Here is a 72089-nt window from a genome sequence, read left to right on the forward strand (position 1 = left end):
GTTGCCATGAGAAAAGGGCAACCAGTAGAGCACAACCAGCATTGTAAATACAACCTATATTTATCTGTTTATTTATTTTCCCTTTCATACTTCAGCTGCTTGCACATTGTTACAACACTGGACACAGCCAATAATATAACATTTGAAAAGTCTATATGCTTTTAAAACGTTTGTGAGTGTTGACTAATGTTTCCCTTGTTTATTTCCCTTTTGTTTATTGTCTATTCCATTTGCTTTGGCAATGTAAACATATGTTTCCCATGCTAATAAAGCCCTTTGAATTTAAATTGGAGAGAGAGGGGGGAGAGAGGTGGGGGAGTGAGAGAGAGAGAGAGAGAGAGAGAGAGAGGGGGTGGGGAGAGAGAGAGAGAGAGAGAGAGAGAGAGAGAGGGGTGGGGGAGCGAGAGAGAGAGGGAGAGAGAGAGAGGTGGGGGAGCGAGAGAGAGAGAGAGAGGTGGGGGAGCGAGAGAGAGAGAGGGGAGGAGAGAGAGAGGGGAGGAGAGAGAGAGAGAGGTGGGGGAGCGAGAGAGAGAGAGAGAGGTGGGGGAGCGAGAGAGAGAGAGAGGTGGGGGAGCGAGAGAGAGAGAGGGGAGGAGAGAGAGAGAGAGAGAGAGAGGTGGGGGGGAGAGAGAGAGAGAGGGGAGGAGAGAGAGAGCGAGAGGTGGGGAATAGAGAAAGAGAGAGAGAGAGAGAGAGAGAGGGAGGGAGAGAGAGAGAGAGACAGACAGACAGAGAACAGACAGACAGGCAGGCAGGCAGGCAGGAAGGCAGAAGTTGATGGTCAAACATATTTGTATGACAGACCATTCTCCGTGGATATCAAACAAACAGAGAGGAGTTTGTTGTAGGGTGTTTATTTGATCCTGTAATCTGGCTGGAGGCTGATGTCTTGGGGCCCAGCAGTCTGGCTTCCCCTGGCCTCAATATTGACCCAGCTGTGTCTGGTCTGGACCAGGCTGCAACATCAATACAGGTTCAGAGATACAGACACCTCCCCATCACTCCGTCCCATCGCCGGTCAGAGCAACACTCAAACACTCACACACACACACACCCCGCTGGGTTACAACACAGAGAACCCCCCCCCCCACCCCCCGCTGGGTTACAACACAGAGAACCCCCCCCACCCCCCGCTGGGTTACAACACACACCCCCCCCGCTGGGTTACAACACACACCCCCCCCGCTGGGTTACAACACACACACCCCCCGCTGGGTTACAACACACACACCCCCCGCTGGGTTACAACACACACCCCCGCTGGGTTACAACACACACCCCCGCTGGGTTACAACACACACACCCCCCGCTGGGTTACAACACACACACCCCCCGCTGGGTTACAACACACACACCCCCGCTGGGTTACAACACACACCCCCGCTGGGTTACAACACACACACCCCCGCTGGGTTACAACACACACACCCCGCTAGGTTACAACACACACACCCCCGCTGGGTTACAACACACCCCCCGCTGGGTTACAACACAGAGAACCCCCCACCCCCGCTGGGTTACAACACAGAGAACCACCCCCGAACCCACACAGTACGCAACAACAATCAGGGGCGGACCCTGTGTGTGTGTGTGTGTGTGTGTGTGTGTACTCTGTCTTCCCACCTGGAGAATGACTCCTATGAAAGGGGTCAAGGGTCAGATAGAAGAGAGCAGCTTCCTGTTGACTGACCATGATGCCTCTGAGTCCTCTCCATCCTTGGCTTCGTGCGCCGAACGATACACCCTATGATGACTTACCGATCACACTATATGCTTGATTGAACCATTGGACGTCTTTCAGAGATGTTCCTATCGGTGGATTCATTCCTAAAAATACAAGGTGAAACATTTTTTCCAGTCTCTGAAAAGACTACAACCTGTGTGGGGAGGTGCTTCCTGATCTGGCCCCGTTCCTCCCACAAGACAGGCAGGGAGGTGGATACAACACAAAATCCTCTTGGCAAAACTGAAATAACTGACCAGATTGCAATGGCTTCAAGTCATTCCTCTCATCAATACACATTAGACGATGAAGCACGTTTTTATGTCCATCTATTACCTACATGGTGACATTCTACCATACATGTTTCAACCGGAATATAGCGATGAGGATTTGAAACAAATCGTTGAATTTAGCTAGAAGCTCAGCTACAGCAGATCCATAGGCAAGAATGACAAATACGGTGGCGAGTTGGATTTAGTTAGAAGCTCAGATGCAGCCGATGCCAGCAGATGACAAATATGGTGCCTAGCTAAGTAAGTTATTTTTCATGCTAGCCATCTAGCTAGCTAGCTAACTTTAGTTTACCTACAGAAACCCATATTGAGTATTGCTGGCTAACATGCTACTGTGTTACAGAGGGGGGAAATCAAAAAAATGGTTCTGTTTGCTAACTTAGGTAGCTAGCAAGGGAGCTAGTGTTAGCTAAACAGCTATCTATTGTATCTCGATTGTAAAACCTCTTCCCTTTTTAGTTGTAGATATGGCTACTAAACAGCAAGCTACTAACATTATAACCAGCCACCTAAAGCTAAGGTTTACCAGCAAACATTAGCACATGACTGGATTTGGCTAGCTCGTGTCTGCTAACTTGCTATGCACCAAGACTCGCGTTTGTAACTTTTTAGCAAACATGAGTAACATAAGCAACTATATATAATTTTACTAGCTACAGTGCCTTGCAAAAGCATTCATCCCCCTTGGCATTTTTCCTATTTTGTTGCATTACAACCTGTAATTTAAATTAATTTTTAGTCCAAATAGTCCAAATTGGTGAAGTGAAATTAAAAAAATAACTAGTTAAAAATAATTCTAAAAAATAAATAACGGAAAAGTGGTGCATGCATACAGTGGGGAAAAAAGTATTTAGTCAGCCACCAAAAAGTTTTAGTCAGTATTTAGTCAGGCTCCTCTGTCCTCCACTCATTACCTGTATTAATGGCACCTGTTTGAACTTGTTATCAGTATAAAAGACACCTGTCCACAACCTCAAACAGTCACACTCCAAACTCCACTATGGCCAAGGCAATTATTAGGAAATGGAAGACATACAAGACCATTGATAATCTCCCTCGATCTGGGGCTCCACGCAAGATCTCACCCCGTGGGGTCAAAATGATCACAAGAACGGTGAGCAAAAATCCCAGAACCACACGGGGGGACCTAGTGAATGACCTGCAGAGAGCTGGGACCAAAGTAACAAAGCCTACCATCAGTAACACACTACGCCGCCAGGGACTCAAATCCTGCAGTGCCAGATGTGTCCCCCTGCTTAAGCCAGTACATGTCCAGGCCCGTCTGAAGTTTGCTAGAGTGCATTTGGATGATCCAGAAGAGGATTGGGAGAATGTCATATGTTCAGATGAAACCAAAATAGAACTTTTTGGTAAAAACTCAACTCGTGTTTGGAGGACAAAGAATGCTGAGTTGCATCCAAAGAACACCATACCTACTGTGAAGCATGGGGGTGGAAACATCATGCTTTGGGGCTATTTTTCTGCAAAGGGACCAGGACGACTGATCCGTGTAAAGGAAATAATGAATGGGGCCATGTATCGTGAGATTTTGAGTGAAAACCTCCTTCCATCAGCAAGGGCATTGAAGATGAAACGTGGCTGGGTCTTTCAGCATGACGATGATCCCAAAGACACCGCCTGGGCAACAAAGGAGTGGCTTCGTAAGAAGCATTTCAAGGTCCTGGAGTGTCCTAGCCAGTCTCCAGATCTCAACCCCATAGAAAATCTTTGAAGGGAGTTGAAAGTCCGTGTTGCCCAGCGACAGCCCCAAAACATCACTGCTCTAGAGGAGATCTGCATGGAGGAATGGGCCAAAATACCAGCAACAGTGTGTGAAAACCTTGTGAAGACTTACAGAAAACGTTTGACCTGTGTCATTGCCAACAAAGGGTATATAACAAAGTATTGAGAAACTTTTGTTATTGACCAAATACTTATTTTCCACCATAATTTGCAAATAAATTCATTAAAAATCCTACAATGTGATTTTCTGGATCTTTTTTTCTCATTTTGTCTGTCATAGTTGACGTGTACCTATGATGAAAATTACCGGCCTCTCTCATCTTTTTAAGTGGGAGAACTTGCAAAATTGGTGGCTGACTAAATACTTTCCCCCCCCATATATATAATGAAATCAGTCGGTTGAACAACTGAAATTATTTTAATTTCAGCCCTCGTCTTTGAAGGTCCCATAACACATTACTAATTGATAGCTTAGGAGCAAAGCAGCTCTGCTCTCAAACACTCTATTTCCTTAACACAGAGAGAGAGAGAGAGAGAGAGAGAGAGAGAGAGAGAGAGAGAGAGAGAGAGAGAGAGAGAGAATTAATATTTAAACAGTAATTTTATCATTCCTTGATTGACCCAGGGTTCTGTGGGAGTACACACAGTCAGAGTGTAAAGGAATGAGCCATTCACACCAACACACACACACACACACACACACACACACACACTATCCAGAATGACTTCTAACACACATTCCCTCTGTTCCCTCTGGTAGAGCCTCTAAACTACACACAATGTGGGGCTGTTCCCCAAGGAACTTATGGGTTAAAATCCCCCCAGAATGGCCCCTTAACAGGGACTGGAAGCTTCAGGCATGGAACGCATGTTGGGCCGATCAGTGTCACTATTTAACTGGTCAATCAGTGTCACGATTTACCTGGCCAATCAGTGTCACGATTTACCTGGCCAATCAGTGTCACTATTTACCTGGCCAATCAGTGTCAGTATTTACCTGTCCAATCAGTGTCACTATTTACCTGGCCAGTCAGTGTCACTATTTATCCATATGACACTTAGCGCCTCATCAGAAGCCATACAATTCTCACTCCACGGCCCATAGGTTAATGTCCAAGGCCCCTGTGGTTGAAATTCACATGGGACACTCAAAGTCAATCTTAAATGAAACATGGTTTATTAACAGTTAACTGGAGAGGTTCCAACAAACTCAATGCACCAGGTACACATGTCGATTAGGAGCTCTGCCCAGGGCAGTCCCGTTAGTTCCCTTATATACTGACAAGTTATATTTGCATGATTTAGCTTATTCATCATTCATAATTAATGTTTGCTTCATTCATGTGACGACCAGTACTGGGTCATGCATGTGACAGACCTCACAAGGCTTCTTCTCTCTAAGCTGACACCTTGAAACTGAGATATCCCTTTCTCTAAACAAGGTTCTGGGCGTACTGCCAAATTGTAGATACTGATAGTGAGGATTCGTTCAATCAGTCACAGAAATTGGTTATTAGAAAAGCACAAACATAAACATTTCCATCACATCCCAGTCAGCCTCAGGTCATCCTCCTGCACATGTCCACATTGACTGCTGCTGTTTAGAAACACAATTTCATCTGATGGGATGGATGGTATTCAGCTTGAAGTTATTTCCCTGTTATGTCCACTGTTGATGTAACACTTGGTGATTAGAAATACATTTTAATCTGTGATATAAGAGTGGGATGATGCTGCTTGTCTTGTCTGAGATGGATGGCATGTTAGTGACAGTGTTAGTGAAAGCAAAAACGGGAAAAAACAAAAACCACAACAATATCAACAACATCATGATCACATCCATTAAATTCATTGACTTCACTGCAATCATATGGACAAGACCATCATGAACAAGGTGTTAAAAATAACTAAACAATAACCGCAAATCCAGAGATTATAAAAACAACCTAGCTACTCATTGAGAGTGAGAGAGAGTGAGAGTGAGAGTGAGAGTGAGAGAGAGAGAGAGAGAGAGAGAGAGCGAGAGAGAGAGCGAGAGAGAGAGACATATAAGAGTGTGAAATAGAGGGTACAGAATGTTGCAAACCATTGGCTAATGCCCCACAGGTACAGTACAGTACAGAGATAACCAAGAGGAGCAGTACTATGTGGCTCAGACTTGGACAGATCACTATAGGACACCGTCAGATCACTGTCTAAGAGTTTATAAATGAAGAATAGGAGTAAGATGATCAGGAAGAGGAGGGATAGAGGAATACTTTGTGTGTCAAACAGTATTTAGATGAAGAGGAGGAGGTGGAGGATCAGACAGTATATAGATGAAGAGGAGGAGGTGGAGGATCAGACAGTATATAGATGAAGAGGAGGAGGTAGAGGATCAGACAGTATATAGATGAAGAGGAGGAGGTGGAGGATCAGACAGTATATAGATGAAGAGGAGGAGGTAGAGGATCAGACAGTATATAGATGAAGAGGAGGAGGTAGAGGATCAGACAGTATATAGATGAAGAGGAGGAGGTAGAGGATCAGACAGTATATAGATGAAGAGGAGGAGGTAGAGGATCAGACAGTATATAGATGAAGAGGAGGAGGTAGAGGATCAGACAGTCTACAGATGAGGAATAAAAGGAGGAGGTCTAGACAGTATAGAGGAGGAGCAGTAGAGTACTGATAGTCTAGACAGTATAGTATATACTATCTCTATATATAATCCCATAACAGGCTACCTCTAGCCACCTGTGATCCCATAACAGGCTACCTCTAACCATGTAAAAATGTTTTTACATTTTAGTCATTTAGCAGACGCTCTTATCCAGAGCGATTTACAGGAGCAATTAGGGTTAAGTGCCTTGCTCAAGGGCACATCGACCGATTTTTCACCTAGTCGGCTCGGGGATTAGAACCAGCGACCTTTCGGTTACTGGCACTACGCTCTTAACCACTAAGCTACCTGCCGCCCTGCCGCCCTAACCACCTGTAATCCCATAACAGGCTACCTCTAGCCACCTGTAATCCCATAACAGGCTACCTCTAGCCACCTGTAATCCCATAACAGGCTACCTCTAGCCACCTGTAATCCCATAACAGGCTACCTCTAGCCACCTGTAATCCCATAACAGGCTACCTCTAGCCACCTGTAATCCCATAACAGGCTACCTCTAGCCACCTGTAATCCCATAACAGGCTACCTCTAGCCACTTGTAATCCCATAACACAAACCATACAAACACTACCCAATTAATTGTTTATACCATGCTAACTCTTAGCCGTCAACTTTTAAATATGTTTGCCAATTTACCTTCACCTTGTGCAGAGCTAGGTGTTGGAAGCGCATGTTGGTGGAATCAGATTCTGTACCACCTACAACACAATACACAACAATACACAATTTAACCACCCCACTGATTGTATTGATCTCTATTAGACTGGCTAGCTAAGCACACCTAACATGGACATTTCAATATTGTCACCTTGCTGTTTGCTAACTAGCGTCACTAAATTGGCAGCAAGATTGCTATCCAGCTGAGACTGGCTGAGAACCAACTAACCAACCATAGACAATTTATACACATTCCTCATTGCTACCGACACACAAACAGAGAGTTGATTTAGCTATATCGACAATTCTATTTTTAGTAACTGAGTGTTTTCCGGACAAGGGTGGAATAGAATAGATGGCTACCAGATTGAGATACTCTTTATTTGGTAACATTAGTTAGCTTAGGTTAACTAACGTCAAATCAAATCAAATGTATTGGTCACATACACATGGTTAGCAGATGTTATTGTGAGTGTAGCGAAATGCTTGTGCTTCTAGTTCCGACAGTGCAGCAACATCTAGCAAGTAATATCTAACAGTGTCACGAGTTGCTAAGCCAGAACCCAGAAGCAGACCAGGACAAGGTAAGTTGAAACGAAGGTGAGTGTTTATTACAAATTCAAGAGTGATGCTGAATAATCCAGGGAACAGAGCGGGCGGCGTTGATTAGTTGTTGGGGGTGCAGTGGTTGATCCCATCCTGGGTCGGCAGCCGCCGACCACCAGGCAGAGGTTGGATGAAGGTTCCGGACGGGTGACTGCAGATGGAACAAAACGGAGGTAAGTAAGCAACAAACCAACAAGGTGCAAAAACAACAAAACTAACGCTAGGCTCTAAGACTGATACTCTGGTAAACCTACTGTTCATGGCTAACGATCCGGCAGGGAATGGATGTTAGGCCAGAGCCTAAGAAGGGTGATGATCAGGACCAGGTGTGCAGATTGCTGATGGGATGCAGGTGCGGAAATCAAGAGAGCTCCCCGGAGCGTTCCCGAACCCTCGGGAAACTGGAGATCACGAACAGAAAAACTAGTCACCAGACAGGACCCGACTCAGACTGCCGGGATCGTTACAGTACCCCCCCTCCGGCCAGACGCCACCGGGCGGACTCCCGGAGCGCCAGGATGGGGCGGTAGAAGTCACTGATGAGGTCAGCATCTAGGACCTGTCGCCGCGGAATCCAACTCCTCTCTTCAGGACCATACCCCTCCCAGTCCACGAGATACTGGAAACCCCGGCCCCGCCGTCTGGAATCCATGATGCGGCGCACCGTGTGGCGGACCACCTCCGATCATCCGAGGAGGAGGAGGAGGAGGTGGAGGGAGGCAACAGAGGACTGAGGAAAACAGGCTTGAGGCAGGAGACATGAAAGGTGGGATGGACTCTGAGCGTCCTCGGGAGTTTGAGTCGAACTGCCACCGGATTGATCACCTTCTCCACCACAAACGGACCAATGAACTTCGGTAACAACTTCCTAGACTCAGTCCGTAACGGAAGATCCCGTGTAGCCAACCAGACCCTATCTCCGATGGAATAGGTGGGAGCGGGGATCCGGCGACGATTCGCCTGGAGCTGATACCGGTCCGAAACTCTAAGGAGTGCCTTTCTGGCCCGATGCCAGGTCCGGTGGCAACGACGAATATGGGCCTGAACAGAAGGCACTGAGAGCTCCTTCTCCTGAGAAGGGAACAGGGGAGGTTGGTAGCCATACAGGCACTGGAAGGAGACATCCCAGTGGCAGATGTAGGGGAGAGTATTGTGGGCATACTCAACCCAAGGCAACTGAGAGACCCAGGAGGTGGGGTTGGAAGAGACCAGGCAGCGTAGCGTGGATTCCATCTTCTGGTTGGCTCTCTCCGCCTGACCATTGGATTGGGGGTGAAAACCAGATGTGAGACTGACTGTAGCTCAATGGCCAAACAGAAGGACTTCCAGACAGCAGAGGTAAACTGAGGGCCACGGTCGGAAAGCTGATATCACTGGGCAAACCGTGGACCCTGAAAACCTCCCTAACCAGGATCTCGGACGTCTCCGAGGCAGAGGGAAGCTTGGCAATTGGCACAAAGTGGGCGAACTTGCTGAATCTGTCCACGATAGTCAGAACGACCGTGTTCCCCTCAGAAGCGGGCAACCCAGTGACGAAGTCCAGGGCCAGATGCGACCATGGTCGCGGGGAATAGGAAGGGGGTGAAGTAGTCCAGAGCTGGGCGATTGGTACTCTTATTCTGCGCACACACTGGACAGGCAGCAACAAAACCCCGAGTATCCTCGGCCTGGCGGGCCACCAAAAACGTCTGCGAAGAAACGCCATTGTCGAGCCACGCCAGGGTGACAAGCCATCTTGCTGGCGTGGGACCATTTGAGGACAGCAGGACGAACCGACTCAGGCACAAACAACCCGACCGGATGGCCCGTTACCGGGACCGGGCTGAGTCGAAGGGCCGCCAGCACCTCCTCCTCAATCTTCCACATAACTGCTCCCCACGACGCAGTTCCGGGGAGAATTGTCTCGGTCTTGGACCCACTCTCCTCCGTCTTGGAGAACATCCGGGACAAGGCGTCTGCCTTGCCGTTCTTAGATCCAGGTCGGAGCGTCAGGGAAAACTTGAATCGTCCGAAAAACAACGCCCACCTGGCCTGACGGGAGTTGAGACGTTTAGCCGATTGCGTAAGCAAGATTCTTGTGGTCAGTCCAGACAATAACGGTTTGCTCCGCCCCCCTCCAACCAGTGGCGCCACTCCTCCAAGGCAAGTTTCACCGCGAGAAGCTCCCGGTTACCCACATCGTAATTCCTCTCCGCAGGCGAAAGGCGACGAGTAGTAGGCGCAGGGATGGAGTTTACTGTCCGTGGAGCATCGCTGCGACAGGATGGCGCTAACTCCCACATCAGACGCGTCCACTTCAACGACGAACTGACGGGGCGTGTCTGGTTGAGAGAGAATCGGTGCGTTGGTGAATCGCCTCTTCAAATCCAGAAACGCTCGATCCGCCTCCGGATTCCACTTGAAGGTCCTGATACTGGAAGTCAAGGCAGTTAACGGAGGCGGCCACACGGCTGTAATCCCGGATGAATCTGCGGTAGAAATTCGCAAACCCCAAAAATCTCTGGAGCTGCAATCTCGTACCGGGCTGGACCCATTCCAGAACCGCTCTAACCTTCTCCTGGTCCATCCTAATCTCTCCCCTGGAGATGATGTACCCGAGAAAGGATGTCGTGTGGGCGTGAAACTTCGCACTTCTCGGCCTTCACGAACAGGCGATTCTCCAACAATCGCTGCAGAACCTGCCGGACATGCTGGACGTGGTCGGAAGGTTCCTTCGAGAAGATCAGAATGTCATCCAGGTAAACAAACACAAAGAGACCCGATCATATCTCTCAGGGCGTCGTTCACCATACTCTGGAATACCGCTGGAGCATTGGTCAGTCCAAACGGCATCACCTGATACTCGAGTGACCCATCGGTGTATTGAAACCCGTCAACCACTCGTCCCCCTCTCTGATCCGGACCATGTGATACGCATTGCGTAGGTCTAGCTTGGTGAACACCGTAGCACCCTGTAAGGAGTCGAAGGCAGAACTCATCAAGGGCAGGGGATACTTGTTCTTGACCGTGATGTCATTCAACCCCCGATAATCAATACACGGTCGGGAGAGAGCCATCCTTCTTACCCACAAAGAAGAATCCTGCCCCCAGGGGTGATGACGAGGGACGAACGAGACCAGCAGCTAGGGACTCCTTGATGTAGGTCTCCAAAGCCTCACGTTCAGGTCGGGAGATACTGTATAACCTTCCCTTGGGGTAGACAGCTCCAGGGAACAGGTTGATGGCACAATCATATGGTCGGTGGGGAGGGAGTGACAGAGCCTTCTGCTTACTGAACACTTCCCCCAAATCGTGATATGTCTCGGGGAACCAGGGACAAATCTGGGGGTTTAGCCTCAATCACCTGACTGGGAACCGAATGGGGCAGGCAGTCTTGAGACAGTTAGCATGACAATCAAGGCTCCAACTCGTTACCTTGCCCGTCACCCAATCGAACGTGGGATTGTGTTCCTTCAGCCAGGGGTATCCAAGGACCAGAGGAACATGGGAAGACGGCAGAATGAAGAATGAAATCATCTCAGAATGATTCCCGACAACCGCATCTTAACCGGTTCAGTCCTCATCGTGATACGTGCCAGACTACTGCCGTTCAGAGTGGTAGCTTCAATGGCTTCCGGCAATTGCTCCTTGGAAAGCCCCAGCTGTTCCACCAACTCGGCATCTAGAAAGCTTCCATCGGCACCTGAATCGATAAAAGCGTTAATCGCTAAGCTCTGATTCCTGTTCATAAGGGTAGCCGGGAAACGGGGGTCTGACAGAGGTATTGAGAGGTCGAAACTGGCTCGCTAAAAGTCCTCCCAACTTTAGCGAGCCGCGCAGTTTGGCGACCCGACTGGAACCTGAGAAGCTGATCGGTTGGACGGAACCCATTGCTTCTCCCTCCTTCGCTCTCGGACTCGATTATCCACCCGAATAGACAAGGCTACCAAGCTGTCCAGGTCACTAGGCTCCGGATAGGAGATCAACTCATCCTTGAGCTGCTCCGACAGACCCTGGTAAAGGCCGCTTGCAGAGCCTCCTCATTCCACCCACTCTCCACAGCCAACGTCTTGAACTCGATCTTGAAGTCGGCCACGCTGCGAGTTCCTTGGCGAAGCGAAACAGGCGCCTAGCTGCGTCCCTCCCTCGGACGGAATGGTCGAAGAGCTTCCTCATCTCGGCCGTGAACCCCTGGTATGAAGCCATGCAGGGATCCTGTCGTTCCCAAACGGCTGAAGCCCACTCCAGCGCTCGACCACGCAGCAACTCAATCACAAAGGCTATCCTAGCCTTGTCTGTGGCATAAGAGTAGGGCTGTAGATCGAACACTAATCCACACTGCATAAGGAAGGAACGGCATCTTCCCAGCTCCCCCCTCATATTTATCCGGCGTCGGAACCTTGGGCTCACGGAAGGACACAGCTTCAGAAGCGGCAGGCGAGATGGGTGAAACCGGTAGTGGATCCTCCACCGGACACTTGCGTTGGTTCTGGACCTCCGTCAGACCCGGTAGAAAGGTTCGAACTGACAACGCGATCTCCTGTAGTACCGTGCTATGATGGCCCAACATCTTCTCCTGCTGGGTAATGGCATGGCGAACAGAGTCCAGGTCCGCTGGGTTCATTACTGGCCGGATCGTTCTGTCACGAGTTGCTAAGCCAGAACCCAGAAGCAGACCAGGACAAGGTAAGTTGAAAGCGAAGGTGAGTGTTTATTACAAATTCAAGAGTGATGCTGAATAATCCAGGGAACAGAGCGGGCGGCGTTGATTAGTTGTTGGGGGTGCAGTGGTTGATCCCATCCTGGGTCGGCAGCCGCCGACCACCAGGCAGAGGTTGGATGAAGGTTCCGGACGGGTGACTGCAGATGGAACAAAACGGAGGTAAGTAAGCAACAAACCAACAAGGTGCAAAAACAACAAAACTAACGCTAGGCTCTAAGACTGATACTCTGGTAAACCTACTGTTCATGGCTAACGATCCGGCAGGGAATGGATGTTAGGCCAGAGCCTAAGAAGGGTGATGATCAGGACCAGGTGTGCAGATTGCTGATGGGATGCAGGTGCGGAAATCAAGAGAGCTCCCCGGAGCGTTCCCGAACCCTCGGGAAACTGGAGATCACGAACAGAAAAACTAGTCACCAGACAGGACCCGACTCAGACTGCCGGGATCGTTACAAACAGTTCCACAACAAAAACCCAATACACACAAATCTAAGTAAGTCAAAGATAGAACGAACAAACAAACGTGTTTACCTGCTAAAGGTAGCTACCAGTCTATCAGTGACAACCAGTACCATGGCATAAGTGAAATTGATTGACAGTGTGTATACCAAAAGATAGCTAAATGTAATTTAGCTGACGGCTTTCAGAGTTCAATACAGGACTGTTACGTTAGCTAGCTAGCTAACTCACCCAGCTACGATAGCAAGCTAGCTAACGTTAGGTTACCTCTAATAAAAAAAATGAAAAAATATGGGGTTGCATCACTTGAAAAGCTTCCTGGTATTTGTAGTTGAATCTGTGCTTGACTGTGGGACCTTACATATGTTGTATGTATGGGGGCAGAGGAAAAGATCGTCATGTCAACCCCTATTCATGTCAAAAATCATGTCAACCCCTAATATTTCACACAGTGAATTCATGTAACTTATTATGTGACTTGTTAAAGCCAAATCTTACCCCTGAACTAATTTAGGCTTGCCATAACAAAGGGGCTGAATACTTTTGCAAGGCACTGTCGATAACATCCTATTGTCATTCCCAGTCCAATGCTCATTACTGTAACAGAAAACAAACTAAAACCCTCGTCTGAGAATTATCCCATTTGCAGCCTTTATTCTTCTCAGATTCCAGAACAGGAATGTTTCATTAGTTCACAGACTACATTCCAGAGCATAAACATTAAGTGCCGCATCAAATGGCACTCGCATTTAAATGGCTTGGATTGCTATTTCAAATGCTATTTTCCATAAATACCAGGTCTCTCTCTCTCCCAAATGGCACCCCTATGTCCCATATACTGTAGTTCACTACTTTTTAACAGAGTCTTATGAGCCCTATAGTGCACTATATAGGGAATAGGGTGCAATTTGGGATGCAGACAGTGTGTTTTTGAGAGGTCTCTGGAGTTCACTGTGTGGAAATTGCCTGTGTTTTGTTGGGGTCACGGCTGTGTGTATCAAGTCATTATAAAGCGGCTGTATCCTCCACGTGCACAGCTGCAACACAGCTAGGCTACGCAGCCGGACAGGATCAGGTCACAGTGTTGGTTTCGGGGATTTTTCCTTCCCCTCTTCTCTCCTCTCCTCACTCAGTCTGTCGGGGGACAGAAAACATCTGTAGCCCAAAAGCTCTCGGGGGAAGGCTAGCTAGTTAGCGGTGCGCGCTAGTAGCGTTTCAATCACTGACGTCACTCGACTCTGAGATCTTGAAGTAGTTGTTTCCCCTTTTGCTCCGCAAGGACCGTGGCTTTTGTGGAGCGACGGGTAACGGGTGCTTCGAGGGTCCCTGGTTCAAGCCCAGGTAGGGGCGAGGAGAGGGAACGGAAGCAACACTGTTAGACATCTTTAATTGGTAGTGCTAGTGTAACAGCACAGTGCAGTACCTCTTCCTTGCTCACAAGCCTTACCAGTTCTTGATCTTACGAACTCTGTCTCTCGCGAACACACTTGAACGCTCGATTGACAACGTCTTAGCCAGCTGCCCCATGTAATCGGCCAATCAATGTGCTTGAATAGAACACCTGACTGATGGACAATGACTGTCAGGTGCCATTTCCTTCTGGGTTTTGTGGCAAATGAAGTCCTTCTGTTTTCAACACTCCTCTTGAAATACCAACAATATCCATCTATAACACCTCTAGAGTAAAATACCTCGCTACCCATCTCCGAAGTCAATACCTGGCCACTACATTGAGGAAAAATCAATGTGAGAGGGTAGAAACTGCTTAGACATGATGGGATTGCTCATTCAAAGCACACAGGGCGAGAGACTGGGAGAGAGAGAAATAGAGAGAGGGGATAGACGGAGAGGGGAGAGAGAGAGAGGGGTGAGAGAGAGAGAGAGAGAGAGAGAGAGAGAGAGAGAGAATAGAGAGAGAGAAAGAGAGAGAGAGAGAGAGAGAGAGAGAGACAGAGAGAGAGACACAGAGACAGAAAAAAGAGAGAGGAGAGAGAGAGAGAGAGAGAGAGAGAGAGAGAGTACCGTAGGAACCTCACATCACCTGATGAGTCAGTTGGGAGGCTCTTCTCTCACGTCACAGCCCAGAAAAAGGAGAGAAGGGTTGGAGAGGCGAGGGAAATGGTGTAGATGAAATGAAGCTCTACAAACGCAAGACAAGTTGAGAGAGCGAGAGAAAGAGAAAGAGAGAGAAAGAAGGAGAGATTGCTGTCAGTTTGTTATTGTACTGTATAGTATAACTACCTGGGGATATTGAGAAGCTGTGTGCTTGTTCAGTGAGATGGAATAAAACAACCACATATAAAGTATTCAGCCACTGTCTGTGCTGCTGTTCTACCATGTCAACATGAGGTGCCTGCTCTATATTCTACGCCAACCTCCAAATGCTCAGAAGGGCTGATGTAAGAATTACAACTGCTGCAGTGTATTAGAGAGAGCTGGTGCAGAAGGAGAGAGAGAGAGATGGAGAGAGGGATGAGAGATATGGAGGGATAGAGAGAAAGGGATTGAGTGATAGATATGAGAGGAGAGAGGAGAGAGGGGTGGGGGAGGGATGGAGAGAGAGAGGGAGGGATGAAGAAAGGGAAGGAGAGGGTGAGAGAGACCTGGTGAGAGAGGGACCTGGTGAGAGAGGGAGACTTGGTGAGAGAGAGACCTGGTGAGAGAGAGAGAGACCTGGTGAGAGAGAGACCGGGTGAGTGAGAGAGACTTGGTGAGAGAGACTTGGTGAGAGAGAGACTTGGTGAGAGAGAGATACTTGGTGAGAGAGAGACTTGGTGAGAGAGAGACCTGGTGAGAGAGAGACCTGGTGAGAGAGGGACCTGGTGAGAGAGAGACCTGGTGAGAGAGAGAGACCTGGTGAGAGAGAGAGAGATATCTGGTGAAAGAGAGACCTGGTGAGAGAGGGAGACTTGGTGAGAGAGGGAGACTTGGTGAGAGAGAGACCTGGTGAGAGAGAGAGAGACCTGGTGAGAGAGAGACCGGGTGAGAGAGAGAGACTTGGTGAGATAGAGACTTGGTGAGAGAGAGATACTTGGTGAGAGAGAGACTTGGTGAGAGAGAGACCTGGTGAGAGAGGGAGACTTGGTGAGATAGAGACCTGGTGAGAGAGGGAGACTTGGTGAGATAGAGACCTGGTGAGAGAGAGAAACATGGTGAGAGAGAGACCTTGTGAGCGAAAGACCTGTTGAGAGATTGGGACCTGGTGAGAGACAGAGAGACCTGGTGAGAGAGGGAGAGAGAGAGACCTGGTGAGAGAGAGAGAGACCTGGTGAGAGAGACCTAGTGAGAGAGAGACCTGGTGAGAGAGAGAGACCTGGTGAGAGAGAGACCTGGTGAGAGAGAGACCTGGTGAGAGAGAGAAACCTAGTTAGAGAGAGACCTGGTGAGAGAGAGACCTGGTGAGAGAGAGACCTGGTGAGAGAGAGACCTGGTGAGATAGGGGGACCTGGTGAGAGAGAGACCTGGTGAGAGAGAGACTTGGTGAGAGAGACCTAGTGAGAGAGAGACCTGGTGAGAGAGATGGATAATAAAGGTACTCTTGGGGTTGTAGGGGGTTTAGGGTTGAAGGGGGTTTAGGGGGTTGAAGGGGATTTGGGGTTGAAGGGGATTGTAAGGGGTTGTAGGGGGTTTAGGGTTGATGGGGGTTTAGGGCGTTGAAGGGGATGTAGGGGGTTGTAGGGGGGTTAGGGGGTTTAGGGTTGAAGGGGGTTTAGGGGGTTTAGGGTTTAGGGGGTTTAGGGGGTTTAGGGTTGTAGAGGTTGTCGTTTTTTTAAATCAAGCTATGACTGTAAAGTGAATATTTACAAATGTACTGTTTTACTTTAATTCTGTTTAATGTAGACACCATCAAATATTTAGTCATTGATTTGTTTTTTTGGATCTGCCCCCTCCATTAAACTAAAGAGCAGGATGAAGAAGAATGCCAAATATTAATGTCCTGTAGTTTATTTCAGGGCTGTGGAGCAGCTAAATGATGCATTCAGTCTAATTAACCGTGTCTGCTTCCCAAATTACACCCTAGTACTTATATAGTGCACTACCTATGACGATACAGTCCATGTTCTCAGCCCCTGACTGCCTGTTACAGTAGGCTAGCGTACTGCTGCTAACCTACTGCTGCTAACCTACTGCTGCTACCTACTGCTAACTACTGCTGCTATCTACTACTGCTACCTACTGCTGCTGCTATCTACTGCTGCTATCTACTGCTAACTACTGCTGCTATCTACTACTGCTACCTACTGCTGCTATCTACTGCTGCTACCTACTGCAAACCTACTGCTGCTATCTACTGCTGCTAACTACTGCTATCTACTGCTGCTATCTACTGCTGCTACCTACTACTAACCTACTGCTGCTATCTACTGCTGCTATCTACTGCTGCTGCTATCTACTGCTGCTACCTACTGCTGCTACCTACTACTAACCTACTGCCGCTACCTACTGCTGCTATCTACTGCTGCTATCTACTGCTGCTATCTACTGCTAACTACTGCTGCTATCTACTGCTGCTATCTAATGCTGCTATCTACTGCTGCTACCTACTGCTGCTACCTACTGCTGCTATCTAATGCTGCTATCTACTGCTGCTACCTACTGCTAACCTACTGCTGCTATCTACTGCTAACCTACTGCTAACCTACTGCTAACCTACTGCTGCTATCTACTGCTGCTATCTACTGCTGCTATCTACTGCTGCTATCTACTGCTGCTAACCTACTGCTAACCTACTGCTGCTATCTACTGCTGCTATCTACTGCTGCTATCTACTGCCGCTACCTACTGCTGCTATCTACTGCTGCTACCTACTGCTAACCTACTGCTGCTATCTACTGTTGCTATCTACTGCTGCTATCTACTGCTGTTATCTAATGCTGCCATCTACTGCTGCTACCTACTGCTGCTATCTACTGCTGCTACCTACTGCTAACCTACTGCTGCTATCTACTGCTGCTATCTACTGCCGCTATCTACTGCTGCTAACTACTGCTGCTACCTACTACTGCTGCTATCTACTGCTGCTAACCTACTGCTAACCTACTGCTGCTATCTACTGCTGCTATCTACTGCTGCTACCTACTGCTATCTACTGCTGCTATCTACTGCTGCTACCTACTGCTATCTACTGCTGCTATCTACTGCTGCTATCTACTGCTGCTACCTACTGCTGCTATCTACTGCTGCTATCTACTGCTGCTACCTACTGCTGCTACCTACTGCTGCTACCTACTGCTGCTACCTACTGCTAACCTACTGCTGCTATCTACTGCTGCTATCTACTGCTGCTACCTACTGCTGCTACCTACTGCTAACCTACTGCTGCTATCTACTGCTGCTATCTACTGCTGCTATCTACTGCTGCTACCTACTGCTAATCTACTGCTGCTATCTACTGCTGCTATCTACTGCTGCTATCTACTGCTGCTATCTACTGCTGCTACCTACTGCTAATCTACTGCTGCTATCTACTGCTGCTATCTACTGCTGCTATCTACTGCCGCTACCTACTGCTGCTATCTACTGCTGCTATCTACTGCCGCTACCTACTGCTGCTAACCTACTGCTGCTATCTACTGTTGCTATCTACTGCTGCTATCTACTGCTGCTATCTAATGCTGCTATCTACTGCTGCTACCTACTGCTGCTATCTACTGCTGCTACCTACTGCTAACCTACTGCTGCTATCTACTGCTGCTACCTACTGCTGCTACCTACTGCTGCTACCTACTGCTGCTACCTACTGCTGCTATCTACTGCTGCTATCTACTGCTGCTATCTACTGCTGCTACCTACTGCTAATCTACTGCTGCTATCTACTGCTGCTATCTACTGCTGCTATCTACTGCTGCTACCTACTGCTGCTACCTACTGCTGCTACCTACTGCTAACCTACTGCTGCTATCTACTGCTGCTATCTACTGCTGCTATCTACTGCTGCTATCTACTGCTGCTACCTACTGCTAATCTACTGCTGCTATCTACTGCTGCTATCTACTGCTGCTATCTACTGCTGCTACCTACTGCTGCTACCTACTGCTGCTACCTACTGCTGCTATCTACTGCTGCTATCTACTGCTGCTATCTACTGCTGCTACCTACTGCTGCTATCTACTGCTGCTACCTACTGCTGCTACCTACTGCTGCTACCTACTGCTGCTATCTACTGCTGCTACCTACTGCTGCTATCTACTGCTGCTACCTACTGCTGCTATCTACTGCTGCTAACTACTGCTATTTTATTTGTATTTAACCCTTCATTTTCCAGGTCAGTTGACTGAGAACACATTATCCTTTACAACAACAACCACGGGAATAGTTTATCTCCATCTCTTCATTCAAAGACTCAATCATGGACACTCTTCCTGCCAGTTGTGGCTGCTTCGCGTGTTGTATTGTTGTCTCTACCTTTTGTGCTGTTGTCTGTGCCCAATAATGTTTGTACCATGTTTTGTGCTGCTACCATGTTGTGCTGCTGCCATGTTGTGTTGCTACCATCTTGTTGTCATGTTGTGTTGCTACCATGCTGTGTTGTCATGTTGTGTTGCTACCATGCTGTGTTGTCATGTTGTGCTGCTACCATGCTGTGTTGTCATGTTGTGTTGCTACCATGCTGTGTTGTCATGTTGTGCTGCTACCATGCTGTGTTGTCATGTTGTGTTGCTACCATGCTGTGTTGTCATGTTGTGCTGCTACCATGCTGTGTTGTCATGTTGTGTTGCTACCATGCTGTGTTGTCATGTGTTGCTGCCATGCTGTGTTGTTGTCTTAGCTCTCTCTTTATGTAGTGTTGTGGTGTCTCTCTTGTCGTGATGTGTGTTTTGTCCTGTATTTGTATTTATAATCCCAGCCCCCGTCCCCGCAGGAGGCCTTTTTTGCCTTTTGGTAGGCCGTCATTGTAAATAAGAATTTGTTTTTAACTGACTTGGTTAAATAAAAAATATATACAATTAAAGTAGCTACAGGGGAGAGCGTGGGGGGCGAATCCAAGAAGTTTGATTCAGAGCATGGAACTCAGTGGGTACTTTCTCTGCAATAAGATGGTGGACATGAATGACCATCATATTGCTGTGTAGAGACTGGAGACGCATGAGCACATTAAATAGTCTGGAAGATATGTACTCCTGAGTGGCGCGGTGGTCTAAGGCACTGCATCGCAGTGCTAACTGTGCCACTAGAGATCCTGGTTCGAATCCAGGCTCTGTCGCAGCCGGCTGCGACCGGGAGACTCATGGGGCGGCGCACAATTGGCCCAGCGTCGTCCAGGGTAGGGGAGGGAATGGCCGGCAGGGATGCAGCTCGGTTGATAGAGCATGGCGTTTGCAACGCCAGGGTTGTGGGTTTGATTCCCACGGGGGGCCAGTATAAAAAAATAAATATGTATTCACTAACTGTAAGTCGCTCTGGATAAGAGCGTCTGCTAAATGATATTCGGAGAGTACCGCGGTTCTTTCTTTCTCCCAGATTCTCTCACTGTAGTCTATCGAGGGGACAATCCAAACTACCTCTCCGTGCCAGAACATTATGCTAAATGTTGTCTCCATGCCGAGAGTGTGCGTCCCAAATCGCATTCAAATCCCCTATGGGCCCTGGTCTAAAGTAGTGCACTACACAGGGAATAGGATGTAATTTGAGCCACAGCCAGAGCAGTGTAGCGTAGCAGCCACTGCAGGAGCTCCAAGGAGCCTTAAAGGGATCTGTCAAGTCCTTCAGTCTCTGTGTGTAAAGTACTGTGTGTGTGTGTGTTTAGTGTTGTGTGTGTGAGTGTGTGTGTGTGGTTCGTGTTGTGTGTGTGTGTGTGGTTAGTGTGTGTGTGTGTGTGGTTTGTGTTGTGTGTGTGTGTGTGTGTGTGTGTGTGTGTGGTTAGTGTGTGTTTGTGTGTGTGTGTGTGGTTAGTGAGTGTGTGTGTGTGTGGTTAGTGAGTGTGTGTGTGTGTGTGTGTGTGCAGTCTTAGCTAATTCCACTCGTCACTCAGAACAAGATGGTGGCCAATTCCAATCTGCTGACCTCTACATCTCAGCAGCCCTGGTCTTAGTACAGCAACGACACACCCACACCAGTCTAACCACGTGTGGCGTTAGGTGGAGCCAGTCATAGGGCTATTGGCGGTCACCATCACTGTCACATGGGGTCTGCGTTTGGCGTTAGGTGAAGCTAGTCATAGGGCTATTGGCGGTCACCATCCCTGTCACATGGTGTCTGCGTTTGGCGTTAGGTGGAGCTAGTCATAGGGCTATTGGCGGTCACCATCACTGTCACATGGGGTCTGCGTTTGGCGTTAGGTGAAGCTAGTCATAGGGCTATTGGCGGTCACCATCACTGTCACATGGTGTCTGCGTTTGGCGTTAGGTGAAGCTAGTCATAGGGCTATTGGCGGTCACCATCACTGTCACATGGTGTCTGCGTTTGGCGTTAGGTGAAGCTAGTCATGGGCTATTGGCGGTCACCATCACTGTCACATGGGGTCTGCGTTTGGCGTTAGGTGGAGCTAGTCATAGGGCTATTGGCGGTCACCATCACTGTCACATGGGGTCTGCGTTTGGCGTTAGGTGGAGCTAGTCATAGGGCTATTGGCGGTCACCATCCCTGTCACATGGTGTCTGCGTTTGGCGTTAGGTGGAGCCAGTCATAGGGCTATTGGCGGTCACCATCCCTGTTACATGGGGTCTGCGTTTGGCGTTAGGTGGAGCCAGTCATAGGGCTATTGGCGGTCACCATCCCTGTCACATGGTGTCTGCGTTTGGCGTTAGGTGGAGCTAGTCATAGGGCTATTGGCGGTCACCATCCCTGTCACATGGTGTCTGCGTTTGGCGTTAGGTGGAGCTAGTCATAGGGCTATTGGCGGTCACCATCACTGTCACATGGTGTCTGCGTTTGGCGTTAGGTGGAGCTAGTCATAGGGCTATTGGCGGTCACCATCACTGTCACATGGTGTCTGCGTTTGGCGTTAGGTGAAGCTAGTCATAGGGCTATTGGCGGTCACCATCACTGTCACATGGGGTCTGCGTTTGGCGTTAGGTGGAGCTAGTCATAGGGCTATTGGCGGTCACCATCACTGTCACATGGGGTCTGCGTTTGGCGTTAGGTGGAGCTAGTCATAGGGCTATTGGCGGTCACCATCACTGTCACATGGTGTCTGCGTTTGGCGTTAGGTGGAGCTAGTCATAGGGCTATTGGCGGTCACCATCACTGTCACATGGTGTCTGCGTGTGGCGTTAGGTGTAGCTAGTCATAGGGCTATTGGCGGTCACCATCACTGTTACATGGGGTCTGCGTTTGGCGTTAGGTGGAGCTAGTCATAGGGCTATTGGCGGTCACCATCACTGTCACATGGTGTCTGCGTTTGGCGTTAGGTGGAGCTAGTCATAGGGCTATTGGCGGTCACCATCCCTGTCACATGGTGTCTGCGTTTGGCGTTAGGTGAAGCTAGTCATAGGGCTATTGGCGGTCACCATCACTGTCACATGGGGTCTGCGTTTGGCGTTAGGTGAAGCTAGTCATAGGGCTATTGGCGGTCACCATCACTGTTACATGGTGTCTGCGTTTGGCGTTAGGTGGAGCTAGTCATAGGGCTATTGGCGGTCACCATCACTGTCACATGGGGTCTGCGTTTGGCGTTAGGTGAAGCTAGTCATAGGGCTATTGGCGGTCACCATCACTGTCACATGGGGTCTGCGTTTGGCGTTAGGTGAAGCTAGTCATAGGGCTATTGGCGGTCACCATCACTGTTACATGGTGTCTGCGTTTGGCGTTAGGTGGAGCTAGTCATAGGGCTATTGGCGGTCACCATCACTGTTACATGGTGTCTGCGTTTGGCGTTAGTTGGAGCTAGTCATAGGGCTATTGGCGGTCACCATCACTGTCACATGGGGTCTGCGTTTGGCGTTAGGGTGAAGCTAGTCATAGGGCTATTGGCGGTCACCATCACTGTCACATGGTGTCTGCGTTTGGCGTTAGGTGAAGCTAGTCATAGGGCTATTGGCGGTCACCATCACTGTTACATGGGGTCTGCGTTTGGCGTTAGGTGGAGCTAGTCATAGGGCTATTGGCGGTCACCATCCCTGTCACATGGTGTCTGCGTTTGGCGTTAGGTGAAGCTAGTCATAGGGCTATTGGCGGTCACCATCACTGTCACATGGTGTCTGCGTTTGGCGTTAGGTGAAGCTAGTCATAGGGCTATTGGCGGTCACCATCACTGTCACATGGGGTCTGCGTTTGGCATTAGGTGAAGCTAGTCATAGGGCTATTGGCGGTCACCATCACTGTTACATGGTGTCTGCGTTTGGCGTTAGGTGGAGCTAGTCATAGGGCTATTGGCGGTCACCATCACTGTCACATGGTGTCTGCGTTTGGCGTTAGGTGAAGCTAGTCATAGGGCTATTGGCGGTCACCATCACTGTCACATGGGGTCTGCGTTTGGCGTTAGGTGAAGCTAGTCATAGGGCTATTGGCGGTCACCATCACTGTTACATGGTGTCTGCGTTTGGCGTTAGGGTGGAGCTAGTCATAGGGCTATTGGCGGTCACCATCCCTGTCACATGGTGTCTGCGTTTGGCGTTAGGTGAAGCTAGTCATAGGGCTATTGGCGGTCACCATCACTGTCACATGGTGTCTGCGTTTGGCGTTAGGTGAAGCTAGTCATAGGGCTATTGGCGGTCACCATCACTGTCACATGGGGTCTGCGTTTGGCGTTAGGTGAAGCTAGTCATAGGGCTATTGGCGGTCACCATCACTGTCACATGGTGTCTGCGTTTGGCGTTAGGTGAAGCTAGTCATAGGGCTATTGGCGGTCACCATCCCTGTCACATGGTGTCTGCGTTTGGCGTTAGGTGAAGCTAGTCATAGGGCTATTGGCGGTCACCATCACTGTTACATGGGGTCTGCGTTTGGCGTTAGGTGAAGCTAGTCATAGGGCTATTGGCGGTCACCATCACTGTTACATGGGGTCTGCGTTTGGAACATCCTGTCATGGTCTATTCTGATGAAATTACATCTAAGTGGCTCCTTATATAGAATACCTTTTAAAACAGATTATAAACAGAAATAAACGTATCTTATTTTTTTGTTTTGGGGAAAGTGTAGGCAAGATCCATCCATCTCCAACCGCCAATCACCATGTTCCACCCGAAAGGACATTTACCTGAATGTGAAGACAGGAGATGTGGATGGTTAAATAAAATATGTTACAGTATGCTGCCATGAGACTGGTTTCCCCCCTCACTGTAATACTGATCGTATTGACACAAGAGACACACTTTAAAGAAGGACGTTTTTCCGGTGGCTATGGGTATCTGTCATCTATAGGAGGGTGAAGAGTGTAGTCTACTGTGGTATCTATAGGAGGGTATAGAGTGTAGTCTACTGTGGTATCTATAGGAGGGTATAGAGTGTAGTCTACTGTGGTATCTATAGGAGGGTATAGAGTGTAGTCTACTGTGGTATCTATAGGAGGGTGAAGAGTGTAGTCTACTGTGGTATCTATAGGAGGGTGAAGAGTGTAGTCTACTGTGGTATCTATAGGAGGGTAGAGAGTGTAGTCTACTGTGGTATCTATAGGAGGGTGAAGAGTGTAGTCTACTGTGGTATCTATAGGAGGGTAGAGAGTGTAGTCTACTGTGGTATCTATAGGAGGGTGAAGAGTGTAGTCTACTGTGGTATCTATAGGAGGGTGAAGAGTGTAGTCTACTGTGGTATCTATAGGAGGGTAGAGAGTGTAGTCTACTGTGGTATCTATAGGAGGGTGAAGAGTGTAGTCTACTGTGGTATCTATAGGAGGGTAGAGAGTGTAGTCTACTGTGGTATCTATAAGAGGGTGAAGAGTGTAGTCTACTGTGGTATCTATAGGAGGGTGAAGAGTGTAGTCTACTGTGGTATCTATAGGAGGGTATAGAGTGTAGTCTACTGTGGTATCTATAGGAGGGTGAAGAGTGTAGTCTACTGTGGTATCTATAGGAGGGTGAAGAGTGTAGTCTACTGTGGTATCTATAGGAGGGTAGAGAGTGTAGTCTACTGTGGTATCTATAGGAGGGTGAAGAGTGTAGTCTACTGTGGTATCTATAGGAGGGTGAAGAGTGTAGTCTACTGTGGTATCTATAGGAGGGTGAAGAGTGTAGTCTACTGTGGTATCTATAGGAGGGTGAAGAGTGTAGTCTACTGTGGTATCTATAGGAGGGTAGAGAGTGTAGTCTACTGTGGTATCTATAGGAGGGTGAAGAGTGTAGTCTACTGTGGTATCTATAGGAGGGTGAAGAGTGTAGTCTACTGTGGTATCTATAGGAGGGTGAAGAGTGTAGTCTACTGTGGTATCTATAGGAGGGTAGAGAGTGTAGTCTACTGTGGTATCTATAGGAGGGTAGAGAGTGTAGTCTACTGTGGTATCTATAAGAGGGTGAAGAGTGTAGTCTACTGTGGTATCTATAGGAGGGTGAAGAGTGTAGTCTACTGTGGTATCTATAGGAGGGTAGAGAGTGTAGTCTACTGTGGTATCTATAGGAGGGTGAAGAGTGTAGTCTACTGTGGTATCTATAGGAGGGTGAAGAGTGTAGTCTACTGTGGTATCTATAGGAGGGTGAAGAGTGTAGTCTATTGTGGTATCTATAGGAGGGTATAGAGTGTAGTCTACTGTGGTATCTATAGGAGGGTGAAGAGTGTAGTCTACTGTGGTATCTATAGGAGGGTGAAGAGTGTAGTCTACTGTGGTATCTATAGGAGGGTAGAGAGTGTAGTCTACTGTGGTATCTATAGGAGGGTGAAGAGTGTAGTCTACTGTGGTATCTATAGGAGGGTAAAGAGTGTAGTCTACTGTGGTATCTATAGGAGGGTGAAGAGTGTAGTCTACTGTGGTATCTATAGGAGGGTAGAGAGTGTAGTCTACTGTGGTATCTATAGGAGGGTAGAGAGTGTAGTCTACTGTGGTATCTATAAGAGGGTGAAGAGTGTAGTCTACTGTGGTATCTATAGGAGGGTGAAGAGTGTAGTCTACTGTGGTATCTATAGGAGGGTAGAGAGTGTAGTCTACTGTGGTATCTATAGGAGGGTGAAGAGTGTAGTCTACTGTGGTATCTATAGGAGGGTGAAGAGTGTAGTCTACTGTGGTATCTATAGGAGGGTGAAGAGTGTAGTCTACTGTGGTATCTATAGGAGGGTGAAGAGTGTAGTCTACTGTGGTATCTATAGGAGGGTATAGAGTGTAGTCTACTGTGGTATCTATAGGAGGGTGAAGAGTGTAGTCTACTGTGGTATCTATAGGAGGGTGAAGAGTGTAGTCTACTGTGGTATCTATAGGAGGGTGAAGAGTGTAGTCTACTGTGGTATCTATAGGAGGGTGAAGAGTGTAGTCTACTGTGGTATCTATAGGAGGGTAGAGAGTGTAGTCTACTGTGGTATCTATAGGAGGGTGAAGAGTGTAGTCTACTGTGGTATGTCTCCCGAGTGGCGCAGTGGTCTAAGGCACTGCATCGCAGTGCTAGCTGTGCCACTAGAGATCCTGGTTCGAATCCAGGCTCTGTCATAGTCGGCCGCGACCGGGAGACCCATGGGGCGGCGCACAATTGGCCCAGCGTCATCCAGGGTAGGGGAGGGAATGGCCGGCAGGGATGTAGCTCAGTTGGTAGAGCATGGCGTTTGCAACGCCAGGGTTGTGGGTTCGATTCCCACGGGGGGCCAGTATGAAAAAAAATAATAATAATGTATGCACTCACTAACTGTAAGTCGCTCTGGATAAGGGCGTCTGCTAAATGACTAAAATGTAAATGTAATATAAATGGTATCAATAGGAGGGTAGAGAGTGTAGTCTACTGTGGTATCTATAGGAGGGTAGAGAGTGTAGTCTACTGTGGTATCTATAGGAGGGTAGAGAGTGTAGTCTACTGTGGTATCTATAGGAGGGTAGAGAGTGTAGTCTACTGTGGTATCTATAGGAGGGTAGAGAGTGTAGTCTACTGTGGTATCTATAGGAGGGTAGAGAGTGTAGTCTACTGTGGTATCTATAGGAGGGTAGAGAGTGTAGTCTACTGTGGTATCTATAGGAGGGTAGAGAGTGTAGTCTACTGTGGTATCTATAGGAGGGTAGAGAGTGTAGTCTACTGTGGTATCTATAGGAGGGTGAAGAGTGTAGTCTACTGTGGTATCTATAGGAGGGTGAAGAGTGTAGTCTAATGTGGTATCTATAGGAGGGTAGAGAGTGTAGTCTACTGTGGTATCTATAGGAGGGTGAAGAGTGTAGTCTACTGTGGTATCTATAGGAGGGTAGAGAGTGTAGTCTACTGTGGTATCTATAGGAGGGTGAAGAGTGTAGTCTACTGTGGTATCTATAGGAGGGTGAAGAGTGTAGTCTACTGTGGTATCTATAGGAGGGTATAGAGTGTAGTCTACTGTGGTATCTATAGGAGGGTGAAGAGTGTAGTCTACTGTGGTATCTATAGGAGGGTATAGAGTGTAGTCTACTGTGGTATCTATAGGAGGGTAGAGAGTGTAGTCTACTGTGGTATCTATAGGAGGGTGAAGAGTGTAGGCTACTGTGGTATCTATAGGAGGGTGAAGAGTGTAGTCTACTGTGGTATCTATAGGAGGGTGAAGAGTGTAGTCTACTGTGGTATCTATAGGAGGGTAGAGAGTGTAGTCTACTGTGGTATCTATAGGAGGGTGAAGAGTGTAGTCTACTGTGGTATCTTAGGAGGGTAGAGAGTGTAGTCTACTGTGGTATCTATAGGAGGGGTGAAGAGTGTAGTCTACTGTGGTATCTATAGGAGGGTAGAGAGTGTAGTCTACTGTGGTATCTATAGGAGGGTGAAGAGTGTAGTCTACTGTGGTATCTATAGGAGGGTGAAGAGTGTAGTCTACTGTGGTATCTATAGGAGGGTAGAGAGTGTAGTCTACTGTGGTATCTATAGGAGGGTGAAGAGTGTAGTCTACTGTGGTATCTATAGGAGGGTAGAGAGTGTAGTCTACTGTGGTATCTATAGGAGGGTAGAGAGTGTAGTCTACTGTGGTATCTATAGGAGGGTGAAGAGTGTAGTCTACTGTGGTATCTATAGGAGGGTAGAGAGTGTAGTCTACTGTGGTATCTATAGGAGGGTGAAGAGTGTAGTCTACTGTGGTATCTATAGGAGGGTATAGAGTGTAGTCTACTGTGGTATCTATAGGAGGGTGAAGAGTGTAGTCTACTGTGGTATCTATAGGAGGGTAGAGAGTGTAGTCTACTGTGGTATCTATAGGAGGGTAGAGAGTGTAGTCTACTGTGGTATCTATAGGAGGGTATAGAGTGTAGTCTACTGTGGTATCTATAGGAGGGTGAAGAGTGTAGTCTACTGTGGTATCTATAGGAGGGTATAGAGTGTAGTCTACTGTGGTATCTATAGGAGGGTGAAGAGTGTAGTCTACTGTGGTATCTATAGGAGGGTATAGAGTGTAGTCTACTGTGGTATCTATAGGAGGGTGAAGAGTGTAGTCTACTGTGGTATCTATAGGAGGGGTAGAGAGTGTAGTCTACTGTGGTATCTATAGGAGGGTGAAGAGTGTAGTCTACTGTGGTATCTATAGGAGGGTGAAGAGTGTAGTCTACTGTGGTATCTATAGGAGGGTGAAGAGTGTAGTCTACTGTGGTATCTATAGGAGGGTGAAGAGTGTAGTCTACTGTGGTATCTATAGGAGGGTATAGAGTGTAGTCTACTGTGGTATCTATAGGAGGGTGAAGAGTGTAGTCTACTGTGGTATCTATAGGAGGGTGAAGAGTGTAGTCTACTGTGGTATCTATAGGAGGGTGAAGAGTGTAGTCTACTGTGGTATCTATAGGAGGGTGAAGAGTGTAGTCTACTGTGGTATCTATAGGAGGGTAGAGAGTGTAGTCTACTGTGGTATCTATAGGAGGGTGAAGAGTGTAGTCTACTGTGGTATGTCTCCCGAGTGGCGCAGTGGTCTAAGGCACTGCATCGCAGTGCTAGCTGTGCCACTAGAGATCCTGGTTCGAATCCAGGCTCTGTCATAGTCGGCCGCGACCGGGAGACCCATGGGGCGGCGCACAATTGGCCCAGCGTCATCCAGGGTAGGGGAGGGAATGGCCGGCAGGGATGTAGCTCAGTTGGTAGAGCATGGCGTTTGCAACGCCAGGGTTGTGGGTTCGATTCCCACGGGGGGCCAGTATGAAAAAAATAATAATAATGTATGCACTCACTAACTGTAAGTCGCTCTGGATAAGGGCGTCTGCTAAATGACTAAAATGTAAATGTAATATAAATGGTATCAATAGGAGGGTAGAGAGTGTAGTCTACTGTGGTATCTATAGGAGGGTAGAGAGTGTAGTCTACTGTGGTATCTATAGGAGGGTAGAGAGTGTAGTCTACTGTGGTATCTATAGGAGGGTAGAGAGTGTAGTCTACTGTGGTATCTATAGGAGGGTAGAGAGTGTAGTCTACTGTGGTATCTATAGGAGGGTAGAGAGTGTAGTCTACTGTGGTATCTATAGGAGGGTAGAGAGTGTAGTCTACTGTGGTATCTATAGGAGGGTAGAGAGTGTAGTCTACTGTGGTATCTATAGGAGGGTAGAGAGTGTAGTCTACTGTGGTATCTATAGGAGGGTGAAGAGTGTAGTCTACTGTGGTATCTATAGGAGGGTGAAGAGTGTAGTCTAATGTGGTATCTATAGGAGGGTAGAGAGTGTAGTCTACTGTGGTATCTATAGGAGGGTGAAGAGTGTAGTCTACTGTGGTATCTATAGGAGGGTAGAGAGTGTAGTCTACTGTGGTATCTATAGGAGGGTGAAGAGTGTAGTCTACTGTGGTATCTATAGGAGGGTGAAGAGTGTAGTCTACTGTGATATCTATAGGAGGGTATAGAGTGTAGTCTACTGTGGTATCTATAGGAGGGTGAAGAGTGTAGTCTACTGTGGTATCTATAGGAGGGTATAGAGTGTAGTCTACTGTGGTATCTATAGGAGGGTAGAGAGTGTAGTCTACTGTGGTATCTATAGGAGGGTGAAGAGTGTAGTCTACTGTGGTATCTATAGGAGGGTGAAGAGTGTAGTCTACTGTGGTATCTATAGGAGGGTGAAGAGTGTAGTCTACTGTGGTATCTATAGGAGGGTAGAGAGTGTAGTCTACTGTGGTATCTATAGGAGGGTGAAGAGTGTAGTCTACTGTGGTATCTATAGGAGGGTAGAGAGTGTAGTCTACTGTGGTATCTATAGGAGGGTGAAGAGTGTAGTCTACTGTGGTATCTATAGGAGGGTAGAGAGTGTAGTCTACTGTGGTATCTATAGGAGGGTGAAGAGTGTAGTCTACTGTGGTATCTATAGGAGGGTGAAGAGTGTAGTCTACTGTGGTATCTATAGGAGGGTAGAGTGTAGTTCACTGTGGTATCTATAGGAGGGTGAAGAGTGTAGTCTACTGTGGTATCTATAGGAGGGTAGAGATGTAGTCTACTGTGGTATCTATGGGAGGGTAGAGAGTGTAGTCTCACTGTGGTATCTATAGGAGGGGGTGAAGAGTGTGTCTACTGCAGGTATCTATATGAGGGTGAGAGTGTAGTCCACTGTGGTATCTATAGGAGGTGAAGAGTGTAGTCTACTGTGGTATCTATAGGAGGGTATAGAGTGTAGTCTACTGTGGTATCTATAGGAGGGTGAAGAGTGTAGTCTACTGTGGTATCTATAGGAGGGTAGAGAGTGTAGTCCACTGTGGTATCCATAGGAGGGTAGAGAGTGTAGTCTACTGTGGTATCTATAGGAGGGTATAGAGTGTAGTCTCACTGTGGTATCTATAGGAGGGTGAAGAGTGTAGTCTACTGTGGTATCTATAGGAGGGTATAGAGTGTAGTCTACTGTGGTATCTATAGGAGGGTGAAGAGTGTAGTCTACTGTGGTAGTCTATAGGAGGGTATAGAGTGTAGTCTACTGTGGTATCTATAGAGGGTGAAGAGTGTAGTCTCACTGGGGTATCTATAGAGGGTAGAGAGTGTAGTCTACTGTGGTATCTATAGGAGGGTGAAGAGTGTAGTCTACTGTGGTATCTATAGGGTGAAGAGTGTAGTCTACTGTGGTATCTATAGGAGGGTGAAGAGTGTAGTCTACTGTGGTATCTATAGGAGGGTAGAGAGTGTAGTCTACTGTGGTATCTATAGGAGGGTAAAGAGTGTAGTCTACTGTGGTATCTATAGGAGGGTGAAGAGTGTAGTCTACTGTGGTATCTATAGGGTGAAGAGTGTAGTCTACTGTGGTATCTATAGGAGGGTGAATAGTGTAGTCTACTGTGGTATCTATAGGAGGGTATAGAGTGTAGTCTACTGTGGTATCTATAGGAGGGTGAAGAGTGTTGCATACTGTTGTATCTTCACCCTATAGATACCACAGTAGACTACACTCTCTACCCTCCTATAGATACCACAGTAGACTACACTCTATACCTCTCTATAGATACCACAGTAGACTACACTCTCTACCCTCCTATAGATACCACAGTAGACTACACCTCTACCCTCCTATAGATACCACAGTAGACTACACTCTCTACCCTCCTATAGATACCTAGCAGACTACACTCTATACCCTCCTATAGATACCACAGTGACTACACTCTTCACCTCCCATAGATACCACAGTAGACTACACTCTTCACCCTCCTATAGATACAACAGTAGACTACACTCTCTACCCTCCTATAGATACAACAGTATGCAACACTCTTCACCCTCCTATAGATACCACAGTAGACTACACTCTTCACCCTCCTATAGATACCACAGTAGACTACACTCTTCACCCTCCTATAGATACCACAGTAGACTACACTCTCTACCCTCCTATAGATACAACAGTATGCAACACTCTTCCCCTCCTATAGATACCACAGTAGACTACACTCTTCACCCTCCTATAGATACCACAGTAGACTACACTCTTCACCCTCCTATAGATACCACAGTAGACTACACTCTTCACCCTCCTAGATACCACAGTAGACTACACTCTTCACCCTCCTATAGATACCACAGTAGACTACACTCTCTACCCTCCTATAGATACCACAGTAGACTACACTCTACCCTCCCTATAGATACCACAGTAGACTACACTCTTCACCCTCCATAGATACCACAGTAGACTACACTCTCTACCCTCCTATAGATACCACAGTAGACTACACTCTCTACCCTCCTATAGATACCACAGTAGACTACACTCTATACCCTCCTATAGATACCACAGTAGACTACACTCTCTACCCTCCTATAGATACCACAGTAGACTACACTCTTCACCCTCCTATAGATACCACAGTAGACTACATTCTTTACCCTCCTATAGATACCACAGTAGACTACATTCTTTACCCTCCTGTGTGATCGTCTTATGTAGCAACATTTGAAATTGTGTTTTTTACATTGGATAAAGTAGAGACTCAGAGCTAGAAGATGGTATATCATACACTGCAGTTGAGGAGCAATGGGAATGTACTCCTGCTTTGAAAGTTGATCAACTTGTAACCTCACTTTTGAGAAAATGGCCCTTGAATGTTTTAGTACACCTACTGGAGAGCTCTTCTTTGTCTACACCCTAAACAGTGAGTACGGTAGTCTACCAAACAACCAAAGACTTCAAGACTAAAGGCTGGTTTATGCAACATCTATCGACATGTCTATTTACAGTTGTCGCAGTGACATCGTGAACATTCTATTGACATCCGACATCAAACTTGTCGTTGTCGTTATGAAAAAGTATAAACACAAAAATTACAGGCTGCATGACATCAGCAACCTGGTGGTCCAAAATAGAATAGCTGGAGTATTTTAACACCCATAAAACCCGTCTGTTTAAAAGGAATTTAGTATTATGTCAAAATCTAGCAAACCAGGCAACTGAAAGCAACTTTCTAAACAATGTTTTGGTTTGTTTCTAGCTTGTTAGCTAGCTTGCTAACGTTAAGTTAGCTAGGCTAGCCAATTCAAATAATGACCATATCATATAGCTGACAATGTCTTAACCCGTAGCTAATTTTGTATTAATTATTACAGGAAAATAAAGTCACCGCAAGATAATTATTTACAAGTTAATGGCGAGCTAATTACAAATAATAGCTTACGGTTGTGAGTGTGACTAAATAAAAGCAGAGCATTCTACCGTAGAATTGTAGAACTTGGACACTGTCTCGTTGGCCTAACGTTATATCCTAATTTGACTTTGGTGCAGGTCATGTTGTTCTTCACATTACAGTCTCTGGTAAACACACACTATATCAAATAAAATCACAGTTTATGTGTCACATGCACAGGATACAGAAGGTGTAAATGGAACTGTGAAACGGTTACTTGCACAGTGGAATCTATTATTTAGACATGTACAGTGGGGAAAAATGTATTTAGTCAGCCACCAATTGTGCAAGTTCTCCCACTTAAAAAGATAAGAGAGGCCTGTAATTTTCATCATAGGTACAGGTCAACTATGACAGACGAAATGAGGAAAGAAAATCCAGAAAATCACATTGTAGGATTTCTAATGAATTTATTTGCAAATTATGGTGGAAAATAAGTATTTGGTCAATAACAAAAGTTTCTCAATACTTTGTTATATACCCTTTGTTGGCAATGACACAGGTCAAACGTTTTCTGTAAGTCTTCACAAGGTTTTCACACACTGTTGCTGGTATTTTGGCCCATTCCTCCATGCATATCTCCTCTAGAGCAGTGATGTTTTGGGGCTGTCGCTGGGCAACACGGACTTTCAACTCCCTCCAAAGATTTTCTATGGGGTTGAGATCTGGAGACTGGCTAGGCCACTCCAGGACCTTGAAATGCTTCTTACGAAGCCACTCCTTCGTTGCCTGGGTGGTGTGTTTGGGATCATTGTCATGCTGAAAGACCCAGCCACGTTTCATCTTCAATGCCCTTGCTGATGGAAGGAGGTTTTCACTCAAAATCTCACGATACATGGCCCCATTCATTCTTTCCTTTACACGGATCAGTCGTCCTGGTCCCTTTGCAGAAAAACAGCCCCAAAGCATGATGTTTCCACCCCATGCTTCACAGTAGGTATGGTGTTCTTTGGATGCAACTCAGCATTCTTTGTCCTCCAAACAAGACGAGTTGAGTTTTTACCAAAAAGTTATATTTTGGTTTCATCTGACCATATGACATTCTCCCAATCCTCTTCTGGATCATCCAAATGCACTCTAGCAAACTTCAGACGGGCCTGGACATGTACTGGCTTAAACAGGGGGGACACGTCTGGCACTGCAGGATTTGAGTCCCTGGCGGCGTAGTGTGTTACTGATGGTAGGCTTTGTTACTTTGGTCCCAGCTCTCTGCAGGTCATTCACTAGGTCCCCCCGTGTGGTTCTGGGATTTTTGCTCACAGTTCTTGTGATCATTTTGACCCCACGGGGTGAGATCTTGCGTGGAGCCCCAGATCGAGGGAGATTATCAGTGGTCTTGTATGTCTTCCATTTCCTAATAATTGCTCCCACAGTTGATTTCTTCAAACCAAGCTGCTTACCTATTGCAGATTCAGTCTTCCCAGCCTGGTGCAGGTCTACAATTTTGTTTCTGGTGTCCTTTGACAGCTCTTTGGTCTTGGCCATAGTGGAGTTTGGAGTGTGACTGTTTGAGGTTGTGGACAGGTGTCTTTTATACTGATAACAAGTTCAAACAGGTGCCATTAATACAGGTAACGAGTGGAGGACAGAGGAGCCTCTTAAAGAAGAAGTTACAGGTCTGTGAGAGCCAGAAATCTTGCTTGTTTGTAGGTGACCAAATACTTATTTTCCACCATAATTTGCAAATGAATTCATAAAAAATCCTACAATGTGATTTTCTGGATATTTTTTTCTCATTTTGTCTGTCATAGTTCACGTGTACCTATGATGAAAATTACAGGCCTCTCATCTTTTTAAGTGGGAGAACTTGCACAATTGGTGGCTGACTAAATACTTTTTTCCCCACTGTAGCTAGCTAGCTAGCTAAACAATTAACCATAATCCCATCTCATAACGTTACTACCCTGCATGAATCTACAGGTAGCTAAAGCTAACCACCACCTAGTTTCAATGTTAGCTAGCTAGCAAATGGCTCTGAGATACGAATAATATTACTACACAGATCAGACATGTAATGTTAGCTTGCGAGCAAGCCAGCCAGCTACTGTTAGCTAGCTAGCTAACAGTATGCTTTAACTTACAATGAAAACAACTTTCTGACCAAATTAGAAATGTATAATATCTGAAAATGCTAGACTTTCTTACCCCTATACATGGACCACACTGTAGACCACACTATTTACCAAGAGAGTTTTCATCTATATTTTTCATAGCTGTCTATTTACCACCACAAACCAATGCTGGCATTAAGATTGCACTGAATGAGTTGTACAAGGCCATTAATCAACAGGAAAACGCTCATCCAGATGCAGCGCTCCTAGTAGCCGGGGACTTTAATGCAGGGAAACTTAAATCCGTTCTACCTAATTTCTACCAGCATGTTAAATGTGCAACCAGAGGGAAAAAAACTCTAGACCACCTTTACTCCACACACAGAGACGCATACAAAGCTCTCCCTCGCCCTCCATTTAGCAAATCTGACCATAACTCTATCCTCCTGATTCCTGCTTATAAGCAAAAACTGAAGCAGGAAGCACCAGTGATTCGGTTAATAAAAAAGTGGTCAGATGACGCAGATGCTAAGCTACAGGACTGTTTTGCTAGCACAGACTGGAACATGTTCGGGATTCTTCAGACAGCATTGAGGAGTACACCACATCAGTCACTGGCTTCATCAATAAGTGCATCGATGATGTCGTCCCCCACAGTGACCGTACGTACATACCCCCAACCAGAAGCCATGGATTACAGGGAAACATCCGCACTGAGCTAAAGGGTAGAGCTGCCGCTTTCAAGGAACGGGACTCTAACCCGGACGCTTATAAGAAATCCCGCTATGACCTCCGACGAACCATCAAACAGGCAAAGAGTCAATACAGGTCTAAGATTGAATCATACTACACTGGCTCTGACGCTCGTCGGATGTGGCAGGGCTTGAAAACTATTACAGACTACAAAGGGAAGCACAGCCGCGAGCTGCCCAGTGACACAAGCCTACCAGACGAGCTAAACCACTTCTATGCTCGCTTCGAGGCAAGCAACACTGAAGCATGCATGAGAGCACCAGCTGTTCCGGACGACTATGTGATCACGCTCTCCGTAGCCGATGTGAGTAAGACTTTTAAGCAGGTCAACATTCACAAGGCCGCAGGGCCAGACGGATTACCAGGACGTGTACTCCGAGCATGTGCTGACCAACTGGCAAGTGTCTTCACTGACATTTTCAACATGTCCCTGACTGAGTCTGTAATACCAACATGTTTCAAGCAGACCACCATAGTCCCCGTGCCCAAGAACTCTAAGATAACCTGCCTAAATGACTACCGACCCGTAGCACTGACGTCTGTAGCCATGAAGTGCTTTGAAAGACTGGTCATGGCTCACATCAACAGCATAATCCCAGAAACCCTAGACCCACTCCAATTTGCATACCGCCCCAACAGATCCACAGATGATGCAATCTCTATCGCACTCCACACTGCCCTTTCCCACCTGGACAAGAGGAACACCTACGTGAGAATGCTATTCATTGACTACAGCTCAGCATTCAACACCATAGTGCCCTCTAAGCTCATCACTAAGCTAAGGATCCTGGGACTAAACACCTCCCTCTGCAACTGGATCCTGGACTTCCTGACGGGCCGCCCCCAGGTGGTAAGGGTAGGTAACAACACATCTGCCACACTGATCCTCAACACGGGGTCCCTCAGGGGTGCGTGCTCAGTCCCCTCCTGTACTCTCTGTTCATGACTGCATGGCCAGGCACGACTCCAACACCATCATTAAGTTTGCCGACGACACAACAGTGGTAGGCCTGATCACCGACAACGATGAGACAGCCTATAGGGAGGAGGTCAGAGATCTGGCCGTGTGGTGCCAGGATAACAACCTCTCCCTCAACGTGACCAAGACAAAGGAGATGATTGTGGATTACAGGAAAAAAAGAGGACTGAGCACGCCCCCATTCTCATCGACGGGGCTGTAGTGGAACAGGTTGAGAGCTTCAAGTTCCTTGGTGTCCACATCACCAACAAACTATCATGGTCCAAACACACCAAGACAGTCGTGAAGAGGGCACGACAATCCTATTCCCCTCAGGAGACTAAAAAGATTTGGCATGGGTCCTCAGATCCTCAAAAATTCTACAGCTGCACCATCGAGAGCATCCTGACTGGTTGCATCACCGCCTGGTATGGCAACTGCTTGGCCTCTGACCGCAAGGCACTACAGAGGGTAGTGCGTACGGCCCAGTACATCACTGGGGCAAAGCTCACTGCCATCCAGGACCTCTATACCAGGCGGTGTCAGAGGAAGGCCCTCAAAATTGTCAAAGACTCCAGCCACCCTAGTCATAGACTGTTCTCTCTGCTACCGCACGGCAAGCGGTACCGGAGTGCCAAGTCTAGGTCCAAAAGACTTCTCAACAGCTTCTACCCCCAAGCCATAAGACTCCTGAACAGCTAATCATGGCTACCCGGACTATTTGCACTGCCCCCCACCCCATCCTTTTTACGCTGCTGCTACTCTGTTAAGTATTTATGCATAGTCACTTTAACTCTACCCACATGTACATATTACCTCAACTACCTCAACTAGCCGGTGCCCCCGCACATTGACTCTGCAACGGTACCCCCTGTATATATAGCCTCCCTACTGTCACTTTATTTTACTGTATATATAGCCTCCCTACTGTCACTTTATTTTACTTCTGCTCTTTTTTTCTCAACACTTTTTTTGTTGTTGTTTTATTCTTACTTTTTTTGTTTAAAATAAATGCACTGTTGGTTAAGGGCTGTAAGTAAGCATTTCACTGTAATGTCTGCACCTGTTGTATTCGGCGCATGTGACCAATAAAATTTGATTTGATTTGATTTGATTTGATAAACGCTTCTCCCTCTCTGTCATGGATGCCATGGTTACCCTTAGTTTGAAGATGTAATCCAGAGACAGTTGTTTTATACAACAGCCTTCTGTGTTCTCTTTTCGACTCCCTCCGCATTTGCAATCAAACGCATTAATTTTCTCCATCTCCTTAGCTATCATACTCTGTTTCCACTGGACATTCCACTGATAAAAAATGTGGTCCTCCAGAAAAAGGGGTGATCCTTAGCAACATTTTTGCTGTTCTTCGTGATATCTTAAAAAAAGCCAAGTTAGAAAGGATTACCTACACATACTGACTCTATGTTATAGACAGGAGCGTGATACATGGCAGACCAATCCGTACTCATCTCTAAGCATGTCCAGTCCATCATGGCTAGTGGTAAGGTTCCTCTCTTTTTCCGTGGCTAAACTAACTAGGCTCGTAATTTTAAAAAAATTGATTCGTATTTACAGATGGAATACAAGTTTGTTATTAAGGCACATGAAAGTTCACATGTTCCAGAAGGCATTTCTGCCCAAAAATGTATTTTGATTTAAATAAATAAATTTTTGTTCAAATGACTCTCTCCTGTGAAGAAGTGATGCACGACATAAGCCTAGTTTCCTGAAACGAGTCACCGATAGATACCACAGTAGACTACACTCTTCACCCTCCTATAGATACCACAGTAGACTACACTCTATACCCTCCTATAGATACCACAGTAGACTACACTCTTCACCCTCCTATAGATACCACAGTAGACTACACTCTATACCCTCCTATAGATACCACAGTAGACTACACTCTCTACCCTCCTATAGATACCACAGTAGACTACACTCTCTACCCTCCTATAGATACCACAGTAGACTACACTCTTCACCCTCCTATAGATACCACAGTAGACTACACTCTTCACCCTCCTATAGATACCACAGTAGACTACACTCTCTACCCTCCTATAGATACCACAGTAGACTACACTCTCTACCCTCCTATAGATACCACAGTAGACTACACTCTATACCCTCCTATAGATACCACAGTAGACTACACTCTTCACCCTCCTATAGATACCACAGTAGACTACACTCTTCACCCTCCTATAGATACCACAGTAGACTACACTCTTCACCCTCCTATAGATACCACAGTAGACTACACTCTCTACCCTCCTATAGATACCACAGTAGACTACACTCTCTACCCTCCTATAGATACCACAGTAGACTACACTCTATACCCTCCTATAGATACCACAGTAGACTACACTCTTCACCCTCCTATAGATACCACAGTAGACTACACTCTTCACCCTCCTATAGATACCACAGTAGACTACACTCTATACCCTCCTATAGATACCACAGTAGACTACACTCTTCACCCTCCTATAGATACCACAGTAGACTACACTCTTCACCCTCCTATAGATACCACAGTAGACTACACTCTCTACCCTCCTATAGATACCACAGTAGACTACACTCTCTACCCTCCTATAGATACCACAGTAGACTACACTCTCTACCCTCCTATAGATACCACAGTAGACTACACTCTCTACCCTCCTATAGATACCACAGTAGACTACACTCTCTACCCTCCTATAGATACCACAGTAGACTACACTCTCTACCCTCCTATAGATACCACAGTAGACTACACTCTCTACCCTCCTATAGATACCACAGTAGACTACACTCTTCACCCTCCTATAAAGCGCATTCGAAAAGTATTCAGACCCCTTGCCTTTTTTCACATTTTGTTACGTTACAGCCTTATTCTAAAATGGATTACATCATTTTTTCCCCTCACCAATCTACATACAATACCTCATAATGACAAAGAGAAAAAAGGTTTTTAGAAATTTGATCAAATTTATAAAAAATTAAAAACATAAATACATTATTTACATATTTGCTATTAGACTCGAAATTGAGCTCAGATGCATCCTGTTACGAATGATCATCCTTGAGATGTTTCTATAACTTGATTGGACTCCACCTGTGGTAAATTCAATTGCTTGGACATGATTTGGAAAGCTACACACCTGTCTATATAAGGTCCCACAGTTGACAGTGCATGTCAGAGCAAAACCAAGCCATGAGGTCGGAGGAATTGTCCGTAGAGCTCAGAGTCAGGATTGTGTCGAGGCACAGATCTGGGGAAAGGTACCAAAACATTTGTGCAGCGTTGAAGGTCCCCAAGAACACAGTGGCCTCCATAATTCTTAAATGGAAGAAGTTTAGAACCACCAAGACTCTTCCTAGAGCTGGCCGCCCGCCTGGAGAGAACGGCCTTGGTCAAGGAGTTGACCAAGAACCCGATGGTCAGTCTGACAGAGCTCCAGAGTTCCTCTGTGGAGATGGGAGAACCTTCCAGAATGAAAACCATCTCTGCAGCACTCCACCAATCAGGCCTTTATGGTAGGGTGGCCAGACGGAAGCCACTCCTCAGTAAAAGGCACATGACAGCCCGCTTGGAGTTCGCCAAAAGGCACCTAAAGGACTCTCAGACCATGAGAAACAAGATTATCTGGTCTGATGAAACCAAGATTGGACTCTTTGGCCTGAATGCCAAGTGTCATGTCTGGAGGAAATGTGGCACCAATCCTACGGTGAAGCATCCTACGGTGAAGCATGGTGGTGGCAGCATCATGCTGCGGGATGATTTTCAGTGGCAGGGACTGGGAGACTAGTCAGGATCTAGGGAAAGATGAACAGAGCAAAGTACAGAGAGATCCTTGATGAAAACCTGCTCCAGAGCGCTCAGGACCTCAGACTGAGGCAAAGGTTCACCTTCCAACAGGTCAACGACCCTAAGCACACAGCCAAGACAACGCAGGAGTTGCTTCTGGACAAGTCTCTGAATGTCCTTGAGTGGCCCAATCAGAGTCCGGACTTGAAGCCGATCTAAAATCTCTGGAGAGACCTGAAAATAACTGTGCAGCAACGCTCCCCATCCAACCTGACAGAGCTTGAGAGGATCTGCAGAGAAGAATGGGAGAAACTCCCCAAATACAGGTGTGCCAAGCTTGTAGCGTCATACCCAAGAAGACTCAAGGCTGTAATCTCTGCCAAAGGTGCTTCAACAAAGTACTGAGTAAATGGTCAGAATATTTATGTAAATGTGATATTTCCGTTTGTTATGTTTAATACATTTGCAAACATTTCTAAAAACCTGTTTTTCCTTTGTAATTGTGGGGTATTGTGTGTAGATTGTTGAGGAAAACATGTAATTTAATCAATTTTATGATAAGGCTGTAATGTAACAACATTTGGAAAAGTCAAGGGGTCTGAATACTTTCCGAATGCACTGTAAGTAGTGGTTAGGAGGTGTTAGGCCAAAACACTACTGGTATCTACTGTAGAGATGATTAACTATTGGTATGTAGTAAAGGTTTAATGGTTCAGTATGTATTGTGGTTTTAGGGTTACGGTTTGGTTACGGTTTAGTTCGGTTTGGTTACGGTTTAGTTCGGTGTGGTTATGGTTTGGTTCAGTTTCGGTACAGCGGGAAAATGAAATGCCAACAGTTACTGTAGTTAATTTGTATTTATTTAAGAAAATCCAAAGTGTTATTATTCCTGATTCTATAAAAGATGATGAGTCATGTAATGCCTGATGGGAGCACCATAAGGAATAACAACACTTGGTATTTAAAATATAGTGCAATATGTGTGTGAAATCAATATGGAAACATGGCTCAGACATTGTCTAGACAGATTGGTTATTTAGCAACAAAACTCACGCGTGTGCAACTATGGGGCAAAACAGACGAGGTTGGCTTAGATTGTTGACAACATGAAAACTTGATTTCATCTCCAATGTTTATTGAATACATAAATAAAGTTGCACAATGAGCACTTGTTGTGTATCAAATACATTGTTACAGTTGTTGGTTAGCTAGCTAGCACATTTTAGCTATACTAGCATTGACGTGACATCAATCAAAACACCTCAAAACAAGACATGGTAAAACTAGCTGAAAAAGCGACACGATTCCCCAGCTTCTTGTCATTGTTGCCAGAATCCCAACAAAACACGGCCTTCTGCCTCATTGAAGCGCACGCATCGTTTTCATGACGTTCTCAGCCAACCCGTCTATAGGCCTATGCTATGATGTTTTCTTACAAAGAGAAAAATATGCACACTTCTCTCATAAAGGGGGGCGTGTCTGTAGCATGGTACTTCTCACTCCAGAGTAATGTGATGGGCTGTTAAGTAGCCCTGGAGGTCCATCCATCTGTCGTAAGCGCAACACAGGGTGCATTGGCCAATTCATGGACAACTTCAGCATTAGCTTGCTTATATAGAGCAGGTATTACCTGTTTGCTGAAAACGGGTGCAAGAGGGCGAAGTTCGTAATGTAACTTTCATGAGGTGTTGAAACCCCCCTGTTCTTTCTCAACCCATGGAAAATGCGCGCATATCCACGGCTATAAACATACCTATTGATCCTGTAATGTCTTTGGCCCGGGTCAAAATCAGCTGCAATTTCTTTGGCCCAGAATCATCTGCAAAAGGGCTGCTTGAAAACAGAGGGGAGATGTGATGTTGTTTTTTTTGTGTTTCTGTTTTGCTCCGTTGGTAGGAATACTGGGGTGATGTCAGCGTCAATGTGTCAACATGTTTGAGGTGTTGACAGCTGCATAGACTATTCTGGCTGAGTGGTGGCTACATACTCTCTCTGTCCATAAACTACCAACCTACCAGACGAGCTAAATGCCTTTTATGCTCGCTTCGAGGCAAGCAACGCTGAAGCATGCATGAGAGCTTCACCTGTTCCGGATGACTGTGTGATCACGCTCTCCGTAGACGATGTGAGCAAGACCTTTAAACAGGTCAACATTCACAAGGCCGTGGGGCCAAACGGATTACCAGGACATGTACTCAGAGCATGTGCAGGCCAACTGGCAAGTGTCTTCACTGACATTTTCAACCTCTTCCTGACTGAGTCTGTAATACCAACATGTTTCAAGCAGACCACCATAGTCTCTGTGCCCAAGGTAGCGAAGGTAACCTGCCTAAATGACTACCGCCCGTAACACTGCATTGAAAGGCTGGTCATGGCTCACATCAATACCATTATCCCAGAAACCTTAGACCCACTCCAATTGGCATACCGCCCAAACAGATCCACAGATGACGCAATCTCAATCGCATTCTACAGTGCGCTTTCCCACCTAGACAAAAGGAACACATATGTGAGAATGCAGCTCAGCGTTCAACACCATAGTGCCCACAAAGCTCATCACTAAGCTAAGGATCCTGGGACTAAACACCTCCCTCTGCAACTGGATCCTGGACTTCCTGACGGGCCGCCCCCAGGTGGTAAGGCTAGGTAACAACACATCTGCCACGCTGATCCTCACCACGGGGGCCCATCAGGGGTGCGTGCTTAGTCCCCTCCTGTACTCCATGTTCACCCAAGACCGCGTGGCCAAGCACGACTCCAACACCATCATTACATTTGCTGACGACACAACAGTGGTAGGCCTGATCACCGACAACGATGAGACAGCGTATAGGGAGGAGGTCAGGAGAACAACCTCTCCCTCAACGTAAGCAAGACAAAGGAGCTGATCGTGGACTACAGCAAAAGGCTCCTTAACAGCTTCTACCCCCAAGCCATAAGACTGCTGAACATTTATCCAAATGGCCACCCGGACTATTTACATTGATTCCCCCCCTTTGTTTATACACTGCTGCTACTCGCTGTTTATTGTCTATGCATAGTCACTTTACCCTTATCTACATATTACCTTGACTAATCTGTACCCCCGCACATTTACTTGGTACCGGTAACCCCTGTATATAGCCTCGTTATTGTTATTTTGTTGTGTTACTTTTAATTATTTGTTTTACTTTAGTTTATTTATTAAATATTTTTTAAACTATTTTTTGAACTGCATTGTTGGTTAAGGGCTTGTAAGTAAGCATTTCACAGTAAGGTCTACACCTGTTGTATTCGGCGCCTCACTAAAGCACAGTTTGAAATGCGACAATGAAGATTATAATTTTTATTACAACGTGCGCTTAGGCTCTAGTTGTTTTAACAGAATAACCTGGAATGTTTTTTTCAGCTCAGGTTTTTAAAAAAAGAAACGTCCTCTCACTGTCAACTGCGTTTATTTTCAGCAAACTTAACATGTGTAAATATTTGTATGAACATAAGATTCAACAACTGAGTGTCACGAACGTTGAGAGACGGCTGCAGCGTGAAAAGCGTACATGTTTATTAACAAAATAAACATTAAACAAAACAAGAAAACAACGTAACGTGAAGTCCAAAAGGCTATACACATAAGGAACAAGATCCCACAATACACAGTAGGCAATAGGCTACCTAAGTATGATCCCCCAATCAGAGACAACGAGCGACAGCTGCCTCTGATTGGGAACCACACCCGGCCAAACATAGAAATACAATACCTAGAACATAAACATAGAATTTCTAGCATAGATTTCCACACCCTGACTCAACAAACTAGAGTTCTATAGGTGAGGGCGTGACACTGGGGCATAAACTGAACAAGTTCCACAGACATGTGACTAACATAAATGGAATAATGAGGTGGAACTTGGTGTGTTTGATATATTTTTTATGTATTCATTTGGGTTCACAGTGCGGACCGAACCGAGGTCCCCGTACCTAACGGTTTGTACAGTACTGTGTACCTTTACACCCCTAGTGTAGCGGGTGATTTTGGACGGAGTCAGGCGCAGGAGGGTAAATCACAGAATAAAATACAGCGGTATGCAGCAATGCGTAAAATACTACATAAAAACAAGGCACATGTGGTGAATATCCCGGCGATACACAATACAATATACAGTTGAAGTCGGAAGTTTACATACACTTAGGTTGGAGTCATTAAAACTCATTTTTCAACCACTCCACAAATGTATTGTTAACAAACTATAGTTTTGGCAAGTCGGTTAGGACATCTACTTTGTGCATGACACACATAATTTTTCCAACAATTGTTTACAGACAGATTATTTCACTTATAATTCACTGTATCACAATTCCAGTGGGTCAGAAGTTTACATACACTAAGTTGACTGTGCCTTTAAACAGCTTGGAAAATTCCAGAAAATGATGTCATGGCTTTAGAAGCATCATTTGAGTCAATTGGAGGTGTACCTGTGGATGTATTTCAAGGCCTACCTTCAAACTCAGTGCCTCAATGCTTGACATCATGGGAAAATCAAAAGACCTCAGATATTTTTTTGTAAAAACCTCTACTGCCACGACTTCGGCCGAGGCTGCCTCCCCTCCTTGTTCGGGCGTTCGTCGTCACCAGCTTACTAACCACTGCCGCCATTGTCTCGTCTTGTCAATCACACACACCTGGTTCCTATTTTTTTATTTCACCTTTATTTAACCAGGTAAGCCAGTTGAGAACAAGTTCTCATTTACAACTGCGACCTGGCCAAGATAAAGCAAAGCAGTGCGATAAAAACAACAACACAGAGTTACATATTGGGTAAAACAAAACATAAAGTCAAAAATACAACAGAAAATCTATATACAGTGTGTGCGAATGTAGTAAGTTATGGAGGTAAGGCAATAAATAGGCTATAGTGCAAAATAGTTACAATTTCGTATTAACACTGGAATGATAGATGTGCAAAAGATGGTGTGCAAATAGAGATACTGGGGTGCAAATTAGCAAAATAAATAACAATATGGGGATGAGGTAGTTGGATAGGCTAATTACAGATGGGCTGTGTACAGGTGCAGTGATCGGTAAGGTGCTCTGACAACTGACGCTTAAAGTTAGTGAGGGAGATAAGAGTCTCCAGCTTCAGAGATTTTTGCAGTTCGTTCCAGTCATTGGCAGCTGAGAACTGGATGGAATGGCGGCCAAAGGAGGTGTTGGCTTTGGGGATGACCAGTGAGATATACCTGCTGGAGCGCAGACTACGGGTGGGTGTTGCTATGGTGACCAGTGAGCTAAGATAAGACAGGGATTTGCCTAGCAGTGATTTATAGATGACCTGGAGCCAGTGGGTTTGGCGACGAATATGTAGTGAGGGCCAGCCAACAAGAGCGTACAGGTCACAGTGGTGGGTAGTGTATGGGGCTTTGGTGACAAAACAGATGGCACTGTGATAGACTACATCCAATTTGCTGAGTAGAGTGATGGAGGCTATTTTGTAAATGACATCGCAGAAGTCAAGGATCGGTAGGATAGTCAGTTTTACGAGGGCATGTTTGGCAGCATGAGTGAAGAAGGCTTTGTTGCGAAATAGGAAGCCGATTCTGGATTTAACTTTGGATTGGAGAGTCTGGAAGGAGAGTTTACAGTCTAACCAGACACCTAGGTATTTGTAGTTGTCCACATACTCTAGGTCAGACCCGCCGAGAGTAGTGATTCTAGTCGGGTGGGCGGGTGCAAGCAGCGTTCGGTTGAAGAGCATGCATTTAGTTTTACTAGTGTTTAAGAGCAGTTGGAGGCCACGGAAGGAGTGTTGTATGGCGTTGAAGCTCGTTTGGAGGTTTGTTAACACAGTGTCCAATGAAGGGCCAGATGTATACAAAATGGTGTCGTCCGCGTAGAGGTGGATCCGAGCGTCACCAGCAGCAAGAGCGACATCATTGATATACACAGAGAATAGAGTCGGCCCGAGAATTGAACCCTGTGGCACCCCCATAGAGACGGCCAGAGGTCCAGACAACAGGCCCTCCGATTTGACACATTGAACTCTATCTGAGAAGTAGTTGGTGAACCAGGCGAGGCAGTCATTTGAGAAACCAAGGCTATTTAGTCTGTGTATAAGTGTTCTCTCTGCCCCCTTGTCCTTGTGGGTGATTGTTAATTGTGAGAGTTTGTAACTCGGTGGAGCTACTCATAACATTGTGTTGCCAGGGTAGATTTTTCCCCTGTGCCTATGTATTATTGGATTCTGTTACAGTTTAATTGCCAGGGATGTTTGTTTCCCCTGTGCCTGTTTCGTTGATCGCTATTGGAGCGCATTTGTGTGTGAACGAAGGAATAAACTCTGTATTTGGTGATTACCCTCCTGCGCCTGACTCCTTTCACCACACTCACCACATCTACAAGTCTGGTTCATCCTTGGGAGCAATTTCTAAAACGCCTGAAGGTACAACGTTCATCTGTACAAACAATAGTGCGCAAGTATAAACACCATGGGTCCACGCAGCCGTCATACTGCTCAGGAAGGAGATGCGTTCTGTCTCCTAGAGATTAACGTACTTTGGTGCGAAAAGTGTAAATCAATCCCAGAACAACAGCAAAAGACCAGGTACAAAAGTATCTATTTCCACAGTAAAACGAGTCCTATATCGACATAACCTGAAAGGCCACTCAGCAAGGAAGAAGCCACTGCTCCAAAACCGCCATAAAAAAGCCAGACTACGGTTTGCAACTGCACATGGGGACAAAAATCATACTTTTTGGAGACTTTTTGGTCTGATGAAACAAAAATAGAACTATTTGGCCATAATGACCATCGTTATGTTTGGAGGAAAAAGGGGAACGCTTGCAAGCCGAAGAACACCATCCCAACCATGAAGCATAGAGTGTATTACGTGTATGTGTGTGTGTATGTGCGTGTGTGTGTGTATGATTGTATGATTGTATGTGTGTGTGTGTGTGTGTGTGAGAGTGTGTGTGTATGTGTGTGTGTGTATGTGTGTACGTGTGTACAGTGGGGGGAAAAAGTATTTAGTCAGACACCAATTGTGCAAGTTCTCCCACTTAAAAAGATGAGAGAGGCCTGTAATTTTCATCATAGGTACACGTCAACTATGACAGACAAAATGAGAAAAAAAATCCAGAAAATCACATTGTAGGATTTTTTATGAATTTATTTGCAAATTATGGTGGAAAATAAGTATTTGGTCAATAACAAAAGTTTCTCAATACTTTGTTATATACCCTTTGTTGGCAATGACACAGGTCAAATGTTTTCTGTAAGTCTTCACAAGGTTTTCACACACTGTTGCTGGTATTTTGGCCCATTCCTCCATGCAGATCTCCTCTAGAGCAGTGATGTTTTGGGGCTGTCGCTGGGCAACACGGACTTTCAACTCCCTCCAAAGATTTTCTATGGGGTTGAGATCTGGAGACTGGCTAGGCCACTCCAGGACCTTGAAATGCTTCTTACGAAGCCACTCCTTCGTTGCCCGAGCGGTGTGTTTGGGATCATTGTCATGCTGAAAGACCCAGCCACGTTTCATCTTCAATGCCCTTGCTGATGGAAGGAGGTTTTCACTCAAAATCTCACGATACATGGCCCCATTCATTCTTTCCTTTACACGGATCAGTCGTCCTGGTCCCTTTGCAGAAAAACAGCCCCAAAGCATGATGTTTCCAACCCCATGCTTCACAGTAGGTATGGTGTTCTTTGGATGCAACTCAGCATTCTTTGTCCTCCAAACACGACGAGTTGAGTTTTTACCAAAAAGTTATATTTTGGTTTCATCTGACCATATGACATTCTCCCAATCCTCTTCTGGATCATCCAAATGCAATCTAGCAAACTTCAGATGGGCCTGGACATGTACTGGCTTAAGCAGGGGGACACGTCTGCCACTGCAGGATTTGAGTCCCTGGCGGCGTAGTGTGTTACTGATGGTAGGCTTTGTTACTTTGGTCCCAGCTCTCTGCAGGTCATTCACTAGGTCCCCCCGTGTGGTTCTGGGATTTTTGCTCACCGTTCTTGTGATCATTTTGACCCCACGGGGTGAGATCTTGCGTGGAGCCCCAGATCGAGTAAGATTATCAGTGGTCTTGTATGTCTTCCATTTCCTAATAATTGCTCCCACAGTTGATTTCTTCAAACCAAGCTGCTTACCTATTGCAGATTCAGTCTTCCCAGCCTGGTGCAGGTCTACAATTTTGTTTCTGGTGTCCTTTGACAGCTCTTTGGTCTTGGCCATAGTGGAGTTTGGAGTGTGACTGTTTGAGGTTGTGGACAGGTGTCTTTTATACTGATAACAAGTTAAAACAGGTGCCATTAATACAGGTAACGAGTGGAGGACAGAGGAGCCTCTTAAAGAAGAAGTTACAGGTCTGTGAGAGCCAGAAATCTTGCTTGTTTGTAGGTGACCAAATACTTATTTTCCACCATAATTTGCAAATAAATTCATAAAAAATCCTACAATGGGATTTTCAGGATTTTTTTTTCTCAATTTGTCTGTCATAGTTGACGTGTACCTATGATGAAAATTACAGGCCTCTCTCATCTTTTTAAGTGGGAGAACTTGCACAATTGGTGGCTGACTAAATATTTTTTCCCCCCACTGTATGTGTATGTGTGTATGTGTGTGTGTATGTGTGTGTGTATGTGTGTGAGAGTGTGTGTGCGCATCCATGCGTGTTTGTAGAGTGAGAAGTTCAAGATCAAGCAAGCACATGGTGAGATGAGAGATGAGAGGAAAGGAGAGGAGGTCCCATTCTCTGCTGAATGCCTACTGGCATTATTCAATGTTAAGGAGAAGAGGTTTTCACTGATGAATGTTCACCTACCGTGTGCTGGAGGAGATTACCAAAATAAGACTTCTCTTCCCAAATGCATACCCTGATCTCTTCATCTCTTCATCGCTCCCTCTCCCTCGTCTCCCTCTCTCTCCCTCACTCCCACGGTAAACCATTGTTATTGGCACCCCAAACAAGCTCCCTCACGACGCCAGGACAGCGGAGTCACTCACCACCTTCCGGAGACATTTGAAACCCCACCTCTTTAAGGAATACCTGGGATAGGATAAAGTAATCCTTCTAACCCCCCCTTCACCCCCTCCCCCAAAAAAAAAAAAAAAAAAGTGGTTATCCCACTGGCTATAAGGTGAATGCACCAATTTGTAAGTCGCTCTGTATAAGAGCGTCTGCTAAATGACGTAAATGTAAATGTAAATGTTATTGGATGTCACGGTGATGATTGGCCAAACCACGGTAAACCGTTGTTATTGCACGTCACGGTGATGAAACGAGAACCCCCCCTGTAGAGAACTGAATCCGTGTCCGCCACACAGATGCTTCTATTTGTTTTGAACATGCTGCGCTACCCTACAGTAGGAACGCTTTGGCACCCGTCTGATATTTTGGAGAGCAGCCTGGTTTTGATTCAATGTTTTTCTTTTAGACATAAAACACTTGGCCTTAAATGGAAATCTGTTGTGTCTATTGACTGGTGGAGGTTTATTCGTTTTGAATGGCGTTTTGATAGCATTTTTCTTCTCTCCTCTCCTGCATGAGTCTATCAAAACAGTAGAGGGTATTTGCGCCAGACATGAATGTCTATTGAATCAGGGTGTAAGTCCCTAATGGCAACCTATTCCTTACATAGTGCACTACTTTTGACCAGAGAAATATGGGCCCTTGTTAAAAATTAGTGCATCTATAAAGGGAATGTTTACGACGTAGACTTTCAACCCGATAAAGGGGGGTATGTGGGCCAAACATGACAGTCCATTGCGTCTGGGTGTTATTGAGGATTAAGGTATGAACAGCAAACAGACTGGGTTGTTAAGTGCTATTTTCTACCTAGTTAATCATATCTGAACTCTGGAAGGATTTGGATAATATGTTCATGTCCACATTTGGCATGTTTACCCGGAGAAAAAAAACACCGAAAATCTAAAATGATTGAGGGACTGAAATAAATAAAACATGAAAAACAAATCTCACACAGATTTTTCCACATATAATAAATAGCTACAGTAGCTACATATTGAACAATAATTATACATGTTGTTGTTGTTGACACTCCACCGACAGCAACAGTATATTACTAAACACAGACACAAACCCTATTGTATCATAATGTCTGAGGCCATGGTAGAATAACTAACGGATATTAGAGTTGTTCTCTGATTGGACTGATTAGTCTATTCTATTCTATTACACTAATCCTGATTAGTATCATGTGACTGTTGCCATTGTGTGTGTGTGTGTGTGTGTGTGAGCGTATTTACTCTGTCGGACTGACCATGACCCTTTGATAAGCAACGCCCCCCAGAACCCCGGCTTTGAGCGTGGTATGATTGTCGGTGCCAGGCGCACCGGTTCCAGTATCTCAGAAACGTCTGGCCTCCTGGGCTTTTCACGCACGACGGTGTCTAGGGTTTACGAAGAATGGTGCTACAAAAACAAAAACAAAATCCAGTCAGCGGCAATCCTGTGGGCGAAAACAGCTCGTTGACGAGAGCGGTCGAAGGAGAATGGCAAGAATCGTGCAAACTAACAAGGGAGGACCAATCAGGCAAGTAACGGCGCATTAACACAGTGGTGGGCAAAACGGCGTCTCGGAAACTCACAACTCGTCGGTCCTTGTCACGGATGGGCTGTTGCATCAGACGACCACAACGAGTACCACTACTATCAGATAAAAAACTTCACCTGGTCTGACGACTGAGTCATGCTGATGGCAGAGTCAGGATTTAACGTAAGCAGTATCCTGTCCATGGCCCCATCCAGCCTGGTATCAACAGTACAGGCTGGTGGCGGTGGTGTAATGATGTGGGGAATGTTTTCCTGGCACACGTTAGGTCCCTTTGATACCAATTGAGCAACGTTTGAACACCCCACCCTTGTAGAATCCATGCCTCGAAGAATTCAGGCTGGGGGGGTACCTATTAAACTTTGAGAGCATGTCAGACAAGCACAGAGTGGAGACTCAGGAAACGCTAAGTCGAAAACACATCTAGCATACATCTAACCAGTAACATCCCTCTCCTCTCCAGCATCAGACAGCTCCACAAAGTAATTGTCGCAAAGAGTGAGTGACTAGAGAGGGACAGACAGACTACAGAGAGACAAAGAGACAGACTACAGAGAGACAGAGAGACAGAGAGACAGAGAAACAGACCACAGAGAGACAGAGAGACAGAGAGACAGACCACAGAGAGACAGAGAGACAGACTACAGAGAGATAGAGAGACAGAGAAACAGACTACAGAGAGACAGAGAGACAGACTACAGAGAGACAGAGAGACAGAGAAACAGACTACAGAGAGACAGAGAGACAGAGAAACAGACTACAGAGAAACAGACTACAGAGAGACAGAGAGACTACAGAGAGACAGAGAAACAGACTACAGAGAGACAGAGAGACAGAGAGACAGAGAGACAGACTACAGAGAGACAGAGAGACAGACTACAGAGAGACAGAGAGACAGAGAGAGACAGAGAGAGACAGACTACATTAGCCTGCTCATAGGCTACATGCAGACAGACTAAATGACTGACTGGTTCATTGATTTGGTTGACTAATTAGTTGACAGATCCTTGAGAATATTGTTGATGAACTTTAATGACTTTAGTTGTGGCAATGTAGATTAATATACTGTAATAATTTCACATGTTTATGTAAAATATTCATGATTAAATTGTTCCTCTGAATTACAATACAGATCCAAATACCAAACACCTGCAATGATGCCGTACTTCCTGAAATCTGAATAATTGTCATTTATTTGTTTATTTTTCTCTGTTCCTGTGATTGGTTGATTTAATCTTCTTGTTTGTTACGTGCTCCTGAAGCAGCTCAGAGGAGGAGAAAACCGCCCATTCATTTACAACAGGGACGGACTGGGACCAGAAATACACTGGCCAGTTGTTGTCCTCAAGGTCCCCATTATTAGCCAAATAACCCCCAATTGAGACAGTCACACTGGGTTAAACACATTGGGCTAAACACATTGGGCTAAAGATGGACCAGCCGATCTGGCATTCACCTGAACTGCTCTATGGCCAGTCTAGCGCTCAAAGTTAGCTCACCCCTGCCTGGTCCACTGCCCGTATTGCCAGAACTCGTGTCAACAGCAGCAGTCTTCAGAGGCGTCATACTCCTCAGTGACCGACGACGCAACATCACTTGACGTTTCACAGCTATTAACAGTTGATTTTGAAGATGAAGAAATCAAACTATGAAGGAATTGGGGATTATTTCGTCATGTCCCATGACGGTGAAAGCGGCAACTGTTTGTGAGTCACACACACACACACAGACTACAGAGAGAGAGAGAGAGACAAACAGGTCGACACACTATTGTAAATAACTGACTGACCGTTTGATTGAGTGATTGATCGATTGATGGCGCAAGTCACTTCATTTTTTTGAAGATGAAGAAATCAAACTGATATGAAATTGGAGGACGATGTTGTGTCTTGTCCTAACCTAGTCAATTTCTACTCAACTGTAACACTGTGAACAGTGTGAATGGAGTTGTTCCCTATATAATGCCCTACATTTGACCAAGTGTGCTGCATTAAATAGGGAATGGGGTGACCATGTGGGATGCAGACCTACACTACTGTACCACTGTGAACAGGATTGTCCCACGGCTCCCCTGACTGTCTTCACATTTAAGGTTAAAATCAGTACCACTGGGGATCTGCTAACATCGTGTGTGTGTGTGTGTGTGTGTGTGTGTGTGTGTGTGTTTGATATTTAAGGTTAAAAATCAGTACCACTGGGGATCTGCTAACATCAGTGTGTGTGTGTGTGTGTGTGTGTGTGTGTGTGTGTGTTTGATATTTAAGGTTAAAAATCAGTACCACTGGGGATCTGCTAACATCGTGTGTGTGTGTGTGTGTGTGTGTGTGTGTGTGTGTGTGTTTGATATTTAAGGTTAAAAATCAGTACCACTGGGGATCTGCTAACATCGTGTGTGTGTGTGTGTGTGTGTGTGTGTGTGTTTGATATTTAAGGTTAAAATCAGTACCACTGGGGATCTGCTAACCCATTTGAAGAATGTGATTCAGTAAATTGAATGAGAAGAGCTCTGCCAACTCTGATGGAACTAACAGAAGGATGGTTTAAAACTGATTCAGCGGCTGAGGAGACAAATGGCACCCTATTCCCTACACAGTGGCCAGGGATCATAGGACCGTACACAACATAGGGAATACAGAGGGAATAGGGTGCCATTTGGGATGCACACCATTTACTGTACGCATTTCAACAGCAGAATGTCACAATTTAAAGCTTTGATTTATTGCTGTGGCTGATATTTATTTATTTATGTCCCTCCAATTCACCCCTTTTTCTTTATTGGAAGTCAAATCTACCAGCCAATAGGGCTGCTGTAGCAGTCCCCCAGTCTCTATATCTACCAGCCAATAGGGCTGCTGTAGCAGTCCCCCAGTCTCTATATCTACCAGCCAATAGGACTGCTGTAGCAGTCCCCCAGTCTCTATATCTACCAGCCAATAAGGCTGCTGTAGCAGTCCCCCAGTCTCTATATCTACCAGCCAATAGGACTGCTGTAGCAGTCCCCCAGTCTCTATATCTACCAGCCAATAAGGCTGCTGTAGCAGTCCCCCAGTCTCTATATCTACCAGCCAATAAGGCTGCTGTAGCAGTCCCCCAGTCTCTATATCTACCAGCCAATAGGGCTGCTGTAGCAGTCCCCCAGTCTCTATATCTACCAGCCAATAGGGACTGCTGTAGCAGTCCCCCAGTCTCTATATCTACCAGCCAATAGGACTGCTGTAGCAGTCCCCCAGTCTCTATATCTACCAGCCAATAGGACTGCTGTAGCAGTCCCCCAGTCTCTATATCTACCAGCCAATAGGGCTGCTGTAGCAGTCCCCCAGTCTCTATATCTACCAGCCAATAAGGCTGCTGTAGCAGTCCTCCAGTCTCTATATCTACCAGCCAATAGGGCTGCTGTAGCAGTCCCCCAGTCTCTATATCTACCAGCCAATAGGGCTGCTGTAGCAGTCCCCCAGTCTCTATATCTACCAGCCAATAGGGCTGCTGTAGCAGTCCCCCAGTCTCTATATCTACCAGCCAATAGGGCTGCTGTAGCAGTCCCCCAGTCTCTATATCTACCAGCCAATAGGGCTGCTGTAGCAGTCCCCCAGTCTCTATATCTACCAGCCAATAGGACTGCTGTAGCAGTCCCCCAGTCTCTATATCTACCAGCCAATAGGGCTGCTGTAGCAGTCCCCCAGTCTCTATATCTACCAGCCAATAGGACTGCTGTAGCAGTCCCCCAGTCTCTATATCTACCAGCCAATAGGACTGCTGTAGCAGTCCCCCAGTCTCTATATCTACCAGCCAATAGGACTGCTGTAGCAGTCCCCCAGTCTCTATATCTACCAGCCAATAGGGCTGCTGTAGCAGTCCTCCAGTCTCTATATCCACCAGCCAATAGGGCTGCTGTAGCAGTCCCCCAGTCTCTATATCCACCAGCCAATAGGACTGCTGTAGCAGTCCTCCAGTCTCTATATCTACCAGCCAATAGGACTGCTGTAGCAGTCCCCCAGTCTCTATATCCACCAGCCAATAGGACTGCTGTAGCAGTCCTCCAGTCTCTATATCTACCAGCCAATAGGACTGCTGTAGCAGTCCCCCAGTCTCTATATCTACCAGCCAATAGGGCTGCTGTAGCAGTCCCCCAGTCTCTATATCTACCAGCCAATAGGACTGCTGTAGCAGTCCCCCAGTCTCTATATCCACCAGCCAATAGGACTGCTGTAGCAGTCCTCCAGTCTCTATATCTACCAGCCAATAGGGCTGCTGTAGCAGTCCCCCAGTCTCTATATCTACCAGCCAATAGGACTGCTGTAGCAGTCCCCAGTCTCTATATCTACCAGCCAATAGGGCTGCTGTAGCAGTCCCCCAGTCTCTATATCTTCCAGCCAATAGGACTGCTGTAGCAGTCCCCCAGTCTCTATATCTACCAGCCAATAGGACTGCTGTAGCAGTCCCCCAGTCTCTATATCTACCAGCCAATAGGGCTTCTATGCTGTTTGTTGTGACTTGGCTACCTGCCAAACTTTTCGTTTTTTACTTTTAATAACCGTTTAATCAAAACTCTGCATTAAACACGTTTACCAACATCTTAGTTTTTTCCTCGCTCAACCTTTTTCATTCAACTTTTTCACCCCGGACGCTTTAGTACCTGGATACCAACAACCAAGCCATGCTACGACGAACAGCTCAACTCATACAACGCTGTCTATAAAACTGTTGTGGTTGTCATAGTCTGGGGACTAGTGCCGTAGTTGTCATAGTCTGGGGACTAGTGTTGTGGTTGTCATAGTCTGAGGACTAGTGTTGTGGTTGTCATAGTCTGGGGACTAGTGCTGTGGTTGTCATAGTCTGAGGACTAGTGTTGTGGTTGTCATAGTCTGGGGACTAGTGTTGTGGTTGTCATAGTCTGGGGACTAGTGTTGTGGTTGTCATAGTCTGGGGACTAGTGTTGTGGTTGTCATAGTCTGGGGACTAGTGTTGTGGTTGTCATAGTCTGGGGACTAGTGTTGTGGTTGTCATAGTCTGGGGACTAGTGTTGTGGTTGTCATAGTCTGGGGACTAGTGCCGTAGTTGTTCTGTTCCGACATGCAGTATTGTGTCCCTTAAGTAAAGCACCATTGATTCTGTTTTCACCATCTGAGTGTCTGCACTAAGTTACCTCTCTGACAATTTTAAATGCTAACATTTCCTAATGGGTTAGAAGTTCAAGTAAAAAAAAGTAATTTAGACCGATCAATGAACATCGTTGCATGCCTGGCCACTTTGTTCCATTCTTCCCCACAAACCCTCCTTCCCTCAGTTCTCTCCCCTGTGTCAATCTGAGATTGAATTCTTCCTGAACACTATAAGTCCTGTGGGTCCTGGTCAAAAGTAGTGCACTATATAGGGAATAGGGTGGCATCCTCTGGTCTAAAGTAGTGCACTATATAGGGAATAGGGTGGCATCCTCTGGTCTAAAGTAGTGCACTATATAGGGAATAGGGTGGCATCCTCTGGTCTAAAGTAGTGCACTATATAGCGAATAGGGTGGCATCCTCTGGTCTAAAGTAGTGCACTATATAGGGAATAGGGTGGCATCCTCTGGTCTAAAGTAGTGCACTATATAGGGAATAGGGTACCATTTGGGACGCGGCTTCAGTTTTTGTGATTGTTCGCTTAAATCACTCTTCAGTCGCGCTCAATTGTTTTATTTCCTCATGGTAGGCCCTATCTGCTAAATAAGCAATAGGGTTACGTTTGGGATTCAGATTGTGTGTTAATTCTCTCCCCTGACACCCTTCCCGGAAAAGCTAATTGAGTGAAATGATGCTGTCTGCTGCAAGTCATTGGTAGTCCATTTGAAGATATCCTTTTTTCACCAGAGATGACAGTTTCTTTTCATTCCTCTCTTACTCTGCCCTGGATAATAATCGTCTTTCATAACACAGTTACAGCAGTAACCTGCTAGTCACCAGAACCACCACACAGTTACAGCAGTAACCTGCTAGTCACCAGAACCACCACACAGTTACAGCAGTAACCTGCTAGACACCAGAACCACCACACAGTTACAGCAGTAACCTGCTAGACACCAGAACCACCACACAGTTACAGCAGTAACCTGCTAGACACCAGAACCACCACACAGTTACAGCAGTAACCTGCTAGACACCAGAACCACCACACAGTTACAGCAGTAACCTGCTAGTCACCAGAACCACCACACAGTTACAGCAGTAACCTGCTAGTCACCAGAACCACCACACAGTTACAGCAGTAACCTGCTAGACACCAGAACCACCACACAGTTACAGCAGTAACCTGCTAGTCACCAGAACCACCACACAGTTACAGCAGTAACCTGCTAGTCACCAGAAGCATAACACAGTTACAGCAGTAACCTGCTAGTCACCAGAAGCAGAAGCTAGCCTCGAGCCAGGCCCGTCTCCCGGCTATCTACCTCTCTGTCAAACGGACGGAACCTCCTAGTGTTGACACGGAGCCCCGCCGATCCATCACGACTAGTCTGCCGACGTAATCGTCTGATGTGGTTTCAACAGGCTTCCCGTTGCGACGACCACGAAGATCCATCTGCTAGCCCCGGCCCGCTAGCACACGCAATCAACAGCCGTGCCTCCAGCTCGCCTGTAGCGTAGCAGCCACTGAACTGCTCCCGGACTTACTTATTGCTGTTCACTGGACCTAATGATCACTCAGCTACACAGCTGATGCCTGCTGGACTGTTCCTTTATACGGTACCCCATCCTGTTTATCTGTTTAGCCTCAGCTCAAACTTTCGTCTCCATTACCAGCTGTTGTCTTAGCTCTCTCGAATAACACCTGTGACTGCTTTATGCCTATCTCCCATGTCAATATGCCTTGCTTATTGCTGTTTCGGTTATTTCTTATTGTACTATTTCACTGTAGATCCCCCAGCCCAGCTCAACCTGCCTTAGATAGCTCCTTTGTCCCGCCCCCCATACACGCGGAGACCGGCTCAATCGGTGCCTCCAGTGATGTTATCTCTTTCATCTTTACCCAACGCTTAGGTTTACCTCCACTGTTCTCATATCCTTCCATATCCTTGTCTGTACATAATGCCATGAATCTATTCTACAACGCCCGGAAATCGGCCCCTTTTTTTCTCTGTACCCAACGCACTAGAAGACCAGTTCTTAAAGGCTTTAGCCGTATCCTTATTCTACTCCTCCTCTGTTCCTCTGGTGATGTAGAGGTTAACCCAGGCCCTGTAGCCCCCAGTATCACTCCTACTCCCCAGGCGCTATAATTTCCTGACTTCTGTAACCGTAAAACCCTTGGTTTCTTGCATGTTAACATCAGAAGCCTCCTCCCTAAGTTTGAGTTATTCACTGCGTTAGCACACTCCGCCAACCCTGATGTTCTAGCAGTGTCTGAATCCTGGCTTAGGAAGGCCACCAAAAATTCAGAAATGTCCATCCCCAACTACAACATTTTCCGTCTAGATAGAACTGCCAAAGGGGGCGGAGTTGCAATCTACTGTAGAGATAGCCTGCAGAGCTCTATCATACTATCCAGGTCTGTGCCCAAACAGTTTGAGCTTCTACTTCTAAAAATCCACCTTTATAGAAATAAGTCTCTCACTGTTGCCGCTTGCTACAGACCCCCCTCAGCACCCAGCTGTGCCCTGGACACCATATATGAATTGATTACCCCCCCATCTATCCTCAGAGTTCGTATTGCTTGGTGATCTAAACTGGGATATGCTTAACACCCCGGCCATCCTACAATCTAAACAAGATTCCCTCAATCTCACACAAATTATCAAGGAACCTACCAGGTACAACCATAAATCTGTTAACATGTGCACCCTCATAGATATCATCCTGACTAATTACCCTCTAAATACACCTCCGCTGTCTTCAACCAGGATCTCAGCGATCACTGCCTCATTGCCTGCGTCCGTAATGGGTCCGCGGTCAAACGACCACCCCTCATCACTGTCAAACGCTCCTTAAAACACTTCAGCGAGCAAGCCTTTCTAATTGACCTGGCCAAGGTATCCTGGATGGATATTGACCTTTCCGTCAGTAGAGGATGCCTGGTTGTTCTTTAAAAGTGCTTTCCTCTCCATCTTAAATAAGCATGCCCCATTAAAAAAATTCAGAACTAAGAACAGATACAGCCCCTGGTTCACCCCAGACTTGACTGCCCTTGACCAGCACAAAAACATCCTGTGGCGTACGGCATTAGTATCGAACTGCCCCCGCGATATGCAACTTTTCAGGGAAGTCAGGAACCAATATACACAATAAGTTAGGAAAGCAAAGGCTAACTTTTTCAAACAGAAATGTGCATCTTGTAGCACTAACTCCAAAAAGTTTTGGGACACTGTAAAGTCCATGGAGAATAAGAGCACCTCCTCCCAGCTGCCCACTGCACTGAGGCTAGGAAATACTGTCACTACCGATAAATCTACAATAATCAAAAATGTCTAAAGCATTTTGCTACGGCTGGCTACCACTACCCCGGCCACCAGCTCTGCACCCTCCGCTGCAACTTGCCCATGCCCCCCCCCCAACTTCTCCTTCACCCAAATTCAGATAGCTGATGTTCTGAAAGAGCTGCAAAATCTGGACCCCTACAAATCAGCTGGGCTAGACAATCTGGACCCTTTCTTTCTAAAATTAGCCGCCGAAATTGTCGCAACCCCTATTACTAGCCTGCTCAACCTCTCTTTCGTATCGTCTGAGATGCCCAGAGATTGGAAAGCTGCCGCGGTCATCCCCCTCTTCAAAGGGGGTGACACTCTAGATCCAAACTGTTACAGACCTATATCCATCCTGCCCTGCCTTTCAAAAGTATTTGAAAGCCAAGTTAACAAACAGATCACCGACCATTTAGAATCTCACCGTACCTTCTCCGCTATGCAATCTGGTTTCCGAGCTGGTCATGGGTGTACCTCAGCCACGCTCAAGGTCCTAAACGATATTATAACTGCGATCGATAAAAGACAGTACTGTGCAACCGTCTTCATTGACCTAGCCAAGCCTTTTGACTCTGTCAATCACCGCATTCTTATTGGCAGACTAAATAGCCTTGGTTTCTCAAATGACTGCCTCGCCTGGTTCACCAACTACTTCTCAGATAGAGTTCAATGTGTCAAATCGGAGGGCCTGTTGTCTGGACCTCTGGCAGTCTCTATGGGGGTGCCACAGGGTTCAATTCTCGGGCCGACTCTGTTCTCTGCGTATATCAATGATGTCGCTTTTGCTGCTGGTGACTCTCAGATCCACCTCTACGCAGACGACACCATTTTGTATACATCTGGCCCTTCATTGGACACTGTGTTAACAAACCTCCAAACGAGCTTCAATGCCATACAACACTCCTTCCGTGGCCTCCAACTGCTCTTAAACACTAGTAAAACTAAATGCATGCTCTTCAATCGAACGCTGCTTGCACCCGCCTTCCCGACTAGAATCACTACTCTCGGCGGCTCTGACCTAGAATATGTGGACAACTACAAATACCTAGGTGTCTGGTTAGACTGTAAACTCTCCTTCCAGACTCACATTAAGAATCTCCAATCCAAAGTTAAATCTAGAATCGGCTTCCTATTTCGCAACAAAGCCTCCTTCACTCATGCTGCTAAACATGCCCTCGCAAAACGGACTATCCTACCGATCCTTGACTTCGGCGATGTCATTTACAAAATAGCTTCCAACACTCTACTCAGCAAATTGGATGTAGTCTATCACAATGTTATCCGTTTTGTCACCAAAGCCCCATATACTACCCACCATTGTGACCTGTACGCTCTCGTTGGCTGGCCCTCACTACATATTCGTCGCCAAACCCACTGGCTCCAGGTCATCTATAAAATCCCTTCTAGGCAAATCCCCGCCTTATCTTAGCTCATTGGTCACCATAGCAACACCCACCCGTAGTATGCGTTCCAGCAGGTATATCTCACTGGTCATCCCCAAAGCCAACACCTCCTTTGGTCGCCATTCCTTCCAGTTCTCTGCTGCAAATGACTGGAACGAACTGCAAAAATCTCTAAAGCTGGAGACTCTTATCTCCCTCACTATCTTTAAGCATCAGTTGTCAGAGCAGCTTACAGATCACTGCACCTGTACACAGCCCATCTGTAATTAGCACATCCAACTACCTCATCCCCATATTGTTATTTACATTGTTTTTTATTTTGCTCATTTGCACCCCAGTATCTCTATTTGCACATAATCTTCTGCACATCTATCACTCCAGTGTTAATACTAAATTATAATTGTTATTATTTTGCACTATGGCCTATTTATTGCTTTACCTCCATAACTTACTACATTTGCACACACTGTATATATATTTTCTATTGTGTTATTGACTGTACGTTTTGTTTATTCCATATGTAACTCTGTGTTGTTGTTTTTACTTGTTCTCAACTGGCTTACCTGGTTAAATAAAGGTTAAATAAAAAAATAAAATAAAAAAATCACAGTTACAGCAGTAACCTGCTAGTCACCAGAACCACCACACAGTTACAGCAGTAACCTGCTAGTCACCAGAACCACCACACAGTTACAGCAGTAACCTGCTAGTCACCAGAACCACCACACAGTTACAGCAGTAACCTGCTAGTCACCAGAAGCATCACACAGTTACAGCAGTAACCTGCTAGTCACCAGAACCACCAGTCGCTTCATGTATTTGCAGTTTTCCTGACCTGGACGGGCAGAGGTGAGGCTGATAAAACTGGGGATTGAAGATGTAAATTTCTAACGATTCAAAATGTCCTTGAAATTGCTGAACTTAATGTTTCTATGGCAGAAAGTGAAAGTGTGACAGCCTTGATCAGAAGCAGCAGGTTAGGACAGAACGTTTTTTTGGGGGGTGAAGTTAAGGGAAGTGAAGGGTGATCTTTGGTGCCCTTCAGAATAGAAAATTCCATTGTTGAAGTAAAAGTCTCTCTCTCTCTCTCTCTCTCTCTCTCTCTCTCTCTCTCTCTCTCTCTCTCTCTCTCTCTCTCTCTCTCTCTCTCTGTATGATTGATATTTTCTGCAGAACCTTTAAGAGATCAGAACAGTTTGAGACCGTCTGGTCGATAAAGATACAGTATACCTTTAAAAAGTGTCCCTTTTCATAGATTTACTGAGGAGGAGGAGGAGGAGGACGAGGAAGATGAGGAGGAGGAGGAGGGAGGAGGAGGAAGAGGAGGAACTGGAGGAGGGAGGAGGAGGGAAGAGGAGGGGGGAATAAAACCACTGCAATAAAGGCCCTTAATCATTCCATTCCATGAGGAAAAGTAGGAGGTGGAGAAGAAGGAGGAAGAGGAGGAGGAGGAGGAGGAGGGTGGTGGAGGGGGGGAGAGGAGGAGGGGGAGGAGGAGGAGGGAGGTGGAGGGAGGAAGAGGAGGAGCAGGGAGGGAGAGGGGGAGTTGTAGGGGGAGGAAGGGAGGAGGGAGGAGGAGGAGGAGGAGGAGGAGGAGGGAGGGGGAGGGGGAGGGGGAGGGGAGGAGGAGGAGGAGGAGGGAGAGGGAGGTGTAGGAGGAGGAGGAAGGTGGAGGAAGAGGAAGAGGAGGGAGGGGGATGGAGGTGGAGGAGAAAAGGAGTAGGAGGGAGGGAATAAAACCATTGCAATAAAGGCCCTTAATCATTCCATTCCATTCCATTCTATTCTATTCTTTTCACACACCCTCTCCCTTCTGAATGAGATTCTTACAAATGACTTCTCACCACATTAGTGCCACCAAACGAACAAATGAACGAGGAACTAATGGTCCCATCAGAAAGAAAATATGTTTATTTATCTAGTGGGTTGAGATGTTGTTCATTCAGTCCACAAGCTGTCCATCAGCCTGCTTCACTCTGCCAGGGGAGAAGAGTTATAGGTGTGTGTGTGTGTGTGTGTGTGTGTGTGTGTGTGTGTGTGTGTTCTTGCGAGTGTGTGTGAATGATAGCGTAATTATGGTGGAGGCCCAGTGGACTGAGACACATTAGAGAGGAGGTGTTGCCTGCGTCCCAAATAGCACCCTATTCCCTAAATAGTGCACTACTTTTGACAAGGGCTGTAACGATCCCGGCAGTCTGAGTCGGGTCCTGTCTGTGGACTAGTTTTTCTGCTCGTGATCTCCAGTTTCCCGAGGGTTCTGGAACGCTCCGGGGAGCTCTCTTGATTTCCGCACCTGCATCCCATCAGCAATCTGCACACCTGGTCCTGATCATCACCCTTCTTAGGCTCTGGCCTAACATCCATTCCCTGCCGGATCGTTAGCCATGAACAGTAGGTTTACCAGAGTATCAGTCGTAGAGCTTCTAGCGTTAGTTTTGTTGTTTTGCACCTTGTTGATTTATTGTTTACTTACCTCCGTTTTGTTCCATCTGCAGTCACTCGTCCGGAACCTTCATCCAACCTCTGCCTGGTGGTCGGCGGCTGCCGAGCCATGATTGAATCCACCACTGCACCCCCAACAACTAATCAACGCCGCCCGCTCTGTTCCCTGGATTATTCAGCATCACTCTTGAACTTGTAAATAAACACTCACCTTCGTTTCAACTTACCTTGTCCTGGTCTGCTTCTGGGTTCTGGCTTTGTAACTCGTGACAGAACGATCCGGCCAGTAATGAACCCAGCGGACCTGGACTCTGTTCGCCATGCCATTACCCATCAGGAGAAGATGTTGGGCCATCATAGCACGGAGCTACAGGAGATCGCGTTGGCAGTTGAACCTTTCTACCGGTCTGACGGAGGTCCAGAACCAGCGCGAGTTTCCGGTGGAGGATCCACTACCGGTTTCACCCATCTCGCCTGCCGCGTCTGGAGCGGTGTCCTTCCGTGAGCCCAAGGTTCCGGCGCCCGGATAAATATGAGGGGGAGCTGGGAAGATGCCGTTCTTTCCTTATGCAGTGTGGGTTAGTGTTCGATCTACAGCCCTACTCTTATGCCACAGACAAGGCTAGGATAGCCTTCGTGATTGAGTTGCTGCGTGGTCGAGCGCTGGAGTGGGCTTCAGCCGTTTGGGAACGACAAGACCCCTGCATGGCTTCATACCCGGGGTTCACGGCCGAGCTGAGGAAGCTTTTCGACCATTCCGTCCGAGGGAGGGACGCAGCTAGGCGCCTGTTTCGCTTCACCAAGGAACTCGCAGCGTGGCCGACTTCGTGATCGAGTTCAAGACGTTGGCTGTGGAGAGTGGGTGGAATGAGGAGTCTCTGCAAGCGGCCTTCTACCAGGGTCTGTCGGAGCAGCTCAAGGATGAGTTGATCTCCTATCCGGAGCCTAGTGACCTGGACAGCTTGGTAGCCTTGTCTATTCGGGTGGATAATCGAGTCCGAGAGCGAAGGAGGGAGAAGCAATGGGGTCCGTCCAATCGATCAGCTTCTCAGGTTCCAGTCGGGTCGGGGATTGGACCAGAATACGTCGATCATCGTCCACCACACAGGATTAGTGGAGAGGTCCTGTCTCCCGATTCGGAACCAATGCAAGTAGGGCGGCACGGGTTAACCAAGGAGGAACGCCAACTCAGACGTAGGACTAACTGTTGCCTCTACTGTGGTGGTTCGGGACATTACCTCGCCACCTGTTCCCGGCGGTCGTCAAACTGCGCGGCTCGCTAAAGTTGGGAGGACTTTTAGCGAGCCAGTTTCGACCTCTCAATACCTCTGTCAGACCCCGTTTCCCGGCTACCCTTGTGAACAGGAATCAGAGCTTAGCGATTAACGCTTTTATCGATTCAGGTGCCGATGGAAGCTTTCTTGATGCCGAGTTGGTGGAACAGCTGGGGCTTTCCAAGGAGCAATTGCCGGAAGCCATTAAGCGACCACTCTGAACGGCGGTAGGCTGGCACGTATCACGATGAGGACTGAACCGGTTAAGATGCTGTTGTCGGGGAATCATTCGGAGATGATTTCATTCTTCATTCTGCCGTCTTCCCATGTTCCTCTGGTCCTTGGATACCCCTGGCTGAAGGAACACAATCCCACGTTCGATTGGGTGACGGGCAAGGTAACGAGTTGGAGCCTTGATTGTCATGCTAACTGTCTCAAGACTGCCTGTCCCCATTCGGTTCCCAGTCAGGTGATTGAGGCTAAACCCCCAGATTTGTCCCTGGTTCCCGAGACATATCACGATTTGGGGAAGTTTTCAGTAAGCAGAAGGCTCTGTCACTCCCTCCCCACCGACCATATGATTGTGCCATCAACCTGTTCCCTGGAGCTGTCTACCCCAAGGGAAGGTTATACAGTATCTCCCGCCCTGAACGTGAGGCTTTGGAGACCTACATCAAGGAGTCCCTAGCTGCTGGTCTCGTTCGTCCCTCGTCATCACCCCTGGGGGCAGGATTCTTCTTTGTGGGTAAGAAGGATGGCTCTCTTCGACCGTGTATTGATTATCGGGGGTTGAATGACATCACGGTCAAGAACAAGTATCCCCTGCCCTTGATGAGTTCTGCCTTCGACTCCTTACAGGGTGCTACGGTGTTCACCAAGCTAGACCTACGCAATGCGTATCACATGGTCCGGATCAGAGAGGGAGACGAGTGGTTGACGGGTTTCAATACACCGATGGGTCACTCGAGTATCAGGTGATGCCGTTTGGACTGACCAATGCTCCAGCGGTATTCCAGAGTATGGTGAACGACGTCCTGAGAGACATGATCGGTCTCTTTGTGTTTGTTTATCTGGATGACATTCTGATCTTCTCGAAGGAACCTTCCGACCACGTCCAGCATGTCCGGCAGGTTCTGCAGCGATTGTTGGAGAATCGCCTGTTCGTGACAGCCGAGAAGTGCGAGTTTCACGCCCACACGACATCCTTTCTCGGGTACATCATCTCCAGGGGAGAGATTAGGATGGACCAGGAGAAGGTTAGAGCTGGTTCTGGAATGGGCCCAGCCCGGTACGAGATTGCAGCTCCAGAGATTTTTGGGGTTTGCGAATTTCTACCGCAGATTCATCCGGGATTACAGCCGTGTGGCCGCTCCGTTAACTGCCTTGACTTCCAGTATCAGGAGCTTCAAGTGGAATCCGGAGGCGGATCGAGCGTTTCTGGATTTGAAGAGGCGATTCACCAACGCACCGATTCTCTCTCAACCGGACACGGCCCGTCAGTTCGTCGTTGAAGTGGGCGCGTCTGATGTGGGAGTTGGCGCCATCCTGTCGCAGCGATGCTCCACGGACAGTAAACTCCATCCCTGCGCCTACTACTCTCGTCGCCTTTCGCCTGCGGAGAGGAATTACGATGTGGGTAACCGGGAGCTTCTCGCGGTGAAACTTGCCTTGGAGGAGTGGCGCCACTGGTTGGAGGGGCGGAGCAACCGTTTATGGTCTGGACTGACCACAAGAATCTTGCTTACGTGCAATCGGCTAGACGTCTCAACTCCCGTCAGGCCAGGTGGTCGTTGTTTTTCGGACGATTCAATTTTTCCCTGACGTTCCGACCTGGATCTAAGAACGGCAAGGCGGACGCCTTGTCTCGGATGTTCTCCAAGACGGAGGAGAGTGGGTCCAAGACCGAGACAATTCTCCCCCGGAACTGCGTCGTGGGAGCTGTTAGGTGGAAGATTGAGGAGGAGGTGATGGCGGCCCTTCGGACGCAGCCCGGTCCCGTAACGGTCCACCCGGTCGGTTGTTTGTGCCTGAGTCGGTTCGTCCTGCGGTCCTCAAATGGTCCCACGCCAGCAAGATGGCTTGTCACCCTGGCGTGGCTCGGACGATGGCGCTTCTTCGCAGACGTTTTTGGTGGCCTGCCATGGCCGAGGATACTCGGGGGTTATGTTGCTGCCTGTCCAGTGTGTGCGCAGAATAAGAGTACCAATCGGCCCAGCTCTGGACTACTTCACCCCCCTTCCTATTCCCCGGCGACCATGGTCGCATCTGGCCCTGGACTTTGTCACTGGGTTGCCCGCTTCTGAGGGGAACACGGTCGTTCTGACTATCGTGGACAGATTCAGCAAGTTCGCCCACTTTGTGCCAATTGCCAAGCTTCCTCTGCCTCGGAGACGTCCGAGATCCTGGTTAGGAGGTTTTCAGGGTCCACGGTTTGCCCAGTGATATCGTTTCCGACCGTGGCCCTCAGTTTACCTCTGCTGTCTGGAAGTCCTTCTGTTTGGCCATTGGAGCTACAGTCAGTCTCACATCTGGTTTTCACCCCCAATCTAATGGTCAGGCGGAGAGAGCCAACCAGAAGATGGAATCCACGCTACGCTGCCTGGCCTCTTCCAACCCCACCTCCTGGGTCTCTCAGTTGCCTTGGGTTGAGTATGCCCACAATACTCTCCCTACATCTGCCACTGGGATGTCTCCCTTCCAGTGCCTGTATGGCTACCAACCTCCCTTGTTCCCTTCTCAGGAGAAGGAGCTCTCAGTGCCTTCTGTTCAGGCCCATATTCGTCGTTGCCACCGGACCTGGCATCGGGCCAGAAAGGCACTCCTTAGAGTTTCGGACGGTATCAGCTCCAGGCGAATCGTCGCCGGATCCCCGCTCCCACCTATACCATCGGAGATAGGGTCTGGTTGGCCACACGGGATCTTCCTTACGGACTGAGTCTAGGAAGTTGTTACCGAAGTTCATTGGTCCGTTTGTGGTGGAGAAGGTGATCAATCCGGTGGCAGTTCGACTCAAACTCCCGAGGGACGCTCAGAGTCCATCCCACCTTTCATGTCTCCTGCCTCAAGCCTGTTTTCCTCAGTCCTCTGTTGCCTCCTCCGCCTCCTCCTCCTCCTCCTCGGATGATCGGAGGTGGTCCTGCCTACACGGTGCGACGCATCATGGATTCCAGACGGGCGGGGCCGGGGTTTCCAGTATCTCGTGGACTGGGAGGGGTATGGTCCTGAAGAGAGGAGTTGGATTCCGCGGCGACAGATCCTAGATGCTGACCTCATCCGTGACTTCTACCGCCTCCATCCTGGCGCTCGGGAGTCCGCCCGGTGGCGTTCGTCGGAGGGGGTACTGTAACGATCCCGGCAGTCTGAGTCGGGTCCTGTCTGTGGACTAGTTTTTCTGCTCGTGATCTCCAGTTTCCCGAGGGTTCTGGAACGCTCCGGGGAGCTCTCTTGATTTCCGCACCTGCATCCCATCAGCAATCTGCACACCTGGTCCTGATCATCACCCTTCTTAGGCTCTGGCCTAACATCCATTCCCTGCCGGATCGTTAGCCATGAACAGTAGGTTTACCAGAGTATCAGTCGTAGAGCTTCTAGCGTTAGTTTTGTTGTTTTGCACCTTGTTGATTTATTGTTTACTTACCTCCGTTTTGTTCCATCTGCAGTCACTCGTCCGGAACCTTCATCCAACCTCTGCCTGGTGGTCGGCGGCTGCCGAGCCATGATTGAATCCACCACTGCACCCCCAACAACTAATCAACGCCGCCCGCTCTGTTCCCTGGATTATTCAGCATCACTCTTGAACTTGTAAATAAACACTCACCTTCGTTTCAACTTACCTTGTCCTGGTCTGCTTCTGGGTTCTGGCTTTGTAACTCGTGACAAGGGCACATATAGGCTCTGATCAATAGTAGTGCACTATATAGGGAATAGGGTGTCATTTGATATGCACACAGGGTGTTGTTCTGCAGGCTGACACCCTTCACAGTCATCTCCACATATTAATATTACCATATTTTTGATTAGCCAAGGATTGAGGTCCGACGTCAATATTCACCTTCCATTCTGTATAACTGATGAGGATGTTTTTTACCTGAGAAAAGGGAAGCATGTGTCCCAAATAGCACCCTATTCCCTACGTAGTGCACTATATAAGGGGACAGGGTGCCATCTTGGGACGTGTCCAGTGTCCTTTTAAAACGGAGAGGTTTTTAGGTAAGTGGTGTTTGGAGTTAGAGGGTTTGTATATCTGGCATTATAAAACTAGTTAGTATTCTCTTCTTGTCTTTGTTATATATCTGTTTATGTGTAAATACACTAATTGCTCAATTAGGAAGTATAAAGACATTAAGAGTTATTAAGAAACAATGCTCAGCAGGATAGCTCCCCAGGGAGGTCCCCAGGTAGGTCCCCAGGTAGGTCCCCAGGTAGGTCCCAAGGGAGGTCTCCAGGGTGGTCCCCAAGGGAGGTCCCCAGGTAGGTCCCAAGGGAGGTCCCAAGGGAGGTCTCCAGGGAGGTCCTCAGGGAGGTCCCCAGGTAGGTCCCCAGGTAGGTCCCCAGGTAGGTCCCAAGGGAGGTCTCCAGGGAGGTCCTCAGGGAGGTCCCCAGGTAGGTCCCCAGGTAGGTCCCAAGGGAGGTCTCCAGGGTGGTCCCCAAGGGAGGTCCCCAGGTAGGTCCCAAGGGAGGTCCCAAGGGAGGTCCCAAGGGAGGTCTCCAGGTAGGTCTCCAGGGACATGACCTGTCAAAAAGCTCTCAGATCAGAAAAAAAAGTGAGTGTGTGTCTGTGTTGTGTATGTGTGTATGTGTGTGTGTTGTGTGTGTGTTGTTTTTGGAGCAGAGATAGTCTGCAGCACATAGAGACTGTGTCCCAAATTACACCCTATTCCCTATATAATGCACTGCTTTTGACCAGGGCCCATAGGGCTTTGTAGTGCACTGTATAGGGTATAGGGGTGCCATTTGGAATGCAGCAGTAGCAGTGGGTGTAGTGCACAGTGAGTTGTGAGAAGGGCTGCAGCACAGAGGAGGATAAGTGTTGTTTTGGTACAACGGTAGAGTGGGCTGAGCTGAGTCAGGACCAAAGCAGACAGGGGGGTGCGTCCCAAATGGCACCCTATTCCATATTTAGTGCACTACGTTTAACCAGAGTCCTATGGAAACCCTATGGGCCCTGGTCAAAAGTAGTGCACTATATAGGGAATAGGGTGCCATTTGGGATTCGGACTAGGACCCAGAGTGTGGCTGCATTATGGAGGTATTTAGGAGCCACATGACGCGTCCCCTAGCCGACATCCACCTTGTGTTTTAGAGGCTATCCAGCTGGGTCCCAAAACAAAGCTGAGCAACAAGCAGCAAGAGCATCTCTGCATCTCTTTCTCTGTGCATCTCTCTCTCTCTCTCTCTCTCTCTCTCTCTCTCTCTCTCTCTCTCTCTCTCTCTCTCTCTCTCTCTCTCTCTCTCTCTCTCTCTCTCTCTCTCTCTCTCTCTCTCTCTCTCTCTCTCTCTCTCTCTCTCTCTCTCTCTCTCCCCCTCTCTCAATCTCTCTCTCTCTCTCTCTCTCTCTCTCTCTCTCTCTCTCTCTCTCTCTTCCCCTCTCTCAATCTCTCTCTCTCTCTCTCTCCTCTCTCTCTCTCTCTCTCTCTCTTCCCCCTCTCTCTCTCTCTCTCTCTCTCTCTCTCTCTCTCTCTTCCCCTCTCTCAATCTCTCTCTCTCTCTCTCTCTCTCTCTCTCTCTCTCTCTCTCTCTCTCTCTCTCTCTCTCTCTCGCTCTCTCTCTCTCTCTCTCGCTCTCTCTCTCTCTCTCTCTCTCTCTCTCTCTCTACCTCCCTCCCTCCCTCCGTCTCTCCATCTCTCTCCCCTCACATAAACCCAGCCAGACAAGTAAAACCAGCAGGCTGTGGGGTGGTAATAACTTGGTGTGTATCCTAAATGGCACCCTATTCCCTATATAGTGCACTACTTCGGACCAGAGCCCTATGAGCCCTGGTCAAAGGTAGTGCACTATATAGGGAATAGGGTGCTGTTTGGGACACACTTGGCTGTTTACTCAGTATTATAGAGAAGGAGTGTACAGTCTACTCTCTCTCGCTTTCACTCTATATATCTCTCTCTATATATCTCTCTCTATATATATCCGTCTCGCTCTCTCTCTCTATATCTCTCTCTCTATATATCTCTCTATATATATATCTCTCTCTATGTATCTCTCTATATATCTCTCTATGTATATCTCTCTCTACATCTCTCTCTACATCTCTCTCTCTATATATCTCTCTCTATTTATCTCCATCTATAGAGCTATAGGGCTCTGGTCAAAAGTAGTGCACTATATAGGGAATAGGGTGGCATCCTCTGGTCTAAAGTGGTGCACTATATAGGGAATAGGGTGGCATCCTCTGGTCTAAAGTAGTTTTTTTATTTATTCTCCTATTATGAGCGTATATACGCCCCCAGCAATTCAAGTTTCCCTCGACTGACAGAATTAGGATTCTTTAAACAACGTGTGCGCATCCCAAATGCCACCCCATTTAGGAATCAGCCAATGGAGTGTAGTCTCATTTATTCCCTTATATAGTGCACTACTTTAGACTAGCGTCAAATAGGGCTCTGGTCAAAAGTAGTGTGCTATATAGGGAATAGGGTGCCATTTTGGACGTACCCTGACTGTTTCTGGTGGGAGTGTGTGTGTGGGTAGGCTAGCAGCTGTTTAAACAGCGTTACCCCGGCAACATATTGACTCTCTCTAAACCTCACTGTGCCATCGTGCGTGCCACGGATACGTGAGACTAAATACAGTTTTGATTACAATGAAGATCATAAAAAGGTTATGCGAAAAAGGTTGAAGTAGATCATAGAAACTATGGAAACATCAACTTTCAGATTGATTATTCTCAGTGAAAACGAACAGCACTTTTTCATAGTCTTTCAGAGTAGCAAATCAGTGAAAACCACGTGGTCTGTGGTTGTGAGGCCGGTTGGACGTGTTGCCAAATTCTCTAAAACGACGTTGGAGGTCGCTTGTGGTAGAGAAATTAACATTAAATTCTTTGGTGTCATGCTCGTTCATGAATGGGTCAGACCAAGGCACAGCATGATATGCATACATGTTTATTTGACTTATAAACACCACGACAAAACAAGAAACGAAACGTGAAGTCCAAGGTACACAAACAACATACCTCACACGGAACAAGATCCCACCACCCACTAGTGCCAATAGGCTGCCTAAGTATGGTCCCCAATCAGAGACAACGAGCGACAGCTGCCTCTGATTGGGAACCACACCGGCCAACATAGATCTAGATATACTAGATCTAAACATAGAAAATACAACATAGAAAATCACCACAAGGCATATACACACCCTGACTCAACATATAAGCGTCCTCTGAGTCAGAGCGTGACAGTACCCCCAATGTGACAGGTACCCCCCGAGGCGGTGGGTATTCCGCCTCGGAGGCGGATCCGGCTCGGGGCGTGACGACCTCTCACTCTTCGCCT

This window comes from Coregonus clupeaformis, chromosome 2 (genome assembly GCF_020615455.1).
Source record: "Coregonus clupeaformis isolate EN_2021a chromosome 2, ASM2061545v1, whole genome shotgun sequence".
NCBI classification, from domain to species: domain Eukaryota; kingdom Metazoa; phylum Chordata; class Actinopteri; order Salmoniformes; family Salmonidae; genus Coregonus; species Coregonus clupeaformis.